We start from the raw sequence: 72,089 nt of genomic DNA on the forward strand, positions 1-72,089 counted from the left end.
ATATTCATGTTGTGCTTTGCTTAGGGACAAGCAAAGATTTAGCTTGGGGAGCTCGATGTTATGATTTTATATAGAGTTTTTCTCCCGTACTTATATGCTAAAAGTGATGTTTATGGTGCGGAAAAATTGACGATAGAGGTCTAAACTTTGGGCGATAATTTTTAAAAGGTTTGAACTATTGATTAACCTGTGTAGGTCCCAACTTTAGGGGGTCTTAACTTTTAGCGGGCCTCGGTGACTTAAAACTGGCGATTTTTTTCAAAATCTCACCTAGTTCCTACTTCCCTCCCTCAATTAACCATTCTGGTGTGACCCAAGTTTTACAAGCTATGACCTATTAAGCCAGTTTTAAGTCACTAAGGCCCGCTAAAAGTTACTACCCCCTAAAGTTGGGACCTACACAGATTAATCAATAGTTCAGACCTTTCAAAAATTATCACCCAAAGTTGAGACCTCTATCGTCAATTTTTCCTTATGGTGCTCTTAGGAGCCATTTTGTACTAACTCCCTCCATCTAGTTGTGGTTTGCTATTTTGTGTTGTATTACAGGTTTTAGGGAACTATTACCTACTTTATATCCGTTATATGACCGCTACATAGGATTGGAGAGCTTGGACGCTGAGTCCCGAGATCCCGAGGATGCTTTCCGGAACCTTGAGCAAAAGAAGAGCCAAAGATATGGCTCTTGAGCCAAGAAAGTAGTGAATGATGATCGGCTCGATAGAATCGGGTGGTACAGCCCGATCGGGCGCAGAAGCAAGACAAGGATTTCTGTTGCGGACCCGATCAGGCGTTGAAGCCCAGTCGTAATTCGCTGTTGACGCCCGATTGGGCGATTAGGCCCGAGAACATCGGGAGCCCATGGAAAATCTGTTGCGCAGCCACCGAACTTTTATGCGGCCCGATGGCATCGGGCGCCTGTGATTTTGAGCTGCTTTCCCTATTTTGGACCCCGATTAGATCGGGCGAGTTTGGCCCGATCGGATAACGTTGCGCCACGCGATTTTTAATGAATCCGAGGCTGATTTTCGAGACTTTTTTCCTATTGGTTTTAGGACTTGTATAAATAGCAAAATTAGAATTTCTAGAAGACATCTTGGTTTTTATTATTAGTTTTCTCTAGAGAGTATTTCAAGAACCCTAATTTAGTGCTTTTTTATTTCAATTCAAGATCGAACCTTTTTCTTATTCACAAGTTTAATATTATCCGATAATCTTTCTTTATTACTTCTTCTATTATTAATTAGATTCTTTTCTTAGTTATTTGTAATGTTTCAAGCGTGAGTTTTTATATTAATTTTGTTATTGTTTTCATAATTATGAGTGAGTAGTTTTATTTCTAGGATTGTGGGGATCCATGTATGCAATGAGGGATTGGTAGATTAGTTTGATTGCCTTGTATTTCAATTGTTTCCTATGGTTGAATTTTCATGCTAGATTTATAAGTTAGACTTGATTTATATTTCTATTGTTGCAATATTGAATCTGCTTCGAGAGGAGAGATACCGTATAGGCTTTCAATCATTAGGCAAAGTGACCCTTGACCATGCGAGAGCGACTAGGTGATCTTTGAGGGAGGTAATGTTCGAGAGAAATTACATGTGCCCTAGATAGTTTGACTTATTAAGTGGTTGTTATTCGTCCCTAATTTTCTGAATTATATGCATAGTGATCCATAATTCTAGTGCTTTATTAATCGATTTATACCTTCTTATTTAGTTCTGTTGTTTGCTTAGTTTATTAACACAACTCTATTCATCTGATTTTGTTAGTGTAATATTAGAGTTCAGTTATAATAATATAACTTTCTCCATGTGGATTCGATCCTGACTTTCCTGACTACTAGTTAGTGGACCTTAGGTTATTTTTAATTAGGTGATACGACTTTAGCCTATCAGTTCCAGAGAACGCCTAGGGAAATGAGCTAGATCTTTCTTAGAACTGAAAACCAAACATTCATTCACATCCTAAGTGAGATAAGAAACTCAAAGACAGTCCCAAACCGGGGACTATTCAAGACTTACTCCTAATGAATAAGCCTCGGACGAATATCTAGGTAAATGATTCACATTGCAATTAAACAGCACAAACCAATCCATTCCTTAGATTTTCCTCCCCACCCCATTAAGATATGTCCATATATGTTTGGTTATAATTCAGCAAACACCTTTCCCAATCACAGAACCAAACAATTCACATATACTTTCCCAATCATATAACCAAACAATTCCATAGATTTCCCGACCCCCCATATAGGTTTGGTCATAATTTAACATTATATAGACAATTAAAATAAATCCACAAATCCAAAATTAATAAATTTTTTTAAAAAAAAAAAGAAAATTACATACATTGTTGGCAGGAGCGGCAACAAGTCGGTCTCCACCGGCGGCAAGTGAGAGAAAAAGAGTGACAATCGAGTGACCGAAGTGGGTGGCAGCCGGGAGTGAGTTCAATTGAAAATCGAGAGAGAATGAGAGTGAGGACCGAGAATGAAAGAGAGAGCGAGTGAGAGTGCGAATCTGAAAACACTAAAAATCGCCGGAGAGGGATTGAGTAGATTCGCCGGAGAAGCGACGGTCGCCGGCGAGGGTGCAAGAGTGTCGACGAGTATGTGGGCGAGGATGAGTGTGTCGCAAGAGAGAGAGTGAAACTGAGTTTCAGTTTAGAATTGTGTTCAGGGATCGACAATAATGTTGTTGGAACGAAAAAGTAAGTGGGGGTTTTATTATTTGCGTCGGATGGGCCACGGGGTCCGACGCAAATAACGTTTTGCATCGTACTAACAAAACGTTCGACTTGATAGGGGAGTATCCAAGGTCTGGATACATGCAGCGATGTGCGTCGCACTTCTAACCATGCTACGCAAATATCCGGATCCCACCATGTGCGTCACGATGGAGCTACGTGAGACGCAAATTACGGTCGTCATTTAAGTCACGTCCTCAATGTGATGTGATGCAAATAACCCTTCCACTCATCTACTGTGATTATTAGCATCGCGTTTCTGATGATGTCCGATGCAAATAGGTTCAACCTGAGCTTTTGCGTCAGTTCTTCTAGGATGCTACACAAATAAGCCGACGCAAATTGACAATTCTGTGCTAATGTTTGTGTATGTTTTTGTGTTACAAAAAACGGTTGACCACCATACAACTGATATATATATATATACATACATACATACATATATATATATATATGTATATACATATATATATATATATATATATATATATATATATATATATATATATATGTATAACATATATATATATATATATATATATATATATATATATATATATATATATATATATATATATATATATATATATGTATATATATATATATATGTATGTATGTATGTATATATATGTATGTATATGTATATACATATATATATGTATGTATGTATGTATATATATAGTATGTATGTATGTATGTATATATATATATATATTATACAATATATATGTATGTTGTATATATATATATGTATATATATGTATATACATATATATATGTATGTATGTATGTATGTATGTATGTATATATATATATGTATGTATGTATGTATGTATGTATATATATAATATATATATATATATATATATATATATATATATATATGTATATATATATATATATATTATGTATTATATTATATGTATGTATATATATATATATGTATGTATATATATATATATATATATATATATATATATATATATATATGTATACATATATATATATATGTATATATATACATATATATATATATGTATACATATATATATATATGTATATATATATATAATATATATATTATATATATATGTATATATATATATATAAATATATATGTATATATATATATATATATATATATATATATATATATGTATGTATATATATATGTATATATATATATATATATATATATATATATATATGTATATATATATATATATATATATATATATATGTATATGTATATGTATATGTATATATATATGTATATGTATATATCCTAAAGCTCTAACCAACAAGAAACAAAATAGATGGCCATAAGGACAAAAAAAAAAGGTGATCCTCCTAGGATCCTACACCTAGCAGAAATTAGGTGCAGCATCACCATACAATATTTCCTATGACCAATCACAACATAGAATAATTCTATATATATGTACACAAGCTTTCTTCAAACTTAAGAATAATATTTTCTAATATAGTAATAGTTAACACAAAAAAAAATATTATTCACACTTGCCTATACTCAACTTTGATCACTAATATTTCTGATAGTCTTGCTTTTGATTTCCTAAAGTGTTAGTTGTTTTGATACTTCGGTGACGATGATGAAGTAATTAATTGATATCACTAATATATTTCATTGTTATTAGCAACAAAACATGTTATTTCTAGTTATGTAAAAACAAATATATTTTTTTTGATCGATACAGAAAGAGAACTAGGACAAGAAACCCTAATTGGGAGGCCAGCCTAAAACATCCTTACTGATGATAAGAGGAAAATACAAGCAAAAAGGATAAAATTGATACACTAAATTGGGAACCCCTTGACCCTTGTGAGCCTTGAAATATGTTATCTGGTTCGCTTTCCTGAAACATTGAGCAATGGAAACCCTGCTGAACTTAGCGAGATCCAAACCTACATCAACAATCAAAGCGTTAATAGACCAAGGATGTTTACAAATCTTTTGAATCGAATTGATCAATAACATTAATGTTATCTCCTTCAATACAAACACTTTTCAAATCGAAAGATAAAGCTGCTTTGACAGCTTCTCTAATATCCCAAGCTTCAGCTTGAATAATAGAATACTCAGGATGCAAAGAGATACAACCACAACCTCACCATCATGATCTCTGATAACAATCCACACACTGCACTACCATCTTGATATTTAGAGCCATCAAAATTTATCTTGACAAAATATAAAGGCGGAGGGCGCCAACCTATATTTCGACCTGAAATTCTAGAATTGACAGAAGAACCCACATTATTGTAAGGGGTTAAAATATCATCAACATTACAATGATACCAATCATTAGCAAAATTTGTAATCAAATCACTAAGTTTTCTAACCGAGTAGAAATCCTGTGAGAAAATATTTTATTTCTAGTAAACCAAATAAACCACCACACCATAGCTAAGCTCTTAGCACCCAACTTATCATGAGAAACTCTCGAACTTTTTCGAAATGAATCTAGGTTAGTATCCATTGGAATCTAAGGCTAATTATAGTCCAAAGCTATCTGATTAAAAACATCCATCGTAAATTAACATTTAAAAAATAAATGACCAGCATTCTCCCGAAAGCACCCACAAAATTCACACTATTGTAGAGTAAAAATATAAACTAGTTCTAAACTCTCCTTAATGGGGAGACCATTATTACATGATTTCCACAAAAAATTCTAATATTAGGAGGGAAATTAAATTTCCAAATCCAAATGTAACACCATGGTTTTCCCTCCTAATAATTTTTTTTTTTGAGCGTATTTGTTCCTTAGTTGATATTTAGTCACTAAAAGTCTAGTATTTTATTCTAAAAATAATTATTGTCAACTTGTTTATAACTATATTTATTTAGTATATGTTATTATTATATGTATATATATATTTTTAAAGTATATTTATTTTTAAGGTAGTTAAAATATGCGTTAGGATACGTTTTATATTTTGGACCGGTAACGCGTTTTGGACTATTTGAAGCTCGGACGCTTGGACCAATTAATTTTATTTTATTTTTTGTTTTCTCAAGAGGGTCGAAACTGTTCAGATTATGAGGGGGATTTTATGATTTTTTTAAAGACTTTGTAACACCCTTTTTACTACCTCATTATTACCATAACCATACCCCCATCATTAACCTTTGTAACCCCCTTTTCGTTCCTTCTTTTTAGCCACCTTTGAGGTGCTTTTGGATAGAAATTCTTCTACTAAAACTACTTAGCTGCTGCCACTGCATTTTGGTACGAGGAGTGCTAAAATTTTCTCTCTATTCATCATACAAAATTCATCTACATTATTATGCTCTATACTCCACACAAAAATTTACAAAAGGCCTTATCCTACTAAAATTCTTGTGATACTAAGTGGTTATTAGTGGCTAGGAGGCGGTAACTTGGAAGACAAATCCACGCACGAGGATCGGACGTAGACGACTTTGTTGCACTCCTCCAGTTGGCCCAGGTAACTAACGGCGATCTTAGTACGAATAGAATCCGTCTGGGATTTATTTAGTTTTAATGGGTAACTAGTTGGGTTAGTATCATGCTAGAATTATGGGTAGGGAAAATTATATATATGTTAGTGTGGTTATTTTCTTGAAACTTCCTGATTTTATGATTGTTAGTTACTGTGGTTTTGTTGTGTTCGAGTGTTTATATTGAGCCATGTTTATAAGTGGTGTGTTGTTGTGTTGCAATGGAGAGATGAGTGAGTATTTATTGGTGTTGGCTTCTGTTGGATGTAATGTTGTTGTTTAGTTGTGGTTGTGGTTCATGCGTGAGAAGCGTTCTTGCGTCAAACTTGGGATAGTTTCATTCCCTGTAAATCTTGCTTTCTCTTGTGTGTTTCGGTGATTCCATGAAGCATGCAGAATGCTTTAGTTTGTTGTTCAACGTGTTATGTATCAGTGCTTTGCTTTTGTTTTTTTTTGTTTTGTGATATGTTTGTATGCTTAATCAACGTGTTATATATATGTTAGTTTTGTTTCTTTCATTCTTTCTTTTCTTTTTGTTTTATGTTATTATATAAGTTACTTAGTTTCTTTACTTTCGTTTATTATATGTTATTGTATGTTAGTTTACTAGCTTGGTGGGAAATGTGTTATATATATGCATAAGAAGAATTCTACTTAGGTGTTATGAAGTTATTGCATTCAATATATCAGTGCTTTGTCTAAAGTTTATATATATATTTTTGTGATATGTTTGTCTGTTTATAAATAGATAAGTTATGATTTCTATTTTTTTTATTTTTTTAATGTTATTTTTTTGTAAAGATAGTTATTATACTGGACATAGTCATAAGTTGTTTTGGCTATAACTTTGTTAAATATTTATGACTAAATTCATTATTTTATAATGTTCTTGTCTGTTTGTATCAAATTGAGGATATATAATGTTGTAGTTTTATAAATCAATATCTAAGTTGTCGACGTTTCAGTACTGGAGGGAGAATAATACTGTCTTTAGTACCGTTTCGCCAAGAGTTATGTACCGGGGGTATTGTAACTAATGTTGTAATTAACCTTGTACCCAAACTCAGACAACGAGAGTGTAGTAGTTGGAGTATTTGACTATACTGTGTTTTGGTGTATAATTATGTTTTAAAGAGTGTTTACTCTTTTTGGTTAGGCGAAATGTCTTTTTTATTATTATTATCTTTTTTTTTCTTATATATTTAGTATTGTTATTATCACTATTACTTTGAGAAGAATAAATATTGTTGGATTATTGAGACTATTGGATTGCAATCTTAGTCTCTGCTGATTTTAGGTGTAAGGCCTTAAGGGCAACCTTATTACTTATATTTGATGAATAATTGTTGAATAAATTATTGTATTTATTTGTAGAAATTTTTTTTTTTTTGAGATTAAGATATCCAGTGGGATAGATGTAGTCCCCGGTGAAGAATATGCCAACCACCTAGGTTGCGATTTAGGGGTATTACCTGGGTTAATTGTTGTCGTCCGAGAGGTTGGGAAGTACTGATCTGGGTACTATCCTGCATCGGGAGTTTGACCATTCTTAGACACAGGCAGTAGGGAACATATGCTCATAGGTTGTCTGGAGATTTCGATCTGACAAACCTTAGGAAGTGGGTTGCGATCCACTGGCGTTCAGCTCTTTCTCAAAAGCTATTTGTATTATTTTGTTCTATTATTTTTAAGGCTTATGTCATATATCTTATATGCTCATATTAAGTTAAATTCATTAATCATGATTTACTTTATTTAACCATGTTAAACTGTTAGTTGTTGTTTGGCTGTTATTTGGTTTAGTTTGCTATTTTATGTTGTTTATTATTTATTAATGCTTGATAACTTCTACATGGATCCTAATTGAGCTGGGAGAGCTGTTAGTTACTCCCACTGATTGTGGATGTTTGTTGATATATTTTTGCAGGTTATTATGTTGCAGTATGCTTTTGTCACGGGGTTTGAGTGATACCGACGAGCTTAATTAGGAGGATTACTTATTTCGTGTCTTTGCGTTATTTGTGGGATTTTGGGATCATGTTATTTCGTTATAGATACTTTTGGATTAATGTTCTTTGAGATTTATTTTGTTGTTGTTTTAGATTTTATTCGAACTTTAGAGTGACATTATCCGTCTTAACGATATTTCCGCTATTGTTTACTACTTAATAAATCTTTCTATTTTGTTTATTCATTACCTATGAATGGACGGAGTGTTACAGTTGGTATCAGAGCAAACGTTCCAAAAACTCTCTCTGAGTTGCTACATGTTTCATATGAAATATGTAGTCTTGTAATTACGATTACTAGTGTCTTAGGCTTCATGAAAAGATTCTTAGCAAGAGTTACTTAGGTAGGAAGAAAGCCCCGGGAATAATTTTTGTTAAATGATGTGTTATATGTTTCTTCCATGTGATTTATTAACTAATGGGTATTCCTTTTTGTAGTATGCCTCCCCGTCGTACACTTGATGCACGAAAGGAAGCGACTCGCCGGAGACGTCAGGCATTAGAAAATGCCATCATCTCTTTAGCCAACCGTGGTAATGTTCCTGCTGGTGGGCAGTCAGTCTTCGATAGGTTTGATCGTCATAGGCCACCGACCTATGAGGGTGCTACTGATCCTGTTATCTTAGAGAGTTGGCTCCGAGAAATGGAAAAAATGTTTGCAGCCACTGGATGTCCTGCTGCAGAAATGGTCCCTATAGGTACCTATTATCTGAAAATGGAGGCAGACAACTGGTGGAGCACGATTCGTGCAAGCTGCATGGCTACACCAGACTTTGGTTGGGCACAGTTCGTTGCTAAATTGAAGGAGAGGTTCTACCCAGATGAGCTCCGTTGGCAGAAACAGGAGGAGTTCCTCTTATTATCTCAGGGGACTTTGAGCATTCAGGAGTACACGGACAAGTTTACTGAGTTGTCCCATTTTGCTACTACTATTGTACCTACAGAGGCTGAGAGGGTGAAGAGGTACATAAAGAGAATGGATCCGAAGGTTAGGACTTATGTGATGAGTTCGGGAGCCTCTACATTTCAGGGGGCATATGAGATCGCCTTAAGTATTCATGCTTCCGTCAAGGAAGAAGCTGCTAGGGTTGTTGCTGTGAAGAAGCCTGTTGTGTCCTTCGTCCAGAGTCCGGCTAAAAGGCTGAGGTATGAGTCTAGTAGCCATGGGGGCTACCAGCAAGGTTCTGGTTATCGGCAGGGTTATGCTGCGACTAAGTGTCGTCGATGTGAGAAGGCGATACATCCAGGCAAGAACTGTGATGGCACTACGATCACTTGCTACTATTGTAGAGAGATTGGGCACAAGTCATTTCAGTGCCCTAAGAACCCGAGTGCTACATCATCTTCTGTAGGTCCTACTCAGTCAGCCGGTTCTTCTGTTCCTCCTAAGAACAGAGTATATGTGATGACTCAGGCAGAGGCAAATGTTCATCCAGATGCGATTACTGGTACTTTTCTTATTAATAATGTGCCTGCTTATGTTTTATTTGATACTGGTGCCTCTGTGTCTGTTGTATCTAGTGCTTTTGTGAAAAAAGCTAATTTGACCTCTCGTTCTCCCGTAAGGTGCCTCATATCTCTTGCATCCGGAGAGAGTTACCCTTGCTATGTTGAATACAAGGATGTCTCCATGGTTATTTTGGGAACCGATCTTCCAGCCGACCTTAAGGAGTTTGATTTTTCCGAGTTTGATGTAATGTTAGGTGTAGATTAGTTGTTCAAGTATCATGCTAGCATCCATTGTCGTGATCAGAAGATTTCACTCTGTGGTCCTAAAGGTAATCGGATTTCCTATTTGGGAATCGTAGTGAAGAAGGGAGTGAAAATTGTATCTGCTTTGAAAATGAGGAGAATGCGGCAGAAGGGAGATGAGGTATTTTTGTGTATGGTGAAGGATCTAACTCTTGAAGAGCAACTTGAGGGTATTCCGGTAGTCCGTGAGTATCCGGACGTCATTCCTGAAGAGCTACCAGGTATTCCTTCAGAAAGGGATGTTCAGTTTGGTATAGATCTTGATCCTGGTACCGCACCTATTTCTGAGGCTCCTTATAGAATGGCGCCTCCCGAATTACAAGAATTGAAAACTCAATTGCAAGAGTTGATTGATAAGGGCTTTATAAGGCCTAATGTCTCACCTTGGGGTGCTCCTGTTCTGTTTGTCAAGAAAAAGGATGGGAGTATGCTCTTGTGTATCGATTACCGTGAATTGAATAAGGTAACGATCAAGAACACATACCCGTTGCCTCGAATTGAAGATTTGTTCGATCAGTTGAAGGGTGCTGGGGTCTTCTCCAAACTTAATTTGAGGTCTGGTTATCATCAATTTCCTGTGAAGAAGGAAGATATCCCTAAGACTGCATTCCGAACTAGGTATGGGCACTATGAGTTCGAAGTGATGCCTTTTGGTCTCACGAATGCTCTAGCCGTGTTTATGGATCAAATGCACCGTTCATTCCATGAATATTTGGATTCTTGTGTTGTTGTCTTTATTGACGACATCTTGGTGTATTCTAAGGATGCGGGTGAGCATGAGAAACATATGAGGCTAATTTTGGACGTTCTGAGGAAGCAAAAATGGTTCGCCAAGCTGTCCAAATGTGATGGTTGAAAGAGGTCGCATTTCTTGGCCATGTGATTAGTAAAGAAGGGGTAAAAATTGATCCTTCCAAGATCAAGGTTGTTGTTGAATGGGAGAGTCCGAAGAATGTGTCTGAGGTTCGTAGTTTCCTAGGCCTTGTTGGTTACTATCGACGTTTTGTCAAAGATTTCTCCAAAGTTGCTCAACCTTTGACCAAGTTGATGCGGAAGGAGTACAAGTTCTTGTGGTCTGAGGATTGCGAAAAGGCTTTCCAAGGTTTGAAGAAAAGTCTCATATCTGCTCCAGTTCTTACTTTACCTTCTAAAGGGATAGAGTATGAGGTGTATAGTACGTGATGCATCGAAAAATGGTCTGGGTTGTGTTTTAATGCAACAAGGTAAGGTAGTTGCTTATGCTTCGAAGCAATTGAGGATTCATGAAAGGAACTACCCGACTCATGATCTCGAGTTAGCAGCAGTGGTATTTGCACTCAAGATCTGACGACACTCTTTGTATGGTGTTTCATGTAAGGTGTATACTGACTATAAGAGTTTGAAGTACATCTTCACTCAGCGTGATCTGAACCTGAGGCAGCACAGATGGTTGGAGCTTATTAAAGATTATGAGTTGACCCTGGAGTACCAAGAGGGTAAGGCTAATAAGGTGGCGGATGCTCTAAGTCGAAAGGTAAAACACTCTCTTAACACTGCCATGATTTTGCCTAAGGATTTATGTGATGAGTTTTGAAAGCTTGATATTGAGGTGGTGCCTAAAGGTTCCATTAAGGCATTATTGGGCTCTATGAGTGTCGAGCCAGAGTTGTTCCAGGAATTGAGAAGCAAACAAAAAGATGACCCGAAGCTCGAGAAGATTCGTGAAGCAAAAGGGCAAGGTCGAGCTGAGAATTTTGGGATTGGTGTTGATGGTAGTTTGAGATTCATGAGACGCTGGTGCGTGCCTAATGTTGGGGATCTTAAGAGGAAAATTCTTGAGGAGGCTCATAACACTCCCTATTATGTCCATCCTAGGGGTGATAAGCTTTATAAGGATCTTAAAGTTATTTTTTGGTGGCCCTGTATGAAAAAGGAGATTGCTGAATTTGTGGCTAAGTGCCTGGTTTGTCAGAAAGTAAAAATTGAGCATCAAAGGCCTGGTGGTTTGCTGCAACCATTGCCTATTCCTGCATGGAAGTTTGATTTTATCTCGATGGACTTTGTAATGGATCTTCCAAGAGCTGCTGATGGCAATGCGGTATGGGTGATCGTGGATCGTTTAACCAAGGTGGCTCATTTCATTGCTATGAAGAATACTTGGTCAATGGAGGAGTTAGCCGAGGCCTATGCTAGTGAGATTATCCGTCTGCATGGGATTCCTAAGGATATCGTTTCTGAACTATTTGAAGCTCGGACGCTTGGACCAATTAATTTTTTTTTTGTTTTTTTGTTTTCTTAAGAGGGTCGAAATTGTTCAGATTATGAGGGAGATTTTATGATTTTTTTAAGACTTTGTAACTCCCTTTTTAATACCTCATTATTACCATAACCATACCCCCATCATTAACCTTTGTAACCCCCTTTTCGTTCCTTCTTTTTAGCCACCTTTGAGGTGCTTTTGGATAGAAATTCTTCTACTAAAACTACTTAGCTGCTGCAACTGCATTTTGGTATGAGGAGTGCTGAAAATTTTCTCTCTATTCATCATAAAAAATTCATCTCTCCACACAAAAATTTACACACGGCCTTTTCCTACTAAAATTCTTGTGATACTAAGTGGTTATTGGTGGCTAGGAGGCAGTAACTTGGAAGACGAATCCACGCACGAGGATCGGACGTAGACGACTTTGCAGCACTCCTCCAGTTGGCCTAGGTAACTAACGGCGATCTTAGTATGATTAGAATCCGTCTCGGGTTTATTTAGTTTTAATGGGTAACTAGTTGGGTTAGTATCATGCTAGAATTATGGGTAGGGAAAATTATATATATGTTAGTGTGGTCATTTTCTTGAAACTTCCTGATTTTATGATTGTTAGTTACTGTGGTTTTGTTGTGTTGTTGGAGTGTTTATATTGAGCCATGTTTATAAGTGGTGTGTTGTTGTGTTGCAATCGAGAGTGCGTGAGTAGTTATTGGTGTTGGCTTCTGTTGGATGTAATGTTGTTGTTTAGTTGTGGTTGTGGTTCATGCGTGAGAAGCGTTCTTGCGTCAAACTTGGGATAGTTTCATTCCCTGTAAATCTTGCTTTCTCTTGTGTGTTTCGGTGATTCCATGAAGCATGCAGAATGCTTTAGTTTGTTGTTCAACGTGTTATGTATCAGTGCTTTGCTTTTGTTTTTTTTTGTTTTGTGATATGTTTGTATGCTTAATCAACGTGTTATATATATGTTAGTTTTGTTTCTTTCATTCTTTCTTTTCCTTTTGTTTTATGTTATCATATAAGTTACTTAGTTTCTTTACTTTCGTTTATTATATGTTATTGTATGTTAGTTTACTAGCTTGGTGGGAAATGTGTTATATATATGCATAAGAAGAATTCTACTTAGGTGTTATGAAGTTATTGCATTCAATATATCAGTGCTTTGTCTAAAGTTTATATATATATTTTTGTGATATGTTTGTCTGTTTATAAATAGATAAGTCATGATTTCTATTTTTTTTATTTTTTTAATGTTATTTTTTTGTAAAGATAGTTATTATACTGGACATAGTCAACTTTGTTAAATATTTATGACTAAATTCATTATTTTATAATGTTCTTGTCTGTTTGTATCAAATTGATGATATATAATGTTGTAGTTTTATAAATCAATATCTAAGTTGTCGACGTTTCAGTACTGGAGGAGAATAATACTGTCTTTAGTACCGTTTCGCCAAGAGTTATGTACCGGGGTATTGTAACTAATGTTGTAATTAACCTTGTACCCAAACTCAGACAACGAGAGTGTAGTAGTTGGAGTATTTGACTATACTGTGTTTTGGTGTATAATTATGTTTTAAAGAGTGTTTATTCTTTTTGGTTAGGCGAAATGTCTTTTTTATTATTATTATCTTTTTTTTTCTTATATATTTAGTATTGTTATTATCACTATTACTTTGAGAAGAATAAATATTGTTGGATTATTGAGACTATTGGATTTGAATCTTAGTCTCTACTGATTTTAGGTGTAAGGCCTTAAGGGCAACCTTATTACTTATATTTGATGAATAATTGTTGAATAAATTATTGTATTTATTTGTAGAATTTTTTTTTTTTGAGATTAAGATATCCGGTGGGATAGATGTAGTCCCTGGTGAAGAGCATGCCAACCACCTAGGTTGCGCTTTAGGGGTATTACCTGGGTTAATTGTTGTCGTCCGAGAGGTTGGGAAGTACTGAGCTGGGTACTATCCTGCATCGGGAGTTTGGCCATTCTTAGACACAGGCAGTAGGGAACATATGCTCATAGGTTGTCTGGAGATTTCGATCTGACAAACCTTAGGAAGTGGGTTGCAATCCACTGGCGTTCAGCTCTTTCTCAAAAGCTATTTGTATTATTTTGCTCTATTATTTTTAAGGCTTATGCCACATATCTTATATGCTCATATTAAGTTAAATTCATTAATCATGATTTACTTTATTTAACCATGTTAAACTGTTAGTTGTTGTTTGGCTGTTATTTGGTTCAGTTTGATATTTTATGTTGTTTGTTATTTATTAATGCTTGATAACTTCTACATGGATCCTAATTGAGCTGGGAGAGCTGTTAGTTACTCCCACTGATTGTGGATGTTTGTTGATATATTTTTGCAGGTTATTACGTTGCAGTATGCTTTTGTCATGGGGTTTGAGTGATACCGACGAGCTTAATTAGGAAGATTACTTATTTCGTGTCTTTGCGTTATTTGTGGGATTTTGGGATCATGTTATTTCGTTATAGATACTTTTGGATTAATGTTCTTTGAGATTTATTTTGTTGTTGTTTTAGATTTTATTCGAACTTTAGAGTGACATTATCCGTCTTGACGATATTTCCGCTATTGTTTACTGCTTAATAAATCTTTCTATTTTGTTTATTCATTACCTATGAATGAACGGAGTGTTACACCAAATGTACTCTGCATTTTCCTGCCTAGAGGCATGAAAATCAAGAAGAAATCTAACTCCTGATTCAACTGAATATACCCCATCCAGAACAGACCCCCAAAACACTTCATCCTCTACATCATTTGCCGGAATGAAAATTTTATTAACAACTGAACAATATATGGCTAGGAAGAATAGTATTGAGCATATCTAACTTCCATCTTTTATCACTTGATATAAATTCACTAACTCAGAGATTATTGTTCACAATCGAATTCTGTATTATCTTTATTAATGGGTAGGGAAAAACCCAGCTATGATGCCAAAAAGTAATCTTATCACCATTATCAATTTGCCATCTAAGCCCAGATTTAAAAACGGGCCTTAACGACATCAATTTCTTCCATTGTCAGGAGGAGTTTGGAGACACTTTATAGTGTAGAAAATCTTTGTTTTTGCAATACTTTTTCTTTGCTAGAATAGCTCACAGATTAGTATCATTCTTTAATAATCTCCAAAGTCATTTCATTTGGTGTGCAACATTATTAGTTTTAGCCTTTCTAAAACCTAGTCTCCTAAAGGCTTTGGGAATACAAATCCGGTCCTTCCCAATTAAGTTAGGAGATTTGGATTGGCTATCCTTGTTCTAAAAGAAATTTCGATAATTACTATCCAACTTATTAAGAATCATCTTAGGGAACAAAAAAATCTACATTTTATAATTAGCTTTAGTAGCTACATTAACCTGTATAAACGCTGATCTTCCAGCTTGAGAGAGGGAATTAGCTTTCCATTAGGAAGCTGATTTTGAACTTTAGAAACTATAGGCATAAAGGTTTCCTTAGATACTTTACTACCTATAATTGGACATCCTAAATAGCTATCTAAAGACGAAGAGTGTTTCATATTAAGAATCTGGTAAACAACCCTAGATTAGCATCATGAATATTGGACGTGCAAAATTTACAAGTTGGCCTGACATAGTACAATGTTTGCCTAAAATACACTTAATGGTCATATAACTCTGAGTATTGGCTTTGGCAAAAATCATGGTATCATCCATGAAGGTTAAAAAAGGAACTTTAACTCCTGATTTACCAACAGACACCCCTAACTATTTTCCATTATACTGACTATTGAAATGACATTGACGAGCTAGCAGTTCTGTACATAAAATGAAAAGACAGGGAGATAATACATCCCCCTAACGAATACCTCTAAAAGGGAAATAATTATGACTTATTATTGTTAACCTTATGTGACCATGAATATAATATTTTTAGTAATAATATAGTCAATTTATTAATATTAATATAAAATAATAGATAATAATACAATTATAATACTATATAATCATAGTGCTATTTTAATTAAAAATTTAATTTTTAATTTATCGATCATGAATCTAATTGAAATTTATAGTACCTGATTAAAATTTATTGTACATGATTAAAATTTATCAAAGCTCATAAAACTATATTAACTTAATTGAACTTTGTTAAAACTAATCTAAACTGAGAAATTTTTTTTAAGATGGAGAGACTGCAGTGGATGCACCATTTGTGAAAGGAAAACTTGTGTAGAATGCGCGACCTCGTAGCACAACACAAGTAGAGGTGACCACGTCCACCTCGTAGCGTCATGTCATGGGCCCTGCGTCCCACCTACCACCCTAGAATGCGCATGTAGCATATTATAATCCAATGTTCAATTATTCACAAACTCTTCTTCCGGAGTAAATTCCATTTGCAAAATTGAGCGCACGTTATACTACTTGAACCGGAGAAGACCGTAAACCGGTCTATCAACATTGAACCGGCTACTTGACTCAAACGACTGGTAAAGTGCAAAAATATAAATAAAAAATGTGAGATCAGTATAATTCCAAAATTACCCCTTGCTTACCCATCTATTTCTGGAATCCAAAACAGTTCAATCTCTCTCTTCGTCCTTTGTGGCTGCAATGGGGTCCAAGGAGTGGCAAGGCAAGGAAAATTCGAGCGACAGGAAAGGGCAAAAGAGGAAATTAGAGCAACAATCTGAGGAGAGAGAATCCGCCATTGTTACCGGCGAAGCTCTTCAACGAGAGGTAACTACTCAGGTTGATATTCTCAAGGCGAATTACTCGTGGACTGAAGCCGATAGAGCCGCCGCTAAACGAGCCACTCATCTTCTGGCTGAACTCGCTAAAAATGGTACAAATTTTGATCCCTAATTTGAAGTTTCTGCTTAATTAATTAGGGATTTCAATTGGTGTGATTGATTAGAGATGTTTGTTGAATTGTTTTTTTTTTTTTTTTTTGATAGAGGAAGTAGTGAGTGTAATTGTAGAAGGTGGCGCGGTGCCGATGTTAGTGAAGCATCTTTCAGCACCACCGTCGATGGTGGAAGATGATGGTGTGAAGCCTTATGAGCATGAGGTTGAAAAAGCTAGTGCTTTTGCACTTGGCCTTCTTGCTGTCAAGGTCAGTCAAGATATTTTAGTGAATGTTTATTGCAAAATGCCGAACTGAAGCGTTATCGAATGTTTTTTTATTTTATTTTATTTTTTTTAAAATTAGGTAATAGGTAGCGAATTTTGTTATGATGTTTTGGTAGATGGCCAAGAGTAATGTGGAATGTACCTCACGTATGTTTAAGTTTGGGTAATGGAAAGGACAGGAAACATCATTTTAGTACCAAGTGAATTTCTTTGTTTAAACAGTTAGACAATGCGAATTTGTTAGCTGGAAATGTTGGTTAAACTCTGCAGAGATGTTTGCAGGAGGAAGAATATATATACAGTTGCATAATTAGCTTATCACTTGTTGGAGGTGGTTATTTTCTGTTTTCATATGTCGTACTATTGTTTAGTGTACTTTGTTCAACTTGCATTTCCACTAAAAAGTTCATGTAGGAGTTTGGACAATATTGGCAACATTGATGAAGTATCAGTTTAAGATTAAGCTGTTGGTGATACAAATTGTGTTGTGCAGTTGGTGATACAAATTGTGTTCTGCAGTTGGCGATAAAAATTGTGTTTTGCAGTATTGCTTCTAACTGATGATTAAAATTTCATGAAAATTTTCTGCTTTGGTTTTGTGGGTGCTTGATTCAATAAGATGCTACATCCTTAGCATCTCTTCCTCTGGCATGTTTAGCTAGGATGAAGGATTTTCCATCGTGTGACTTATAACGGCACCTTATACCTCATATTCTTAGATTTGCTGTACATTTTATTCTTCTTTTTTTTCTGGTTGGTTGGTAATTCCTTTTCTGTTTATGTTTTCGGAGCGCCGCTTATGTTTATCACACTTTCGTTTTCCCTGTGCAGCCAGAGCATCAACAACTCATTGTTGATGCTGGGGCCTTGCCCCTTCTTGTAGATCTTTTGAAGAGGCACACAAGTGGCTTGAATTCACGGGCTGTTAATGGTGTCATTCGTAGAGCTGCTGATGCCATCACTAACCTTGCACATGAAAATAGCAGCATTAAAACCCGTGTGAGGTTCGTTTAGTTGTGCTGTAACTGAACTGAAAATGTCATTTGTTTTATTTGTCTGACTGTCGTTCCTGGACTCTGAATCCAGGACGGAAGGTGGTATTCCACCTCTTGTTGAACTACTTGGATTTAATGATGCAAAGGTACAGAGGGCAGTTGCTGGGGCACTGCGGACTCTAGCTTTTAAAAATGATGAAAATAAGAAGCAGGTGATGGATCTTTCTGAAGCCAGTTTGTGGATGCTATCCTTAACAATTCAATAAGTTTTTCTGAGTTTTCTTTTCTAACAAATTCAAGTTTATGACGACGCAGATTGTTGAATGTAATGCCCTTCCTGCTCTTATTCTGATGCTTAAATCTGAAGATGCTGCTATACATTATGAAGCGGTATATTTACCTTTACATCTTAATCCAGTGGTTTTCAGTGTGGCGGGATGTGGTTTACCATATTTCCTACATTTCTACTGACATAGATGAGGTTTTGTGTATGTTTGGGACTTTGCGTGTCATGCTAACTTGCTGTCTACTTTATAAATTTTCAGGTTGGTGTGCTTGGAAATTTGGTACATTCGTCGCCCAATATTAAAAAAGATGTCCTGCTTGCGGGTGCTTTACAACCTGTTATTGGGTTACTCAGGTAATCGCACACAACAGTCTTCCATTTGCATGCTGTAGTTAATTCTGTACGTTAGGTTTTTTTTATTATATATTTTATTTCTTCATCTCTATAAGTATGGTGTTTTGATGTGAATTATTTGGATGAGTTTGGGTTGCAAAATTAGGTAAAACCCTTAAAGTAGTGTATGGAACAAATCGTTTAAAGTGATTTTAGGATGGTTAAATACTTAAATGTCACTCACTGATCTGCTTCTCAAATAACTAAGCAAAAACCTAACCCACAAATTCATTCAATCATGTCCACCTTGAAGATGGCGTATGAGACTTGATTTTATAACAAAGCAAGGCTAGTTCCCTTTTTGACTTGAAGTAGGAACCTAAAGACATACCGATCAGACTATGAATAGAACTATAGAAGTGTGGGTTTACCATGCAAGGCTTGTGATCTAGATGTCAAGTAGGATAGAACAATCTAAGTCCAAGTTTACATTACCCCAAATAAACTAATTCAAGTAAACACCCCCATTACCTATGCAAAGGCCCATAAACACTAAATAAACTAAAACCCATATGTAAAACTCCTGCTCTAGGGAGAATGATAAGGGAGAATGGTAAGACTCTGTACCTAACGTTTCTTGCTTTTACACATGCAATTTATAAAAATTTGTTTTATTAATCCAATCATTTATGCAGTTTTTAGAAATCTATTTTACTAATCCAAAAAGGTAAAATAAAAACCGGGAATTATATTATTTGATTAGCTTTGAACAATATATCGAACCTACCGTGAAACTTGATTAGACTAGTCCATATCAGGAATGGATAATTAGTTGCAGTGTTCTCTTGGTACCCTGTAAATGTGACTTATGTGTTCAGCGTCTTGAGCAAACTTTGATGATTGATTCCTATCTCTTCATTGCTCTTTCTTCTCTTAGGGGTGTGTCCTCTTCACCTGTACTTATCTAGAACTAAACTTGTTTTTACTTTATGGGACTGGATCATTTCACCTTATCGGACTTGATTAAACCTGAAACTTATTGATTTAAGGTGAAGAAAACACACCCTAAATCCTTGAGTAATTTGTATGTTCAGCAAGGAAGGCTTTTACTGCTGTTTGAATAAATTAATCAACTGCTGTTGGATGGAAGTGTTAATAGTACTATACATTTTCTTCTTCATATAATTTTAACCAGTGTTTCATTGTTGTGAATGTCACAAATTCCATTTCAGATTGAGTGGCCAAAGTTATCTTTTGAAATTCCCCTGTCAAGTATCTGCCGATATAGATGTATTATTTAATTCATTTTTTTCCCCCCTGAATCCTGCTTATGCTGGGTTCATATTAAACAGTTCATGCTGCTCTGAGAGCCAGAGGGAGGCAGCTTTACTACTTGGACAGTTTGCAGCAACTGATTCAGATTGCAAGGTTTGTCACATAATTTTTCCTAATTTTTTAAATCTATAGTTTAGGATATTCCAAGGCATGTCATATCTACTTCACATTCTTGTTGATAGACAGATTTTTCTTTTCTCCTTTTTTTATGTATTTATGAAAGTTACCACAAATTTGATGCTTTTATATTATTAGTTTGTATTTTTATTGTTAAGAATATCTGTTCTTTTACTTTTGAATTGAGGGTACAGCAGAATTTTTTTGTTGATGACTTAAGACAGTTCATTAGAACAAAGAACGATAATGCTTGAATCACTGAAGGTGTTGCTTAGGAAACATCATAGTGAAATGGAATGATTTTTTGGCTATTCACACTTAGGTGTCCTGACATTCTGATAATAAACTTATCTAGTTCAGGTATGCTGATGCTTAAGATTCAGTGACACTCTAATCTTTGGTGCCTATAGATATACCATCATTGTTACCTTGATTAATATGTTAGATTTCTCAAAAATCAAGTCTCTCTCCGTTTAAGTTTAAGGGCTCCTTGGCCGAAGATAATTACAACACATTAAGAGGATCTATATAATTTTTTAGAGTACTTCTGTGCACTGCCTCAATGCTTGCAATTGTGATGCTGGGACTTGTCACTATACCTTGCTATACCTATGTTGACATGGGATGGTCTAGGTGTAGACATTGCGTATCTATTAAATCCTAGATGATGAAAATAGACTTGGGCCTCTCTGCAGTTGCTGGTTGTTCGACACGATTTTTAGCAGGGCGAGGATATGCCAGTGGAATCCCCCTCCCCGCTCCTCGATTAGTCTTCTTTCCACTTCTTCTGAGTTCTGCTTTCCCATTCACTTTCTCCTCTTTTGAGATTTCTTCTTTAACTGGAACAGAGAGCTGATGTTGGGACTTCAGACTTGCAGGCCTTTTGTCTTATTCTTTTATTTGCTTCTGTCAGTAACCCGGTTGACTGGTAAAATTAAAATGTACAACCTAGGTACCTTTCTTTTGCAAGAAAGAAAGGCCAGGCAACTGTTAACTTTTCTCTGTTTTTTTATTTTTTTGGCTTTGTAAAAAGTAATCCTTTGATTCGAGTCAGACTTATCCTCATTTTTTCCCTTAAAAAATACTCTCTCCATTCTTAAATAAGTGAAACACTTCTCTCCAAAATAAGTGAAACACTTCTCTCCTTTATGTGAGAACTTTTTAAGAGAAGTGTTTCACTTATTTCAAAATGGAGGAAGTATATATTCTAGCTTTTTATTGTAAATAAGAAATTTCTTTTACAATATTTTTTTTTGTAATTAACTTCTAAACTACTACTCGACTATTGAATAACTATCCCTCAGAAAAATAAATAGTAGTACTCGCCAAGACGCCAACTGATCCTTTTGTTCAGAAAGCAGTAACCTATAATATTGATGTCTTCAATTTTGGGGGATGCAAATAATGTTTATTCTCAATACTAAAAGAGTACTATTTGAAGTAATTGTGGTATTGTGAATTGTTTGTGTCCTGAGTCCATATCCAAAATGCGGATGCTTGTTAAATGTGTCCCAGTATCTTCAAATTTATATTTTCCCAAGCCAAAGCTTTCGATCCATAGTTCCATACCAGATATCGAAACTTCCAGATACAACTGTCCAAGTCCAAGCATCATAGTGCCATATTTACTCACATTTTTGGCCAAAATTGAAGTGTCCCAGTGTCCCTAATCTTTTTGAAGTGTCAAGTGTCAACTGACATGGATACTCGAGTTAAAATGAAGAGTCTGAGCATGATAGGGAGCTTGTGTGGTGTTACAGCTCAGGTTGGTTGAGTTTAGGATTGCTTTTTTTTTTTTTTTTTGAAGCAAGCATTGATAGTTTTTTTTTTTTTTTGAAGCAAGCATTGATAGTTTTTTTTTTTTTTTTTTTTGAAGCAAGCATTGATATTTTTTTTTTTTTTGTAAGCAAGCATTGATAGTGTTTTTTTTTAGCAAGTGCTTTTTTTGAAGCAAGCATTGATAGTGTGGTGCTTTATTACAGGTTGGTTGAGTTCAGGAGTATGTGGTATGGGTGGGACGAATGGGGGAGTTTTGGGAATACTCGCTATTGTGTGCTGGAGGGCACTTCTGGAGTTAGATGCTAGGATGTAAACCTTTTCACCTTCTCTTACTTTTTCCTTTTTGTGAGTGGGGTTGGAGGGTGGATGAGGCATGTAATTTACATTCTTCCATTATGTTATGTAAGGAAATTTGAACATGTCGTCCTGCTAACTGCTGTTACATGACGCTGTATCCAAATTCACGTTCTTCTTGCGGCGACTCCCCGTGTTGAATCGTTGTCATTGTGTTACATGCATTCCGTGTCAGTATTGGCAAAAAAGAAAGGGAAAAGATACATTGCCATAGTAAAAGAACATGCACACGCTGAGGAAGGGAGAAGAATGCGACAGGGCTTTCAAATTGGGTGATATATAGGAGTTGTATCTATTGACATTAATAATAGGACGAGTCATTCATGTTTTAAGTAATTATCCATTCACTAACTATGTAACTCTCATATGATAGGTTTGCTCATATAATGTTACAAGAATACTTCTGAATCTAGAAAATGCAAATTTGAGTTTAAAAATTCATCAATATGAAGTTTCTTCAAGATATTCATGCCGCGGTTCATTCAATCGTTCATTACAAGCCGCTTGTGAGACATTGCGACCACCACTAATGACCACATATGACCGCATACCCGATTGTTTTTCCTTGGGATGAGGAGTCTTTGGGGTTTAACTATTTTGAAACATTTTTTCTATTTTGTTCTCTACTTCTCTCGCGGGAAATCAGTAGTTTAGGTTCTTGTGCTGCAGCGGATCCTCATTGATCTTTTCTTGATTTAATTGTGCTTGGGTATTTATTGATGTTCCTGAGTTATTTGTCTTATCTTATTTATCTATTTATTTATATGTTAAGCCGTCCTATATAGTTAGTATCGGGATAGATGTTGTTCTGTTGGCTTGTTGATTCTCCTTAGGAATCGCAACCTTTATGCATTGCCTTCTGTCACTGGTAATCTTACTTTTGAGACACTTCCTTTGATGTTTTCTAGGTTCACATTGTTCAGAGAGGCGCTGTTCCACCTTTGATTGAAATGCTCCAATCACCTGATTTACAGCTGAGGGAAATGTCCGCCTTTGCTCTCGGGAGGCTAGCACAGGTCATCACCTATAACTTCGCTCCACCTCTTTGATTGATAGTTACATGGGGCATATATATCAGTTAAAAGGCGTTCATGCTTATGAGTTAGAATTGAAAATTTTCTGCTACAGTCTTATGATTACGTCTAGTATTGGCAGAAATGATTTATAGATGGTTGGACAAATTGTAGGAATTGGGAGTGGTTGTTAGTCAAGCGAATTTCATTATTGGAATACTTAGGACAAGAATGGATACTTTAATAGACAAACAATATGTGTTATGAGGGGGAATGGGGGTGGGGGCGGTTGCCGGGAATTGGTGTAGAGCAGTATGAGGGTTTTACTCAAATACCGGATTTCTCGAGACCCTCTAGTTAAACATGTGTGCTGAATCATTATTGTACATAATGGGGTTAAAGATCTATGAAACATATAGCTAGTACGCTGGATTGAGCTTGTTGGATGGTTCTTAGCTATGTTACATGGACTCAAGTAAATATGTTGGACACACATTCATGTCCTAAGTGTCCATACCCATTTAATTAGTTTGACCCAAAATGAAGTGTCGTAGTGGTCATACCCATGTCGGAGTGTTGAGGATCTGATAGGTGAAATGCAAAGTCCAAAGCACCAATGATTCCTAATATTTGATATATTCTTATGAGGCAGATGGAGCATGGAAATGCAGCTCAATGGTACCAAGCATATTCAATTTTTTTTTATCTACACCTTGGCCACAACAATTGGCCATATCAACCAAGCCCTCTTGTGCTCTTATATGTCACATTATTATAACATAAGTTGTTCCTTGGCTATATGAATGTGAATATCAACTCTTTCTTTTTCAATTAGGACAAATTATTCTAAATTCTTGATTACTATGAGTTCCCGAGGCATTTAGCTTTGTGGAAGAGGAAATTCTTTTAGCCGCGTATGACCCGAACTCAGGCATTGTCTTCTCCTCATGATTTTTCTGATCGAGGGATTTTTGGACCTAATGATGGTACCTGTTCTTTGGTGGTGGTTATTCTCTTTCATATATGTTAATACTTCCTCCATTTTTTTTAGATGTTACACATTTGAAAATTTGGGTTCCCTAGGCAAAAATTGAAGAAGTGATTAGGAGAGAATAAGGGTAGGGGATTAAGCATGTGGGGACCATTGTACATGGGGTTTAAGGGAAGGGAGGAGAGAGAAAAGAGGACCCTAACTTGGTTCCCCACCACCACCCCAGCATCCCAGCGAACTTCTACCACCACCCCACCACCCACCCGAAATTCGAACCACCCACCCGAAAGTCCCACACAGCCACCCAAAACCCCACCCACCCACCCGAAAATCCCACCAGCCACCCAAAACCCCACCCCACCCCACCCGTCGAAATCCCCACCCACCCACCAGAAAACCCCACCCAGCCACCGAAAAGCCCACCCCACCCGCCAAAATCCCTACCCACCCACCCGAAAACCCCACCCCACCGCCGAAATCCCCACCCACCCCAAAACCCCAACCACGCATCGAAAACCCACCCCAGCCTCGCGAAACCCCACCTCTACCGCCGAAAACTCCACCCCAGCCTCGAAAACCCCACCTCTACCGCCAAAAATGGAGGACATGTGGTTTTGCGCAAAGAAATTGCGTGGTTTTCGGTGGGTGGGGGTGGTGGGGAAGGTTTTCGTGGGTGGGGGTCGGGTTTTCGGGTTGGTGGGGTGGGGTTTTGGGAGGCTGGATGGGATTTTCGGGTGGGTAGGTGGGGATTTCGGGTGGGTGGTGGGAGTTCGCTGGGCTTCTGTGGTGGTGGGTAAGGAGGCTGCGAGATGGGGGAAGGGATGGGGCAGCCGAGGTGGTGGGGGAGGGGTGGTGGAAGAGAAGGGAGGAGGTTTAATTAATTTAGATTAGTATATAATAAGGTTAAATTAAGTTAGTTTAATTTTGATTGACCCTTATAAGTAAGGGTAAGTGAGTAATTTTACAGCATAAAACTTTCCAATTTAAGAAATAAAAAAAAGTGTAACATCTATTTTGAAACATGCAATTTAAGGAAAGTGTAACATCTAAGAAAAACGGAGGAAGTAATAAAATTTAGTGTCTTAGGTGGGCAGGAGGATCTTGGGTGCGAAAAACATATGGAAGAGCACGACAATGGAGTTTAATTTTTAATGCCTTTTCTTTCCATTTACATGTATGTAATTAGTTTGTTTGAATCCTTTGAGATGTCACCATATCAAAGGCTAATTAGCCATATCTCATAGCTCCTGTTATATAAAGCCATGCACTGCTTTGTGGGAAATTTAAAAGACATTGGGTAAATATATCTTACTCAGTTTATAGCCTTGTGTTCAATCCGTATCACTCTTAAATCTTAATCATCTTGCGTGCTATATTGTATCCTGCCGAATGCCAATAGAAGCTTCCTCTTAGGTATTACAACATACCAATGTCAACCACAGCATGTACACTATTATCACGATGTAAAGTTCCTAAAACTCAATGGGAGTTGCAAAAGTAAGTTAACTTGAAAGTCATTTTAGATAAAATTCAATGATTCTCAACTTTGACAATTCTGGACTCTTTCATATAATTTTCAAGATTTTCTCAGTGATCTCATGTACGTTAGGGATTTGGGTTACCTCAAGGAGTCATCTTGTAATGATTCAACTTTCAACCATTCACTAGACCACCCTTTTAAAATAATTTGCTTACATATTACTACTTTATTAATGATGTGTTGATGCTTGTTAAAGTATTGTGGAAGCTCCAATATTTTACTGTTAATTATACATCTTACCCTATTATTAGTCCCTCAACCTTGATATGGCAGAATGCTATGAATCGATTTAGGGGGTAAGGGTATTTTGGAGAGTCTCTTTATTAGTTAGCTCGGGGAATAAGCTAGGTAGCTGTGCTAAGGAAATTACTCTATATATAGGGATGATTAAAGAGTGAAGATTATGTTGAAAATTGTTGAAAATATTGGTGAGCTTTCAACAATTCAATTAGAAGAGAATCAAGCCTCTTGAAAGCTTGAATATCATTTATTTTTTCTGTAATTTTCAGTTTATCAAGCAAATACTCATCTTCTTTAATTTCTGCCTTTAATGGTGTCCAAGCTATGTTACTTTATAGCAAATGGTATCACAGCAGAACGATTCTGGGAGATTAGAGTGCTGATATTCGAATTAAAAAAAAAATATGCAATGGAGTTCGGCGGAAAAAACTGCAGGCGAAACAAATGCAAATGTGAATCAATGAGGAGTTCGCCTACATCACACGCAAGAGAAATCGAGGATTTTTAGATGTCGAAGAAGAGCGGAGGATCCAGAGAGAGCTTCCACTTCCAAAGTTTAACGGAAGGAATTTTTGAAGGGTGGATTCTGGAATTGCAGGACAACTTCCATTTTTTCCAGTTAGATGAGTCGGCGAAGTTAAAGGCTTCCATCATAACTCTTGATGAAGACGTGCAGCGGTGGTTTGAATGGGAACACCAGTGACTACCATTCAATGAGTGGAGAGAACTGAAGGCACTGGTCTGGCGATATTTTGGTTTGCCATCGGTGCTTTCATGGCAATCAGATCTAGAGAAAGGAAAGGTGGTGGTGAAAACGAATGTTGTTCAACCAACCACCTTTAGCTTCCTAGTATTCAGGAGACGAGGAAATTGGCTGCCTTAGTACGGTGGAATCTTTTCCTGAACCGAAGGAAAAGAAGCTGTTAATCGTTAGTGTTAGCCAAGGGTTTGAAATAGTCAAGGGCTTAAACAGTGGTCCTGCTGCTTATTTAGGAGGCTTGACTGCTCCGGTAGATGGAGAAATTAATGGAAAACAATTGTTGAGCAACTTTCAAACCAGACCAGTGAGTAGGAAAGAGGTGGTGAAAACTTCCACCTATGACTTTCCACAGCCACGGAAAAAGAAATTGAAGCAGAAGAAGAGCCTAAGAAAAATGGATTGGGGAAGGTGCTTTAGGTAGTGGTCAAGGTTGTCACGCCGGTGGTAGATGGTAGATTTCGTAGTGGAATAAGTGGAGTTACTAGTAGGCGAAAAGGAGGAAGAGAAACGAAGGAAGAAGTGCAGGTTGTGAGTCTGGTGGTGGTCCAGGTTTCTCTGGTGGTGATGGCGATTATGGTGGTTACATGAGAGGAGCTGAAGCTGCTGATGTAGGGTGGCTAGTTAGAGGAGATCTTTTGGGAAGGTTCAGATCTCTTTTCCGGCGAAGATTTTGAAGGTGAAGAAGAGCAGCGCTTACGTTGGGTCTTGTTGCAGAACTCTTCAGAAGATGAGCATAAGAGGAGCATGGTTGGCTTGAAGAAGAAGCCAATTAGGGAACAGACTAGTAACGGCTTTTTTGTAAAATTGCTAAAAACAAGTGACAGCGTAGCAAAAAGGCACACCCTACTTTAATGAATGATACAAGGCCTGAAATTGGACCCTTTCATATCAAACCCATTTATTGTTCGATTTCGGATGACTGGTTTTCGAATGGGCTCACTAATTCTAAACCCACTTCCCTACCACCAATGCTGAAACCCCTTTTTTTCCATTCCAGCCCACTACAGAGAACAGAGGAAGGGCTTATATCTATTTTCACTAAATCCCAGCCCAACCACTCCTCCCATTTTTAATTTCCCATTTTTCACCCCTTGAGCCCAAACTGCCACCAAACTACCAACCTACTTTTGAGATCCTTACATCTAGAACTAAACTCACTTCTCCAGCTCATGTTTCTACACTCAAACCAGCAAACCCAACTTTCCCTCACCAAATTAAAATTTCCGTTTCTATCTTTTCCGCCCAGCTCAACCATAAGATACTAACTCTTCCATGACAACTTCCATTTACCGGCAACATTCAACAAAGAGGAGCTAGAACTTCTAACGCAACAGTCTTCTGATACTTTTGCACATAGCATTGCCCCACGTTGCCAAGGCCGATAATCGAGTGCGGACTACTACCCACCTCGAGGACAAGGTGGAAGTTTCAGGGTCCGGCGATGCTATGAATCGTTTTAGTGGGTAAGGGTATTTTAGAGTCTTTATTAGTTAGCTTGGGGAATAAGCTAGGTAGTTGTGCTAAGGAAATTACTCTATATATAGGGATGATTAGAGAGAAGATTATGTTGAAAATTGTTGAGAATATTGGTGAGCTTTTAAGAGTTCAATTGGGAGAGAACCAAGCCTCTCGAAAGCTTGAATATCATTTACTTTTCTGTAATTTTCTTTTTATCAAGCAAATACTAATCTTCTTCCTTAATTTCTGTCATTAATGGTGTCCAAGCTATGTTAATTCATAGCACGGAAGCCAATGTATTGAATTGATGTGTTTGTATATGGAGGATGTAGTAGTGCAAGTTTTGACATCATTTACTAGGTTTAATATATTGTTTAATCATGGAACTGTTTCTAGTATATTTCTTTGATTTTTATTTACAAAGTATGTGATGTTTTAATAAGCAAGACACCGAGGAGAGTGTCGGTCATAAAAAAAAAGGACTATGGTTATAAACCTCATGCTTAAAGCTATCATTAAACAATTTATCTACAAAATCAGAAAAACCTCAAGCTAGCATCTATTTGGCAGAACTGTTCTATTGAGAAAGCTTGATTGCAATTTTTCCGCTCTGCAGCCGTATATGATTTCTTTTGTCATGATTTTGCTGTTTTTTTGTGCCACTTTTTCGGGCCATCTGATGAAAGATATATGGGTTCTGTTTAGGAGTCACATAATCAAGCTGGAATTTCTCATAGTGGTGGCTTGGTGCCATTGTTAAAGCTTCTTGATGCAAAAAACGGTTCTCTTCAACATAATGCTGCTTTTGCTCTGTATGGTCTTGCAGATAATGAGGTATCTTCAATATGAATTTGAGATGCTCAGAGTTGCATTAATTGGGATTTTGTTAATTTCTGCATCTTTACTTTCTTTTGCTTAATACAGAATGGTAATGTCATGCTTTTATTACTTACTTAAATACCAGGATAATGTTGCTGATTTCATCAAAGTGGGTGGTCTTCAGAAGTTGCAGGAAGGAGAGTTTATTGTTCAGGTTTGTTTCCCGTTTTGGTATATAGAACTGCTTACTGTTCTATTCTCTTTGCAATTTGGTATGAGTTACTATGATTGAGACAAGGACTTGAGGATTTGGCCAATTGGCTATTTTTTCTTGTGGGAGTCATCACGTATTCCAGTTCATTATTGAATATATTGATCTTCTATCCAATGATTTATGCCAAATATTTGCTTTCAGGCAACAAAAGATTGTGTAGCCAAGACACTCAAACGATTGGAGGAGAAAATACATGGTCGAGTTAGTATTATGGAGATCTTTTGATTTCATATGCCTTTAATCAAACAATCATTATAAACCACTGATATCCAGCTTTTATCGTTTTATGAAGGTCTTGACCTACTTGATGTACCTCATGCGTGTGGGAGAAAAAGCTGTTCAAAGACAAGTTGCTTTGGCTCTTGCTCATCTGTGTTCTCCAGATGACCAGAGATCGATTTTCATTGATAACAATGGCATGTCTTATATCTATGGCTTTATGGTCTTTGTATTATTTCTATTGCGTTGATATTTATTTTTTGACATTGTTGACATCATGGTCTAATTGTTTTGGCTAGGATTGGAATTACTTCTTGGGCTTCTCAAGTCCACTAGTGCTAAGCAACAACATGATGGTGCTGTGGGCCTCTGTAAGTTGGCTAGCAAAGCTATGACTCTTTCCCCTATCGATGCAGCTCCTCCTTCTCCCATATCACAGGTAAGCTTTGTCTGATTTGATGCTCCATGTACCTTGCTGATTGAATATTGTACAGCCGACAGCAGCACTTTGCTTTGCTTATATAATTGTTTTAAGCTTTATTAGTAAACTGCTGTTCAAGGGCAGCACCCCAAGATCTTACTGTTGGTGCTGCTTGTGGATGTTAGGTGGAGACAGTCTAATTTTAAAGGACTGTTCTAGACTTGTACTCAGGGAAAAAAAACGCGTTCGCGGTCGCGGGAACGGCTTGTACTGGGAAATAGAACGTTTCGCGGCCGACACGGCGTGATTTTTTTTTTTTTAAATTCACATTAATATATTCTAACCTTATTTGCATTTTTTTTTGTTTATGAAGCATTATTACAACATAATATACTCAAATCTAATAGAATATCATGTTTCCTCAACTATATAACTAAATCATAAAAAAAATTTGGCCAATGTTTGAAAAGAACGGATGTAACGGGGATAAAAGCGTTCTAACGCGGCGAGTTCGCGTTACGGAATGGACAATGCGGGGAGAAGTATGTGAATTTAATTATGGCGTCCCGTAACGAGATTTCGCGGAACGGCAAATCCAAAATCCGTTACAGAACGACCGTTCTGTAACGGAATGGGAGAGTTTTAATTCCCTGCTTGTACTTAGTTGATCTGATCAAAGAAAGTTCAGTAACATGTCTCAGGACCGCGGCAATGGGAACTGGACTTCTGTTTTCCATTTGAATCAAGAGATTTTTGAAGATAACTAGATAAGACAGAAGTATTGGTTTCTCTGCACAGTACTCCTGTCATGTCCTGATTTACTTCTTTTTGCTTTGTACTAACTCCGTTTTCCTAAGTTCTACTCACTTTTATTTTACACGGTCGCCAATGCACTCCTTTGACGATTAATGTCTTTCATGACATTGTTAAAAATTATGAAAAATTGATATTATATACACATCGAGACGAACTTTGAAAATCCTACATGATAATATTTTTCATATAAATAAATAAAAAAAGATGGTCAAAGTTTTGTAAGTTTGACCACTTGAAAAGTAAATAGGTAGAACGTAGGAAATAGAGGGAGTATAAAATTGTGAATTGACTTCAATTTTGTGATTAAGTTACCCTTACTTAAGTGAACTTTTTCCTTAGTGTGAATCTATATTCTCAAAAGCTACTCATTTAATTATTTTCCATCTAACAAGCTAGATTAATAAGCATGTATTTTCCTGTTGTCAACATCCTTAATATAGAACACTTCTTATATGAGAACGTGAGAACGGTGGAATAGTATTACACTTTAGTAAAAGTATAATCCTTTATTAAGATAATACATGGTATTTTCTTGAAAATGTAATCCTGAGGAAGATTGGCCCCGCAAGGGAAAATATGATTCCATTTTAGCCAAAATGGATTACTTGTTGGCTAAAAAGGATTACTACTTAGTGTTCTCACTTTCTCATTAAGTAGTGTTCTTACCAAATCCCAACCCTATATATATTGATCATCCGTATAAGGGCTATATTTATACGCAAATATGTATGCGAGTATGTACATCCATTATCCTGTGCACTATTTAAAGAGTTGCACGTTTAGCTGAAAATAGCTCACACAACCCCGTACTTTCTCTACAGGCGCAGACACACGCTAAGATTTATGTATAAATGTATATATGTATATATGTACATGTAATTCTGTTTGGCCCATTTTGTAATGATATATTGGTGGACTAGAAGCAACGTCTTTGATATGGTAGGTGGTAGTTTTTAGGAAGGCTTCGGGTAGAATAAATGTTAATGACTTTGTGTTCTATTACTATATGAAGTTCGTCTTGCAAGTTTATTACTTTGCGGTTTGGGAATCTCATCAATATTATTTAATCTTTGCAGGTTTACTTAGGCGAACAGTATGTGAATAGTCCGACGCTCTCCGATGTTACCTTTCTAGTTCAAGGTTCCACATGTGTCACCAATCATTGCTTGTTTTGATACTTCTATTATTTGCTTGTGCTGAACTACCAAGCTGATTATCTGAGCATATTGCTCAAGTTCTAAAAATCATGCGACTTCCGTTTTGAATTGTGTGCTTATGCCTCACATTTCAGGCAAACGGTTCTTCGCTCATCGAATCTGCCTTCTTGCATCATCTGATGCTTTCCGCGCAATGTTTGATGGTGGTTATCGGGTGAGTTTTTCTTGTCTAATTATATGAGTTAGACCTGAGGTCTTCCATCTTCTATTATTTATTATCTTTGGGTAACATAAGATTAAGGTTTCCGCCTCTATATTGTTATGAAGAGCTGGAAATATGCTCAAGGGAAATAATGTACATTTATTTTTCAATTTTATTATTAGGAAACCCTTGAAATGTGCTGTGAGCAGTACATGGCAGGTTGCCTTACCATATATGTTATTAAGATATGTACGACGTTGGGAGAGGGATGGGGGAAAGGGCAACATTGATAGAAAAGGGTGAATTGCTGGCATCAAGGTCACTGAAACTTTATGGCATAGGGATCAATTTGCTATGAAATGACATGCATCATACACCATTTGATGTTCTCGCAAGGAACTTTAGCTTCTATGTAGTCCTTATGATCATCAATAAATATGGAAAAACTATTCATTGAGCTTCAAGCTTTGGATTTATGACTGACGTTTCTTTTTTGTACGGTCTACTATGCTCTCTTTTTACTGTTTGGAACTTTTGCTCATAAGATTTTTGCTGATATCTTGATGATACAGGAAAAGGATGCCAGAGATATTGAAATTCCTAACATCAAATGGGATATTTTTGAATTAATGATGAGGTTATTTTAATATGTACTTTTGTGGCATTTCTTAAGATGATATGTGAATAAGAAATAGAATTGACGTGGCTGTCTTTGTCACTCTGTTGCAGATTTATATATACTGGATCAGTAGACATAAAACCAGATATTGCACAAGATCTCCTCAGGGCTGCAGATCAGTATCTTTTAGAGGGGCTAAAACGCCTATGCGAGTATACCATAGCCCAGGTGAGCTGAACTAAGAACTGCTCATTTCTTGGGTATATCTGTTTCTGTTGAATGGAGGATGGCATATATTTATGTTTTGGTTTCCTGATATATGAAGGATGTATCCCTGGAAAATGTGTCAAGCATGTATGAGCTTTCTGAGGCATTCCATGCTGTTTCATTGAGGCAGGCTTGCATACTTTTCATCTTGGAGCAGTATGATAAATTGACTGCTAGGCCCGGGTATGCAGTTTCTCCAATCTCTTTTTGGTAGTCTTATCAGTTTTCCTTCTATTCTGTGAGCAGACTATGGAAACTACAGTATTAATGCAGCTGAAAAAAATTGGTGAAGTTATTAGGTTTTTATGTTCTGCAATATCTGCCTGTTGCACTAAGTATTGGTAAATGGTCATTGTCAAATTAATCTTGTTCCTACTGTACATACATGTTGATACTTGCAAGACACTGCCTGTTATATTTTTTTGTTTTGTTTTTTCGTTTTGAATTAGCATTTATGATACTTTTCTTGGTTAGTTACTACTCTTTCTTTGACTCTGTCCCATAATAAAGTTCCCCTTTTTTTTTTATAATATTTAAAGTCCAATTGTAAAGTTCCTGCCAGTCACTCACACACAAGCAAGAATAATGATAGAGAAGATAGCAGTGTTGTGATAGACGCAATCAACGAAACAAATAACAAGTGAACAATCAACACAAGAATTAACGTGGTTCACCAACAATGTGTTAGCTGCGTCGAGAGGCAGAGAGAAACAATTTTATTAGGTTTAGGAGAGAGTACAAATTACAAAATGATGCCGGAATAACATATACCGGAAAGTTCGGGGGCGTCAATCCTAGCGCCAGATTAATAATTCAAGGCATAATTCAAAGTAGCCTGGAGCTTTCAAGAGGCTCAATGTCTCCCAATACAAACTACAACAGATCAAGCAATATCCTGCCTTCTTTCGATTCACCCTTCCCCTTTATGTACAAAATATCTCTCTCTAGCCAAATATTCCCTTTTTCTAACCAAACTTCTGATTACATGTACATGAGCCACTACCTGACCCCAGCAAGACCATAACTTATTGCTTTCCCCTTGGCTGATTTACCCCTTACTAGCCTTGTGTTTCTGGTGACCCGCCCTTTTTCTTGCGACGAGTATAAGTCAGCATATGTGGAGGGTTGTGATTCATTACACAAAGCTCATAATTTTTACCGTTAATTATCACCAATATATAAGAAGTAATATAGTTATGTGGGGTATTGTTAGATTTGTCTCAATATGGACATTCATATCATCTACTTTTTATATATTTTATTGGTGTGTAATTAAAGTTGTTCCTGGGTGGAAATGCATGGAACTCGCCGATAAGAATCCTTCGCCTGTAGCCAAGATAATCTGCAATGCAGTAAACGTGAACTGCCCGCAGGTTGATTGTTAGGAAACCCCTCGAATGCATAAATTAGAGATTTAAATGGGATGAGATGTAGAGAAAGATTCTAGTGAGAGAAATATAAGAATAGAACAAAAAGTACTAAATGTCGGAGTGTCCCTTTACCAAGTATGCCCCTGGTATTTTGAAGTTGATGGTTCCATTAGATGACTCCATGTGTATGTTACAGATGCAAGGCATCTCTTGCCAGCTATTAAGGCTTTTCATGTTTCACCGGCAAGGTTATGAGGATTGTTGACCGCCCAACTACATTTTGTTCCAGTATCGATATCTGTGATTGTTTTCTTCCTGGCTATATTTCTAGCTGTGTTGAATTATTCTTATCGTGTACAGAAGTTTTAAAAGTCAAAGAAGTGTCTCAGAGACTCTGCGTAAGCAAATGAGAACTTTAAATGGAACAGAGGGAGTACCTTTTTAAATCAAAATATTAGCCTAAGTGGATATTTGATTGATCGTCATTTTGTCAATCACGGATGAAATTGAAATGTTTGATGCTCTCATTAGGCAACTTGGAATTTAAACAATTGAGGGTCAAACATTTTAGCTTGAGGAGTGTTACAATAATATTGTCATAAAAGGTTGACTGTCCCTGAGGTATTAACTTGCAATAAGTGATATTTGAAAGAACTTGCAATAAGTGATATTTGAAAGATAGCTGCTAACTCTTGCCAAAGAAAAAGAATGTAGTTGGCAATTATCCGAGCAGAAAATAATTTTTTTGAAGTTTCTTACCTTTGTTTGCAGAAGTGAAGCTAGGATTTTTCGATTAAGGGACCAATACTTACATAAAAGTATATAGAACCAGAGAGGGTTTACATCATCGAGCTCCCATTATTCATATTTTTTTTTTGAAAAATTAAGTGTTTTTTTATCATCATTTAACCAGCCAATTCCCCAACATAAGAAAATTATAGTTATTATATGTGCAGTATAATGAGTACTTGATCCATGTGAGAATGGCTCGTTTCCTACAAGTCCTAGTTCTTTTAGGACTCCTTTACTTCGTCTCCTAGTTCTGTTGGGATTTTAGGAAGGCTATGTAAATTAGGTTTTTTTTTATAGTTAAATTAGAAGTCTCGTGCATGTAAGTCTTTACTATTCTACTTAGAATAGGTTTTTCTTACTTTAAGCACCTTGGGAGTCTAATTACACTAAGAGAATAAAGCATAATAGGCGTGTGACTAGTATTGCTTGCCCCCCAAGGTAAATTTAAGGTGTGTTCTCTTCACCTCAAAAAGTAATTTTCAGGTCCAATAAGTTCAGATGAGGTTTAATCAAGTTTGATTAGGTGTAATACAATACTAAAAAATAAGTTTCAATAAGGGTAAATCAGGTTTAATAAGTTCATAAGTTCAGGTTATTTCAGGTAAAGAGAACTCACCCTTAGTTAGAGCAGATACAAGTTTGTTATTTCATGTTATCTTTGTAATTAGTTTCCTAAGTCTAGCCTAATTAGTTTTGTATGCCTACATAAGGCCACGATTCTCATTAATAATATAGGTTGATCTGAGTTAAAGAAATTGCCTTTGTTAAGTGTGTGAATTGTAAATTTCAACTGCATAACACTTCACTTTCATGCTCTCTTGAAGCTTAGACTTACAAGAAACCCTCTTAAACCGCGATTTGAGAGATATATTTTATTAAGATGCAAAAGAATTGATATGTGGAAAGGTACTTTCAACAATCATTGATTATATATTCATATAACTACAATTGAGTAAAAAGAAATTAAGAACATACAACAGCAACTGACCTTTTTGATGTGTTTCGGTGTATAATGGGAAGTGCTCCCAGAATGAAGTAATTTCATTGCTGAAGAAAATTGAAAACTAGGGGAAGAAAGAAAAAAAGAAAAACAAAGGCTGAAGGCAATGAAAAAGGCAAATGATGAGGAAACCAGTTGTTCAATGAACCAATCAAACTCTGACCTTTGCTTGCAATAGACCAAAAGGCACGATCGTAATTGACACCAAAACCAAGTAAACCTTTCATGTTTATTTAGTAAACAATCAATTATGTGAACTTTCATGTTCATTCAGTGAACAAGCAATTATGTATTACTATTATCCAGCTTTATGACAGAATGGGCTTCAAAGCTGGGCTATGGGGGCTAGGCATCCCCAGCCCCCTCATGGTGCCAACCCTGTTTGTCCGATTGGAGGAGTTTCTGATTCTTTACTATCCTACCAAAATATCAAATCAGTTAGTTTTATAAGGCAATACAAATGCACTTTTTTCCAAAGGAGATTTAGTTTGAATAATAGATCTACTTTTGTTTCTCTGGCAAATGTTACTGTAAGGGGTTTGTTGTTATGCAAGTCTTCAATTCTAATGGAGCTACCATATGCTTGTGGTCTCTTCTGCTATTTAACATTTTCTTGTGGCTTATATAGGTGTAATAGTGCTTGTATGAAAAATAAAAAATACATGAAATGAACTTTAGTTAGATTTTATCTGCTCCTGACCTTTTCCACTGTGGAACTGTGCAGGCATTCATCTCTTTTGCAGCATATATTGCCAGAAATTAGAAATTACTTTCTCAGGTTACTTACCAAGCCTAATGCTCTAAATTAGCGACTTAAGCTGCCAATTTTATCTCGTTTCTAGAAATGGTATGGTTGAAGCTTTAAGTCACCGACAAGCCTGGCTTTCATCTCTCCATTACGTGATCTCAAGTTGTCTCTTACGGCTTGCATATCTAACTTTCACCAATATCTGTCATTTGGCTGCTTGATGACTCTAAGCCACCTTTAATTCCAATCTTTAACGTTTTGTTCTCATGAGAGCAATACTGGTGGTTTTTATAGCAAGTCCTGTGCGAATTTCTAACAAAGCACTGAAATACTAGACTGACAACTTCTGGAAGCAGTTATGAGTTGTGCATCAATCACATGTGAAGTCTGATCTGGTATGCGAGTAGCAGTTTTAGGTAGTATTTCGGGTTCTTGCAGCTGCATTAGGCTCATACCTATCTCACTGTTAAAGCATATATATATGTGACCTTCATAGCCTAAGGTCATTTTTCACGGTTGAGTTTGGAATGTGTACGAGGTCAAATGGCACAAATTATAGGATGCTAAATGGCTAGGTGTTGTGTTTGCTTCACAGAGAAGCTGGAAGAGTTGTACCATGCAAAGAATAGTATATCGCTTTTGTCTCTATTTTCTGTTACCTTACGCTACTACTAACTCTGCAAAAGTGTAATTATGTTGTCACGACTTTACAAGCAGGTGATATGAGGTGTATTTGTGTAATCAGTAATCAATATATTGACAGTTTCAACTAATGACATTGTCGTGGTCCTAAATGTTTTCCCCATATGTTTTTCTAGAAGTTTTGGAGATACATGTGGAAGCTGTTATGGAAACATATGCGTACGCCGTACAGTGATATTGACCTTGATTCGGTCAAATTTCCTACGAGATGAAATATATGTGAACAATTTACCATAAATTAAAAAAGATAATTATCATGACATGATGAAGATCATCAATGATCACGAGTTTAACCAAGATCCCTCAGCTAAAGGACAAACCATCATCAAAAGATAGTCATACGATGAATAGAATCCATCGGTCCATAACATGCTAGGATCAAAAGATAGATATAATAGACTGATTAGGTGATAGGCTAGAATAAAAAAAACAGAATTTTCACCACAAAAAATTTATTCACCAAATATTCCAGTTTTTTTTTTTAAAATTCACTAGATACCCTTAATTTTTTAAAAAAATCACCAGATATTCCAAATTTTTTTAAAAATTACAAATAAATTCCTTAATGACTAATGGCGGTTAACTTTGTTGGTCATTAACTCTAGTTAACCCTAAAAAACTCTAATTAACCTAAAAAAACTCTAACCCCCTCTCTCTCCCCTAACCCATCACCCCCCAACCACCCTATCCCCACCACCCCCCCCCCTCCACCTCCCACGCAGCTCCCCCTCCCCCTCCCACGCAGCTCCCCCTTCCACCTCCCACGCAGCTCCCCATCCCCCTCCACCTCCCACGCAGTTCCCCCTCCCCCTCCTCCTCCCTCGCAGTCGCGCCCTCCCCTTCCCCCAGCCCGCAGCCGCGCCCCCCCCCTCCCCCTGCCCCAATCCTCCCTCCACCCCGCCGGAGATCTTTGAGCGTCGATTCGAAGACCTCGATTCGCCGGAGATCCCACCACCACCACAAGCGAAGAGAGAGGGAGTTGCAGGAGAGGGAGTCGCGGGAGGAGGCTAAGGGAGAGGGAGTCGTGGGAGGGTGGGTGTGGGGTTGCGTGCAGGGGGTTGCGGGAGAGGGAGTCGCCGGAGGGTGGGTCTGGTGTTGGTGGCTGCGGGGGAGGGGGCTGGTAAGGTTAATTAGGTTCACTTAGGGTTAATTAGGTTGACTTAGGGAAAACTTGTAAATAAACACTAATGTCCGTCAACATTTGGGGTATCTGGTAATTTTTTTAAAAAGTTAGGGGTATCTGGTGAATTTTGAAAAAAGTTGGGGTATTTGGTGAATAAATTTTTTTGTCAAGGATATTTGGTGAAATAACCGTAAAAAAAATAAAAAAAACCATGTGAGAGTGAAATTTATCGGCTATTTGACAGGCTAGAACTAAAGAATGGTTATAATATAAATCGAGGTCAATATCTGCCATATGATGACGAAAGTAAAAATAATAATAATTGTGACATGACAAACCTTGGTTTGCATCGGCCATATACCAAGCAAGGATAAAAAATGGTTGTAAATTAAAGTAATATCCATATCATTCATACGACAAGTTACGATAAAAAAATAGTCATGCAACATAGTTGTCAAATGATCAGCGTAATAATAAAAAATATATAATAAAAACGCCTATCACGCAACACACTAAACCTAAAACAAGCTATTTAAAAGGCTAAGACGGAAAGTGGTCAAATGACATGATCATCATATCGATCATATGCTACAAAAATATAATAGTAAAGTTGAAAAGAATGGCCAAGGTTCAAAGCAACCAACTTATTCAAAAATAGGAAGGAGTAGTCAAAAATTCAAAGGTAAAGCAATATGTGATCAATTAAGGAAAATGTATGAAACATAACAATGTGCATTTGAAGAAAACGTGTCCAAGAAGTAGTGTAAAAAACAAAAGGTAAAATTTATTAACAAAAGTCAATTGCGCCGAATACAAAGTTAAACAAAAAGACTAAAGTTTCTTCAAACTACACAACATCTCCATGGAATCTACATGAAGAATTGGGAGATGACCGCCAAAACTCAAGATGTCTTTGCAACATTATCTTTAGCACTGGGTCCATCAGTGGCGGATCCAGAATTTTTGTATTAGGTGGGCCATAAGTCCTTAACTAAAAATATTATTTTCTCTAAATAATAATTTTCCAAATCTTACATGTACCAAGGAACAATGCAAAAAGAAATTGGAGCAGCGTCACAAATTTATTGTTGTGTGACAAAAAAAAAGGAAGAAGAACAAGAGAAAAATCCCGAGAAAGAAAGAGAGAAAAAAAATATAACGAGCATTATTTTTCACTATTATATTATCTTAAAAGGTCTATTAAAGATTGCGTTCTCTCCACCTTATTTTTTCTCGAACTTATTGGAATTAAATAAAATCTATCTAAACTTATCTGAGCTTATGAACTTACTGAAACTTATATTAGAAGATGTGAGAACTTACAAAAACTTATTGGAAACTTATTATTGAACTTGAAGTATTTTTTTGAAAGGGAAGAATGAAGACTTGAAGTATTTTTTTGAAAAGGAAGAATGAAGAGATCAGAATGCACCCTAAATTAAATAGTATTTGAATTTATAATATCAACCAATTATATAAATAAACTTTGTAGCAAATAAATATAAAATGAACAACAGTATTATTTGAATTGGGATGATGACAATTTAGTAAAGTTCATTGAGTAGTTGAAAGTGTTATTTAGTCTAGCATTGTAAAAGTAAAAGTAAAAGAAAAATAAAATGGGAAAGAATAGAAGTAAAATGCAAGAGTTTCCCCCTCAAAAAAAAAAAAAAAAATGCAAGAGTTTGCAACTGGCTAGCAGAACCCGCGGATTCGAACACCGCACCAACAATCCAACGCATGCTTTAAAATCAGATGTAGACCATCTGAGCTACAGATGCTTTTCATTATACTATTGCGAATTTAATACTTAATCGTGTTTTCATTGTTGGGGAGGGCCAAGGCCCGGGTAGGCCCCCCCTTGGATCCGCCCCTGGGGTCCATTGACGTGAATGGAGCCAACAAAAACAATAGTACGTGGATCCAAGTTTGCGATCACATTTTCACTCATAACTAGTTATTAGGCCCGGGCTATGCCCCGGGTAAGAAAAAATTTTATTTATTAATATAATACTTTATGATAATAACACTAAATACAACTTAGCCTAGTGGTTAAAACTTTAGTATATGTACTTGAGGTCTTGGGATCAAACCCTATACTATGCAATTTCTTGATTTTTTTATTGTACATGGATTGCATGAACTAAAACTCCTTAGAGAGCGCCACGTGGCACAGTTTCTTGTTTTCGCACGCCTTTTAATATATTTATTATATAGATTACCCTCTCACTATCAACTATGTTCAAATGCTTGCCATCATCAAAAGCAAACACAAAACGAGGGCAAGTATTAGAGATGCAACGCATGCAGGCTGGTCAACCGCCATCAAACCTCTCTATGATTGGAACTGACATAGGCATCAGAATTCTTGAGAGCATTAACAACTATGCTCTATCAGCTTTTCGCCTTCTGTATAGCAATATAGTCTTTCTATTAACAGCTGATATATCATTCTGAATGACATCCTCGCCCTCTAATCCACATGTTGGGTATATGATAGTATATGAAGCTCATGGAGGTGTATGGGTGTGGAGATGAGGTTGCGTAGAAGGAAAACGTCATTTGGGACATAAGGCTAACTTTGAATGGACATATCTTTCAATCTATAAATTATTTGAGGTGATTCAAAGTGGAGGTGATAGTTGTTACGAGAGCTTTCCAATGATAGGTCATATGTCCAATTCCGGTGAGAAACGAGAAAGTTATGACGGTTTTACGAAGAACTGACGAAACTGACGAGTTTCATCAGTGTTCTGTCCGCCCGCAGGCTAGGGCCCTGCGCCCGCGGGATGTCGAGCTGCGGGTTTTCGATTTTCCGGGTTTTCTTTTGTTTAATGAGGGTATAAATAGGTGCCCTAATTATAATTATTAAATTCTTCATCTCTAAACACATATTTGAGAGAGAAAAAGCTGTAGAGAGAGTTCTTGAGTGCTTTTGTAATCTTTTTTGAATATTCATCGATTCCTAGTGCAGATTCGTGGTTTTTATCCCAGTTCTTGGGTTTCGATCCACGTAAAATTTCTGGTGTGTTCTTTCCTGCTTTATTATTTGTTATTCTATTATTGTTTGCTATTATTCTTAGATTGATAGTCAATAGAACTTACAAGTGGTATCAAGAGCTAGGTTTGATTATTGTCTAGATCTAGAATAATTAACAATGGAGGATTCAAAGATTAGAATTGAGAAGTTTGATGGGACATATTTTGGATATTGGAAGATGCAAATAGAGGACTTCTTATATCAGAAAAATTTGTATCAACCTTTGTCTGAAAAGCTTGCTGAGATTAGAGGCTAAGTGGAAAGTACTGGATAGGCAGGCACTAGCGGTGGTGCGTTTGACATTGGCTCGGACTGTGGCGTTCAATGTCAAGGATATCAAAACAACGGATGGATTGATCAAAGCACTGTCAGATATGTATGAATAGCCTTCTGCAATGAATAAGGTTATCTGATGCGCCTTTTTTGATTTAGAGATGAATAATGGTAGTTCTGCTGCTGAACATATTAATGAATTTAATTCATTAATAAGTCAGTTATCTTCGGTTAATATTGTCTTTGAGGATGAAGTGAAAGCCCTAATTTTGTTGTCCTCTTTACCTACTGCTTGGGAAACTGTTGTAACTGCTGTTAGTAATTCCTCTGGTAAAGAGAAATTGGTTTATGATGTTGTCCGTGATCTGATTTTGAGTGAGAGCATTCGAAGGAAGGAGAGTGGAGAATCATCTGGAGCATACAGTGCAGAAGGTAGAGGGAGGGGAAAAGGGAGGAACTTTCAGGGAAAATCGGAGTCAAAGGGGGACCGGAGTAAGTCAAAAGGCAGGGCTAGTGTTACTTGCTGGAGTAATGAAGGACATTTAAAGAGAGATTGTCCTAGGAAAGAAAATGGGAAAGGGAAGAAGAAGGCTCAAGAAAGTGATGATGAAGAAGAAGCATCAACTAACTTGATTTCTGAGTACGATTCTGATGCTTTGATGGTAAGCATGGATGATCAGGAAGAGTTGGTTGGGTGCTCGGGATCATGGGTCTTGGATTCGGGTTCTTCTCATCATTCCTCACCATGCAGGGAGTTGTTTCGGAATTTCAAATCCGGAAAACTTGAAAAGGTCTACCTTGCGGATGGCAAGGCAGTGGAAGTCATGGGGAAAGGTGATGTGAGTGTGAAACTCACTCATGGTGGCTCGTTGGAGTTGAAGAATGTCAAGTTTATCCCAAGGTTGAAGAAAAGCTTGATATCGTAGCCCAACTTGCTACATCGGGTTACAAGGTTGTGTTTGATGGTGGTTCTTGGAAGATTGTCAAGGGAGCAATGATCATAGCTCGTGGGGCAAGGAGTGGAACACTTTACACCATGGGGAGCACAACAAAGGGGTCCGGGATTGGGATGAGAACTTCATGTAAGGTGTCGTTTGGTCTGAAAACTATCGATAGTGGGCCAAGGGATGAGAACCGTGGTGAAGAGGTATCCCGGTGGCAAATTGACCGGTAAGCGCACAAGGTGAAGGACGGCACACAAGCATGTTATGCCGGAAATCCTAAGTGGAACAAAGGGTGTATTGTTCGAGTGGGAGCAATGTGAGTTTGCTTTTAGAACAATGAGAAGCTTCTTTGGCTTAGGTGGTAATTGGTTTTATTGAAGTTTGATGAGACTTCAATGTGCTTCTTTGGTTGGAGAGGAAGTGGTTATTCCTTAGTTGTAGAGGAAGAGATCTTCATTTGGTTGTGCTTGTCTCTAAGGTGATCCGACCTCCGGGGTAGGAGGGTGTGTAGGTTCATGGAGTCATGGTGCAATGATTTGGAAGTTAGTTATTAAGAATCAAAGTTGGTGTAGACTTTGATATCCTTTGAATTGGTGTTGGTGCAAACTTCAATTTCAGTTTCCTTGGTGTAGAGGAGATGTGTTGTCATGGGATACTTGAGGTATGTCATGGTTTGGACACGACTCGAGATTGCTTTTGCAGTGCGAGTTGTGTGTAGGATGATGAATGAGAGGATGATGAAGTATGAAGTTTTCTTCACTTACACCTATCTCCAAGTGGGAGATTGTTGGGTATATGGTAGTATATGAAGCTCATGGAGGTGTATGGGTGTGGAGATGAGGTTGCGTAGAAGGAAAACGTCATTTGGGACATAAGGCTAACTTTGAATGGACATATCTTTCAATCTATAAATGATTTTGAGGTGATTCAAAGTGTAGGTGATATCTTGTTCCGAGAGCTTTCCAATGATAGGTCATATGTCCAATTCCGGTGAGAAACGAGAAAGTTATGACGGTTTTACGAAGAACTGACGAAACTGACGAGTTTCATCAGTGTTCTGTCCACCCGCGGGCAAGGACCCTGCGCCCGCGGGATGTCGAGCTCCGGGTTTTCGATTTTCCGGGTTTTCTATTGTTTAATGAGGGTATAAATAGGTGCCCTAATTATAATTATTAATTTCTTCATCTCTAAACACATATTTGAGAGAGAAAAAGCTGTAGAGAGAGTTCTTCAGTGCTTTTGTAATCTTTCTTGAATATTCATTGATTACTAGTGCAGATTCGTGGTTTTTCTTCCAGTTCTTGGGTTTCCACGTAAAATTTCTGGTGTGTTCTTTCCTGCTTTATTATTTGATATTCTATTATTGTTTGCTATTATTCTTAGATTGATAGTCAATAGAACTTACACTACAAGCTATTCAGAAACATGACGTGGAACAAATGAATCCATAGGCATGTCAAAAGGCAATTGCATCCCCTGCAAGATTTCATACCTTAGTGTACCACCATCTTCTACATCATAACAAATAAAGACTCACCTAACAAATATCCCAATCGGTTTCGGGTCCACAACTAGGTACCTATTCTTTTCTCACCCCTAGATACACTTTCTAGGGAACAACAACGATATAGGCGAACATGAATTAACAACATTAGGGACAGAGATGTTCTCCCTCTCTGAGATCCACTCACCTGAGCGAACATGGACTTAGGAGGAAGATCAGACGCAAGAATACCAATATTAAGTACCTCTTGAAGGCATCTATGTTAGGAACCACTTTGATTCAAAATATATTCAATGAGATTATAAGGAATGTCAATAGGAATTTGGCTTGGTTCGACTGACTAACGATGGTTGGAGTAGCCTTTGAATTCATGATTGGCATCGAAAAGGATGGCATGACACCAAAAATAGGAGTGGAAGTTTGCGCCTTCTTCGAGGCGGAATCTCCTTAGTAATATGAGTAGCTTTGTGGCCACGTCTCCTTTCATCGCCACTACCGGATGAAGGTATAGCTTGGTTGAAAGAAGACATATCAGGGTAAGTGGCGACATCACCCTCACTTTTACCTTATCAACCAACACTAGGGGGTGAAAGCTATTTGGATGAAAACCAAAATCCAATTCAATCCAAACTGAACTAATAATTTAGATCAGACTCAAACTGTTTTCGAACTGAGTTTCTCGTTTGGAAATTTGGATTTCCAGATTGGTTTAGACTGGGAGTGATCGGATATAAAATTCCACAATAACTAAATAGCAAATAATATCTATATTGTATATTTGGGATTGAGTTCATTTGGCCTAATTTGTTTTGTTTTTTGAAAAATCCCAAATGGCTAGATCCCCCTGAAAACCCTAAGTCTTAAACTCCCTAAGCATTAGCACTCGACAACCATTTCTTTCCTTCCTTTTGAGCTCCGACTCATCGAGTTCCCCAAACCCTAAGTTACTAAGATCTAAATACCTAACCCCTAAACTTTATTTGGAGGCTTGCGCCTAATTTATTTCATGGAAAGAATAAAGTAATAAAAATTAGATATTTATGATTGGATTCAATCTAGTGTCTGAAAATTTGTGTTATATTGGTTTGGATTCGAATTAAAAGAATGAACTTGAAATTTAGTTCAGATTTTTTGGGACTAGGCCTAAGGGTAAGTCATCATCGAACTTTCACCCCTAACCACCATCACTAATAGGGATCATGCTAGCAGCACAACGTCCACCAGTAGAGTTGTCAATAGTTGCATAATCTTCCAAAGGAGCATCCGGAGTATTCCTCTTTCGCTTTCCAAATTTTCTTGAAACCTAAAAGCTCCAAATCAAGGCAATCAAGACCTAACAAAAGTAAATGATGATGTGGTGATTAGCAACGACGAAAATAAAGAGAACACATAGTATATATAGCCACTTTCTTTATTTCCTTTGTTGCTAATCTCCATGGTTTGTGTTTTTGGTGTAGGACTTGATTGCCTTAGCTAGGAGCTTTTGGGCCTCAACTAAAATTGGGAAGCGATAATAAATGCTCCATATGCTCCATTGGAATACTATATGACTATTGCAAACTTTACTGACAAATGTTATGCTGCGAGCCAGGTCCTTAGCCGAGGTGGCGGTTGAGGTGGTAGAGGTGAAAGTAGTGTCGCCACTCCACGTGATATGTTTTATTTTGGTCAAGCTATAACTTCTTCATGTTGTGGCTGGTGGATGTGATGTAGGCGCAAGCTACTCCTATTGTTAACGAGATTCTGCCATAAAACAAGGAACTCTAATCTTTGTTAGTCAGCCGACAGTAAGACAAATTTCTATTGACATTCCTTCTTATATCATTAAAGATATTGGGAATCAAAGGGGTTCTCTATGTAAACGCTTTCTAGAGGCACTTTATACTGACGTTCTTTTGTCTGATTATGCCTCTTAGAGTCCATGCCCACTTAGGTGAGTGGATATAGAGGAAGTAGATCGTGGTGCCTGATGTTGTTAAGACTATCTTTAATCATCCCATTAATCCCGAGAAGGTGTATCGACCTGCTTGAGATGCTAGGGAAGATGAGTCTTTGTATGTTGCTTTTTCAAAGGATAGTGGTACACTAGTGTATCAAATCTTGCAGGGAACGCAGTTTCAATTTGACAGGCTTATTGATTAAGTTTTTGCACGCCTTATTTCCTAATAGCTTGTGGATGAGAGAACGAGGATGATCGCCATTCATTAGTGTTATCGTCTGCTAAGAGAAAGACTATTTTGCTATACAAAAGGCCAAAAGCTGATGGAGCATAGGGAATTGTTCATGCTTTCAAGAGTTATGATTAGGGGTGTGCAAAGGATAGGGTTGGACCATAATTGGGACCGGACCGAACGGTGATTTGTACTGAACCGAACCGAAATTTGGACCGAACTGGATCAAAAGTGGCCTATTGCTGCGGTTTTGTGCGCGCAACAATTAAGGGCGCAACAATAGGTAAATAATATATTGCTACGGTTTTAAACCGCAGCAATATTACAATATATTGCTGCGGTACCTAGCCAAAACCGCAGCAATACGTTTATTATTTATTAAAAAAGTACCACGTATTGCTGCGGTTTTGACTTGAAACCGCAGCAATATCTTGGCCTATTGCTGCGGTTATTGCCTAAAAACGCAGCAATAGGTCGAGGTACAGGTAAATTTTTTTTTTTTTTTTTTTTTTTTTTGCATTTTGCAATCAAATTCGAAATATTATCCATTATCCACCAAAGTGAACTCACTAATATGACATGAATTTCTTTAATATATAGTACAAAAAATACAGTAAAATGAAAAGCAAAAATTAAAAAACAACTCAATAAAATGACATGTATCTCCTCAATATATAATAGAAAAAATACAGTAAAATAGAACGCAAAAATAAAAACAATAACTAAATGACAAATTACAAAAAATATAATAAAAATAGAAAATATATTAAAAAAAACAAACTGAAAATTTTAAAAAAATCCTAAGAAACTGAAAATAAAAATTTGACATATGATGTACATCGAACAAAATCGCACACACAGATTCACACACATTCACACACATTCACACGGTTGCCGAAAAACTTCCAAAGTCGCCGGAAAAGTTCCATGTAAATGGCGACAAAGCCAAATCCCACGACCCAGATCTCAATCGTCGGCTAGTAGAGGAGCGACAACGACGAAGCGATTGGCGACCGACGACTGCAGCAACAACAGATCTTAAAAAAACAAAAAAAAAAATGAAAAAAAAGAAGAAAAACAGATTCAGTGGTTTCGCCATGGTCGAAGGAAACCATGGTCGAAGGACGAAGCCTGCCAAAAAACCACCGCTGATTCACATTTTGTCATGGTCGTCGAAGGACGAAGTGCCGAGGGCCGACGAGGACGAAATAGAGTGACTGAGAAGGTGTTGTTGTTGATGACGTTGTTGTTGTTGTTTTTTTTTTTAGGGGATTGTTGTTGTTGTTGTTGATGAAGGGTGAAGGAGGGAGAAAGCAGGAGGACGAAATAGAGTGACTGCGAAAATGAGAGGGAGGGGGGAGAAGGAGGGAGGCGCGAGTGTTAGATTTAGGGTTTTCAGTTTTGTAACATGGGAGGGGCACGCGACCTATATATATATATATATTAAGTGTTTATATTGCTGCGGTTTCCACCTAGGACCGCAGCAATATATTAAAAAATATTTTTTTAATATATTGCTGCGGTCATACGTGGAAACCGTAGTAATATTAGTTGGCCTGGGCCCCACATTTTGTTCAAAATTAATCCGTTGGACAATATTGCTGCGGTTTTTTGCGGGAACCGCAACAATATTGTCATTTTTTATTTTTTTTATTTTTTTTGCGTGTTATATTGCTGCGCATAGGTAAAACCGCAGCAATACCACCGCAGCAAATAACATTTATTCTACAAGTGATAAAAAGTTTTTTTGTTTAAAAAAATGCAGATTCTACTCCAGTCCCGGTCCAAAAAAAATTCAGATTCCTATCCGATTCGGTTCTAGACTAGTGCACACCCTCAAGATTATTTATGATGCATATGTCAGTTTCAATCAGAGAGAGGTTTGATGGTGGTTGGTCGGCCATCATGCGCTGCTTTTTCAATACTCGGGCTCGCTTTTATTAGGAAAAGACTGAGTTTCCTATTGATGATGGCAATCATTTGATCATGTGAGAGGGTCATTGTGAGTGAAGACATGATCGTAAACTTGGATTCCTGTACCATTGTTTTTGTTTAAGTTGTACACGTTAACATACCCAATGTTAATAATAATATTGTATCTTTTTACAACGAGAAATCGTACATTAATTATAAGAAGAAGTATAACATAATGCTAATACAACCAAATCTAAAACAAACAAATGACTTAAAATGAGCTTTAGGAGCTCTTACAATCCATAGTAAAAAAAAAGCGATTAAGAGTTGCATGTGACGGAGGGCTTCTCAAGTCAATGCATGTGACAGAGGGTATCTCTTCTCTCCTCGCTCCCCGTACTCATCTTTCCTCGTTGTAGTACAGAGTCATCTTCACTATTCTCTTCTCTTCTCTCCTCGCTCACCGTACTCATCACTTCTCGATGTCGCCTAAAGTCTTCTTCGTCGTTCTCTTCGCTCCTCGCTAGCTCGTCGTACTCATATCTCCTTGTTATTGCTCAATTGCTCGTTGCCTCTCTTCTCTCCTCACTCCTTGTCCTTCATCGCCAATCGCTCAATGCTCGCTCCTCGTCCATTGACAACTACCATTCGTTCGTTGCTCGACCCTCTTCTGTCGCCAATTTTGTTTTGGTTGAACAACCAATCGCCCCCTCACTAGTTTCGTTTTATCTTTTTTTTTTCTGTTTGTTATTTGTTTTCCTTTTCTTTCTCTTTAATTTTATTGTTTTTGATAATTTTTAGATATTTTTTTTTGTAAGGGATTTTAAAAAAATTGTTTCTCGCAAAAACTTATATTTACACTTTGTGCTTTTTTAGTAAAAGAAGGGAAAAGAAAGGAAAAGAAGGTACTTGTAATTTCCAATGTTTGGTATAATTAGTGGATTTAAGAGGAATCACATGTTAGGTTGTCATTTGTAAAGAAATGAAAGGAAGGAGATAAAAAAAAACATAGGTAAAAAGCTTGTTAGCTTTTTTTCTTGTCAAATTCTTCTGATTTTGGGGGGAAAGGAATGTAAGGATTTCAGAGTATTCTTTTCCTTCCACTTCCTATCCTTTCCAATCAAACCCCTCTAATTTTCTTTTACCAAACATGAAAAAGTTTTTTTTTTACTTTTCCTTTCTTTCCCATCCAATCCTTCCTACCAAACAAAGCCTTAATGAGTCAACGCTCGAAATAACTTGTTTAATGCCGAAAATGGGTCAAGGTTATTCCACGCAATGTAGTTTTTTTAAGGTATTCTCGTGTTATATTTTTTTAAAAAAAGTCCTTAATTTGCACAAACTTGTATATTTAAAAGGTTGTTGCTGACAAATTTTCCTTAGTCTTATAATGTTACTCACTTAATAAAATAAAACTACTTCCTCCGTTTTTTTTAGATGTTACACTTTTTATTTTAGGAAGTTTTAAATTAGATAGATGTTACACTTTTATTTTGAGTAATAACTTCTCTCTATCTCTCTCCTATCACATGTTCACATGAGACCCTTTTGTTTTTCATTCTCTCTATCTCTCTCCTCTCCAAAAATTACTTAGGAGTCTGTGATTTGAAAAGTGTAACATCTAAAAAAAACGGATGAAGTAATAAATTTTGTCAAATAAGACCAAATAAAATGGGTCTTTTATGGGAAAAGACCTAATAATGTTTTTTTTTTTTTGCTTGGAATGACCAAGTAAGTAATTTTCGGTGGCAATTTAAGGCCGTAGTACGTATTGGATAATATTATATGTAAAGGGATAATATTATATCGTAAAGGGTAGAATGGTACTTTACTAGTCATAGGTCTGTAATATCAACACTATATATATTGAATGCCAGGTTAACCTACAACAGGTTAACACAATTATTCCCATACTTGTACATGGTATCAAGAGCCTAAGTTTTTCTAAACAGAAAAACACAAAAAAAAAAAAAAAAACACAACAAAATTCCCAACCACCGAATTTTATTCACTGGAATTTTGATTTTGAAGCTTTTGTTTTCACGCTAAACGACAAACACAAACCAAAAGCACGTTTTTTTTTCTTTCACGTAAAAGAATTAAATTTTTTTTCCCTTCTTCTTTTACGTAACTTCTTTCCTGGCCATGAATTTCCCCACAGCCTCTTCCGCTGCCTCTGCTGCTCCGGCGCCGCCACCGCCGGCCATCTCCTCTGCCGCGCCACCGTTCTCGTCGCCGTCAGTCTTTGCCGCGACGACAGCAGCATCTTACGGCCTGCAGCCCAGTGCTGCCACTTCCTTCTCGAGGCCAGTTTTTACCGTCGGCCCCTCTGCCGCCACATACTCCGGCCTTGACGCCGCCTCACCGGGAACCTCCTCCCGCACACCTTTGAGATTTCCGCCTGGTTTTATGGTGCCCCAGCCACCACACGCCGTTGTTCTCGGCGTCCTCCAACCACCAACATTGGTTTTCATCAACTTTCGGCTTCGAATCTTAGTAATTTGGTAACGATAACTCTCCTTCACCTGAAGATTATTTATTATGGAAAACCCAAATTACTTGTTTATTACTTTCTCATAATCTGCTTGGTATGGTTGATGGTTCTTCTATTATTCCCCCTGCAACTGTTCTTGATGAACATGATGTTTCTATTCCTAATAATCAGTTCTATGAATATTTGCGTGTGGATCAGCAAATAAATCTTGGATTTTTGCCACACTTTCTAGGGATATTTTATGTAGATGTGTAGATTTATCTACTTCTGTGGAAATTTGGACTAGATTACAGACTAGATTTATGCATGCTAGTATGGCCCGATCAATGGAGTTAAAGGGACGTCTTACTCGTCTTAAGAAGACTACTTCCCAGACCATGTATGGATATTTACTTGAGATTAGGTGATTGCTAATTCCCTTGCTGCTATTCAGTGTCCTGTGTCGAACCAGGATTTAGTGCAGTATACACTTTTTGGTTTAGATCGTGATTCTGGTTACGATCATATAGTTACTACTCTCCTGCATTATCCATTCCCCATTAGTTTTGATGATTTGCGTCCCAAGTTATTACTGCATGAGCAAAGATTGATAAATTCTAAGGATGTATCCGAGTCATCGTCACATCATGCCTTACTTGCCGTTAAATCTACTGGTACTGGTTCAAGTTCCTCCTCCCAGACTAATTCTGGAGGGAGAAATCGGGGAAGGAATAACAGAAACAGAGGTGGTAATAATAATCGTGGGGGCAACAATGCTCGGAATAATAATGGTGGGAATGGTGGCAACAATAATAATCGTGGCCCTGGATGAAACAACAACAACAATGGTAATCTGGGACGCTCAAATGGTATAAGTAAATTTTCTAACTTGTCATCCTATAGTATGCCTTGCTTAGATTATATTACTAATAATTTGTCGTCTGCAGGGAGTAATTCATCAAATAGTAACAATGTTACCTCTACCCCTACTTCCGATACATGTGGTTTGTGTTGGTTTCCAGGTCACCAAGCTGCCTACTGTCCCCAGCGTTTTAATCATAGCTTTGTTCCCTCCTCCTCAGAAAGTGTCACTCGAGCCTTAGCTGCACTGTCTGTTGGTGGTGAAGCTAATGACTCAGTCTGGTACCCGGATTCGGGAGATGCTTCTCACATGACTCCTCAGGATGGTACGTTCTCCATTAAAACTCCTTATACTGGGTCTAGTTCTGTTGTAGTTGGTAATGGTACCTTACTCCCAATTAAAAGTAATGGACATTTAACTTTAAAAACCGCAAGTCGTCCCCTCCGTTTATCATCTGTCTGTCATGTCCCTAATTTAAAACATAATTTATTATCAGTTAACAAGTTGTGTCATGAAAATGATTGTGTTGTAAGTTTTGATAAAAATTTTGTTTAGGTTAAGGACCAGATAAAAATTCTGCTTCAGGGAACCAGTAAACAAGGTGTATACCCTCTACAGCCCATCATTGTCCCTCCTGAGTCTTCAGTTCTTGCTTTCCTAGCCATTAAGGAGTTTGGCGACGTGTGGCATGCTCGTCTGGGACATTCATCTTCTAGCATTTTAGGAACTTATGTTCAAATAAATCCATCACATGTACCTCTAAATTTCATGATGATTGTGTAGGATGTAAGCTAGGAAAAATACATCGTTTACCTTTTGATTCTGTTGAACATCAATCTACATATCCTTTATATAAAATTCATAGTGATCTTTGGCAATCTCCTGTTTTGTCAAATCAATTATTTCGATATTATGTTGTGTTTGTTGATGATTTTTCACGCTATTCCTGGATTTATCCATTACGTCGAAAATCGAAAGTTTATTCAAATTCCTTATGTTTCAAAAGATGGTTGAAAATCTTTTTAATTGCAAAATTAAAATATTTCAAAGTGATGGAGGAAGGGAATTTGACAATTCTCCTCTTCTTCAACATTTTTCTGACAATGGTATTACTTTTCAAAAATCTTGTCCCCACACTCCAGCTCAAAACGGTGTTGCAAAACGCAAACATCGTCATATCATTGAAATGGCTCGTACTATGATTATTCATTCTGACTTTCCTGCGGAATTTTGGGTTGATGCATCATATACTGCCACTTACACTATCAATAGATTAGCCAGCTCGATTTTAGAGGGTGTTTCTCCTTTTGAAACATTATTTCATCGTCCTCCTTCCTATCAATTTTTGAAAACATTTGGATGTGAATGCTTTCCTTTGTTTCTAAACTCTAAAAATCACAAACTATAACCTAAATCTAAAACTTGCGTTTTTATTGGATATGCATTGGAATACAAAGGGTATCGATGGTTTGATCCTACTACCAGGAAAGTCTACACTAGTCGTCATGTTCTTTTTCATGAACATAAATTTCCGTATCGTGCTTTGGTTGGTCCTGTGTCTCATGAGCCTTACACGTCTCCTAGTGTCTTGTCTGCTGACTGGCCTGTTACTAACATCGCCCGTCCCTTGGTGTCTGTGCCTCCACCAGTGTTGTCTGCCCCGGCCTCTCGCACGCAGCTCTGCTGCTCAGTCTTTTCTCTCGCCTGTCGTGGTCTCCCCCTCCCCCGCGTCGGCTCGTGTCGAGGACCCAGCCACAGCTGGCACTCCTCCCGTCACTCCCGGCCCTTCGGTCTCGGCTGCTGGGCGTTCAGCGCATCGCCAGGCCGTGTCTCTTGCCTCGACCCCTGCTGAGACACGCCTCGCTGGGCAGTCTCCCCCCCAATCTCCCGCGACTGTGCCGAGTCCGTCTGTTGTGCGTGCCTCGGTAGCCTCGCCTGCTTCTGCCTCTCCCATCTCGTCTTCCCCTGGTCTCCCCTCTCCCATTATTTCTAATAAACATCCTATGGTTACTCGCCTTAAAGATGGTGTGTCTAAGCCTTGTGTCTTAATGAACTTAAACACTGAAATTGTAGAGTCTGAACCTACTAATTTTAAACAAGCTTCTAAAGACTCACGTTGGCGTCAAGCTATGTTAGATGAATATAATGCTTTAATTAAAAATGACACATGGGAGTTGGTACCTCGCAACTATGATAAGAATTTACTTGGTTGTAAGTGGGTTTACAGGATTAAATATCATTCTGATGGTTCTGTGGAGCGGTTCAAAGCCAGACTTGTGGTTTTTGGCAATCACCAGCAGGTAGGTATTGATTACTTTGAAACCTTTAGTCCTGTTGTTAAACCTACTACTGTTCGTTTGGTGCTTACTATTGCTGTTTCTCTTAAATGGTCTATTCGTCAGTTAGATGTCAAAAATGCGTTTCTTCATGGTTTTCTCAATGAAGAGGTTTATATGCGTCAACCTCCTGGTTTTATTCATCCATCTAAACCTACTCATATTTGTCGTCTTCGTAAGTCCATTTATGGTTTGAAACAAGCTCCTAGAGCTTGGTTTTCTCGGTTTAGCAACTTCCTTTTATCTATTGGTTTCAAGTGCAGCAGTTGTGACACTTCTATGTTTACTCTGAAATATAGTGGTCATCTCATTATTCTTCTCTTATATGTTGATGACATTGTCCTTACTGGTAGTAGTCCTCGTCTTGTTGCCAAATTCATTTCTGATCTTTCTTCTCAGTTTGCTATGAAGGATTTAGGGGATCTTCATTATTTCTTAGGTGTGCAGGTTGTGCGTACTCCCTCTGGTTTATTTTTATCTCAATATAAGTATGTCTCTGATTTACTACGTAAATTCCATCTTCATACTGTTAAACCAGTTACCACTCCTGTTGTCTCTAGAGTAACATTGTCTCTGCTTGATGGAGAACTTCTTGCTGATCCCACAGATTATCGTAGTATGGTTGGTGCATGCAATACTTAACTATGACTCGTCCTGATATTGCTTATGCTGTTAATATGGTGTCTCAGTTTATGCATGCTCCTCGTACTACTCACCTTCATGCTGTGAAAAGAATTTTCAGATATCTGCAGGGCACTCTGGATTATGGATTATATTTATATAGCAGCAGTTCTCCTACTGTGGTTATTGCCTATTCTGATGCAGATTGGGCAGGATGTCCTGACACACGACGTTCTACTACTGGATATGCGGTTTTTCTTGGGAAGAATTTAATTTCCTGGCGTTCTAAAAAGCAACCTACTGTCTCCAAATCCTCCACTGAAGCTGAATACAGAGCAGTTGCCTACACAGCTGCAGAAACTATTTGGCTCAAGCAACTTCTTGCTGACATTGGCCATTTTCCTCGCATCCTGTGATTGTCTATTGCGACAATGTCTCTGCTACTTATCTCACTGCTAATCCAGTTCATCATGATCGTAGCAAACATATCGATGTTGACTATCACTTTGTTCGAGAAATGGTTGCCAAGGGAGGTCTTATTGTTCGACATGTTCCTACTCAGTCTCAGGTTGCAGACATTTTTACTAAAGGCCTATCTACTGACTTATTTACTAAACATCGTACCAATCTATCCGTTGTTTCACCCCGTAAAGATTGAGGGGGTGTATTGGATAATATTATATGTAAAGGGATAATATTATATGTAAAGGGATTTGATAGGCGTTTCGCGCACCTAACAAAAATAAATAACCTAACTAATCCTCCTAATTATGTAGTAGGGTAAGTCAAAGTCGATCCCACAGAGAGAAAGTTGTTCTATAATTAGTCCTTAAATAATGGTAAGACTAAAGGAGATTAATATCAAGAATAATGGTGGAATTAAACTATACTAATCAATATAAAAATAAAAGACTCTACAGTTAAGTATCCCCACTAGCACGAAATAATACAAAATAATTTCTACCCCAAACTAATAAATTAAATGTTCACAAGGAAAAGTACACCCTATAAAGTACCATAAACCTCTCCCGAGTATCTATGGCTTCTCTAATATGCATTCAAGCCTACTCCCGTGGAATCATGCAAATTAAAGACATTAAACACGACACTTTAACTTCCTAAAATCCATTCTACCTACTCCCGTGGAGAACTTCATGTCCTTAATTGAAATACTCAAATCCGTCAAAATCCAACTCCCGTTGTGATAAGACAATGGAATCATAACAATACTAGTTATCCCTAATCTAGTATTGGAATATGCACAATCAATTAAGCAAGAACAATTAACAATTAATATGAGAATTTAAAGAAACAATCATGAATTAAATCATACTAGGGTTTAACTTAACCATAGATAAAAGAAACTACTCTATCATGAAATAAATAATGAAATCTAAAACTATAAAAAAAACATAATTAAAGAAATCAATGAAAGAAACTAATGAAACTCATAAATTAATGAAAAATAATGAAAACTAGGGTTTACACTAAAAATTAGAGAGAAAGAGAGAGAGAAAACTAAAACCTAAAACCTAGAAAAATAACGTGAGAGGGGGAGGAGAGAGAAAGAATGAAAACCTATCTAAATAAATATTCAATAATGTAATATGACTTGGAAAATAATTTACAAGATAAGGAAAGTCTTAAATAAATCATTAATAGGCGGATTAGTGATCCCGCGTACACGTGGCAGATTCCAGCAGAAACAGTGCAATCTTCCGAAAGGCATAACTCCTTGACTAGAAGTCTCCTCAGGGCGTGCCACCTATCGTTGGAAAGATCTTCAAGTCTAGTTTCCAAATCTGGTGGAATTACTCGATTATAAGAATCACATCAAAAGTTATGATCAGAAGAGTAAACGTGACTCCTTTTCACATTTCTTCTAATGATTTTCCGCTTCGTTTTTGCTCAAACTCGTACTATGACATATCCATACGATCCTTATTCATTGTAGCTTCTTTCCACATGCTCCTAATCCTTAAGCTTAACTAATCATACTCCAAATAAGTCTTCAATGCCTGAAATTATCAAAAACAAGAAAACATACCGAATAGGAAGAGAAAAGTATAACTTAAGAATATAATGCATCAATGAACCTAAATATGAAACTAAATGCTCTAAAATGCAACTTAAATGCACCTAAAAACTATATATAAAAATGGCTTATCAAACTCCTCCAAGCTAAACCATTGCTTGTCCTCAAGCAATAAGACATAACATCGGAAAAGTTAGACAACCTACAATATAGGACTACAACAGGGCTAAACACTCAATTGAAAACACAAGAGATATAATCACTACATAACCAAGCATCGAAAAACTCTCGAACAAAGCCGCATAGCATATCATGTATCGCAATTGACTTTCCAATCATACCACAAACCATGAGCCCAAACTGGATTTAACCAAACATGACAGACCTCACTATAGTTATGTGCACTCAAATCTCTTATGTGTTTAAGGGTTAAATAATGACTCTAAACCTAAATCAGTCGACTCAGATGAAGCAAATACTCTTTAACTTTGACTTTTTGACTCAACTTAATACTCAACAATACAATACATAATGATCAAGAGGACTTTTAAGGGTTGTAATGGGGCTGAGTTAAAGGTATGGAAAATAATTTGGGAATTGTGGTGGAAAAACCTAGAAGGGGAGCATCATATAACTGAAAACATGACCATGAAAGGTCATAACAACTCCATGCAACAACCAACAATCTCCAAATATAACCAGCAACCTTTTCACTCAAGAAATTCAATCATAACCCTTTTTATTTAACTTAACTTCACAACTCTTTTTCATTTCTTTTTCATTTCATTTTTCACTTTTTTTTTCTTTTTTTTTTTTTTTTTTTTTACAACTTTCATTTAATTTCAAGCTCATAAATATTTTCATCTTCTAAACCAAAATAGAGCACTTCAATTCAATACAAACTAAACCAAAACTAATACTCGCTCCCCCAAGCTAGGCTTGGGACAAGAATCAAATGAGGTCAATGGCTTGTAATGTAGGTATTAATCAAACAAAGTCAGAAAAGGCTCAACGGGGCTAGAGGAAGGATAATATGAAAACAAGAATAACTCTGGAGCTAAGATCATCAAATGAAACGCCTCAATCATATCAAAATGTATGCACTATCAAATATCAAGAAGTACCAAGTCAAAGTCAAGATCAATGCAACAACGAGGAACTAATCACACATAAAAGAACAGAACTGACACAGATACGTCAGTTTATAGGCACAAAAGCTCACTTATGTTAAGGGTGTATGCATAGTAACATTACATCGAGTCAGAGAGAGATCAATCAATCTTACCACAAACAATCAGTTGCGAAACAATCATGCTATGAAGTATCATGAACAAGATGAGTGACACTTAACAAATGTAGTAAAATATCAACAAGGTTCTCAAAAAGTCTTAGTAGTAGTCCCATAGATGCAACTAAAATGAGATGAAATCTAATATGAGATGAAATATGCTAATGCAACTAAGAAAGCAGTACAATTTTTTTGGTTACACGTAAACTCACTCCTAATGAGTAGTACAAACCGTGCAACATCCTACGAAAGCAATAAAATCTACACTAAAAAGCAAATAAAGGATAGAATATTCCTCCCCTAAGCTAGAATTTGCAGTGTCCTCACTGCATAAACCAGTTTAGAAAAGGAACCAACACCAAACCCTAGATCACCAAATCACCAAGGTTACCCACCAAAAACCACAACACACCACCAAGACCACACACAAACTCCGACAATCCAATAAACTAATAATTCAATCAATGTGTTTAAAAGATTCGCAACAAGATGGCATCAAAACCAAAAATCCAAGCAAAAATTTGAGATGAACATTAACAACAATTATAAGTGAGAAAGATGCTTACTACCCAATTAATTGGGGAGAAGATTCAAATATGCTCAAAAAATCATGTCATAATGCATCACGAACGAAAACTTCGACCAATTGAAGTCTGTTTGAGAGAATCCTATAAGAACCAAAAAAAAATTAGAAGTCCATTGGGAAAAAAAAAAGTAATAAAAAAAAATTTTAAGTGAAAGGAAAATCAGGTTAATACAACCTAAAAAAAAAGAAGAAGAAAATAAAAGAAAAAGGAGAAAGAAGAACGAGGAACGAAAGAAAAGAAAGGGAAAGGTGCGGCTCAGCGGCTGTGGTGACTGGTGCGTCGGATTTGATGGATAATATTATATGTAAAGGGATAATATTATATCGTAAAGGGTAGAATGGTACTTTACTAGTCATAGGTCTGTAATATCAACACTATATATATTGAATGCCAGGTTAACCTACAATAGGTTAACACAATTATTCCCACACTTGTACAGTACGATTATCCGACAACGTAATCAACTTTTCAAGGTTGATTTATTCTTTCTTCCATTTACCCTTCATGTGTTGTCTCTTATATGACAAAAAAAATCTTATAATTAATTGATTTTTGTTTGAAAAAATTGAAGAGGTGGCAATCTCTCTCTTACCCTTTTCCTTGCTTAAGAGGTTTGGCAACCGAAGGAGTTCGCTGCCACCAGCGTTGTCTGGTGACTGACGAGCTCCCCTACTTCCTTTGTAACTAAGGTTGACGACCATCTCTTCCCTGTTGCAGTGGGTTGTAGTGGCGAGTCTGTTTGCTCCATATGTGAGTGAACAAACCTTGTTACTTGGGTTGTTTCTTTGTTTTTTCACTAGTTTCCTTGTTTGTAATAAGTCTCATATGTGTGATGACTTTTCATCTTTATATGAGTTTTGTTTTCTCCCCATCATGGTGGGTTTATTAGTTCAATCGGTTTCTTTGTGTTAGTTAGGTTTGGATTTAACCCCAAGTTCAAGGTTGATCTATTGATCAAAATTTGTGCAGGGTTGCAACAAATGTTCGTACTTCGTTTACAATCAGTTGAATTAAATATGATTCTATTTCAAAACAATAACAAATCGATAGATCCCCTTGTAGAAGACTGTATCAGACAGGATTGTGAAAGACCAGAGTTTTATACATTGTTAGATATATTTCACGATCGTGGTTCTGCCGTATTAGAATTACATTAGTTCAATTTGATTTGTAGTTGTTCATTATTGACCTTTATTATTGATGTAGTAAGACTTCACATCAAGGCTTGACTTTGGACTTTAAAAATAGAATTTTTTTTTCCACGAAATCAGATGAATCACCCACACAAGAAAACTAATACTAGTATATTACTACTTATGAAATCCGTGATAAGAGTTAACTGGGTCCACACCTATACAATAATATATGTAGTGGCGGATCTAGCGTGTATTTAGTGTGTTCAACTAAAACCACTCAGATCCACACAACTCACTGAACTCACGCTGTGACGCAGGTCCACACAACCTTGCCCATGTGGCTGGCTTTTAGCAGTATTTTTGAAAGTGGGCCAGCTCTTTCTCTCTCATCACGTGAAACAATTTTTTAATGTACAAATGCATATGGTTTGGTGTACAATAATATACGAGTGTACATTTGGGGATTTTCAGTGATCATAGCAATGACCATCAGTGTACATTTTGATTTATTGAATTTTGGTATGAGACTGTAGTTGTACATATTGAATTTCATTAGTGAACAAACATCAAACACATCATTGTACAAAGATTGGAAATTACTCACTTTACATATTTCGGTGTGAGACTGTAATTGTACATATTGAATTTCATTAGTGAACACACATCAACACACCCAGTGTACAATGATTGCAAATTACTCACTTGACATCAGCTTCAGGAATTGGGTTACTTTCAGCTGGGGGGTTGTCATTGTACATTCTGATTTTATTAATGAACAACCACGAAGCCAAGAATGTACAAGGAGGTTGAGTGTAGAAAAGAGAGAAGTGGTGAATTTTAGTATGAGATTGTTAATTGTACATATTGAATTTCATTAGTGAACAAACATCAACACACCCAGTGTACAAAGATTGCAAATTACTCACTTGACATCAGTTTCAGGAATTGGGTTACTTTCAGCTGGGGGTTGTCATTGTACATTTTGATTTTGTTAATGAACAACCACGAAGTCAAGAATGTACAAGGAGGTTGAGTGTGGAAAAGAGAGAAGTGGTAAACAGTATATGGGGGAAAATGATGGCGCTTGACATGAAATCAGTTATGAAATGGTGAACAGTAACTGTCAAATCAATTACTTTTTGAATTTTCGACATGTACACTGGATGTAATGGGAATGTACATTAGCTGTGAAATCAATTACTTTCTTGCGTTTTGGAGCTGGTGTAGGATGCTCATCCTACACCTTGGTCCAGGATCTACTAATTGCATAAAACAGGTAAAAACGCTAGAAAAACTAAAAATGTTATATAAAAAACATGGACTTATTTTGATGTTAACGTAGTTTGGTTCAGCGGTAGAGCCTGCTTGAAATATCTTATATATTCTATTGTTTTGTTTTCAATTTTTTTTAATTTTTTTAATTTTTATTTTTCTCCCCGCTCTCTTTCCTAGTTTCTACTCGTTGAATTGCTGAAGTACCTAGTCAGTAGTCGTCATGAATCTAACTCATTTCATTGTCTTCCTTTTTTTTTTTACACGTATCTTCTAATTTCCCATGCTCAAGCAATCAACAATTTGAACTCTAACTAAAATAAGTTGTTAAAAGTAAAACAAGTTGATTCACTATACATAGATATATAGTTTTTTTAAATTTTTTTTTGGGAAAGTTTTTTTAACCTTTACTTGTATCATATAATTTATTCACTTCTGAACATATAAATTAGACAATTAATGACTTTTACTAGTATTATACATACGTAAAACTATAAAAAAATATTTTTTTTTTTTTAAATTTTAAAGTAGTACAAATCTTACACTTAATTGCTAATAATGTTTCGGAGTATAGAAGAACTATTTTTTTGGTGTTTACAAATCTCACACTTAATTGCTTAATCTGCTCCTGTCAATTACTTAATTCATTTCCACATTGTATGAAAACTCGTTGTATACTTTTTGTAATTTTCTATAGCCAAATTTGACTCCATTTTTTGTTTATTTTGACATTTTAATACTTCCTCCGTTTTTTTTAGATGTTACACTTTTCAAATCACGGATTCCTAGGTAATTTTTGGAGAGGAGAGAGAGGGTCCCATGTGAACATGTGATAAGAGTGATAGAGAAAAATTATTATCCAAAATAAAAGTGTAACATCTAATTTAAACCTTTGCAAAATAGAAAGTGTAACATCTAAAATAAAACGGAGGAAGTATATGTATTGGATCATGTTATTTGTATTTTTTTATGAAATTTGGACTTATATATTGGTATGAATCTGAATATCCGATTTTGTACCTAAATATCGGATCTTTGAATAACTTTGAACCCACGTGGTACAAATCCTGGATTCGCCACTGAATATATGTAAGCAAAAAGTTTGTTTTTTAAGAAATTACTCCAGGCCATTGGAAACTAGTTGATTATGGTTGAATATATATTGACTTTTCTATAGAGATTAACATCTACTTCCACTTTGTAGTAGTTGGAATAGCCGACAACTATATACTTTCAAAAAATTTAATCGTTAATCCTTTGACATTTCTTCGACTATATGGTCTCAAAAACATGAATGGTCAATTACTTAATCGTTAATCCTTTGACATTTCTTCTAGCAACATATACCTGGTCTTAAATGGCCAATTTTGTTACGTTTCCACCTTCGAACATTTTATATACTCATGACAACTGCACCTCTTATATTAAACTAGTACTACTCATTATCTTTGAATACCAGACCTCATTAAAATCTGATGAATTCTACAGAAAAAGAAGTAAAAGTAGATCTCCCAGGGTTTATTAGAGTCTACAAAGATGGCTCAGTTGAGAGACTATTTGGCTCACCACAAGTTCCTCCAACCCTTGAAGACCCACAAACCGGCGTATCCTCGAAAGATGTTAACATCTCCATTGACACAAATCTCTCAGCTAGGCTCTACCTTCCAAAACTGATCACAAAAAAGCTTCCCACCTTAGTCTACTTCCATGGTGGCGGCTTCTGTGTCGAATCTGCCTTTTCTTTTCCTCATCAACGCTACATGAACATCTTAGCCTCTCAAGCCGGGGTGTTGATTGTTTCGGTAGAATATAGGCTTGCACCTGAACACCCTCTTCCCACTGCTTATGAAGACTGTTGGACCGCTCTCAACTGGGTTGCCTCGCTTTCGGACCCTTGGTTAGCTAGCCATGGAGATCTCGAAGCGCTCTTCATTGGGGGTGACAGTTCCGGAGCCAATATAGCCCACAACTTAGCCATGAGGGCAGGTACTCAGAACTTGGAGAATGGGGTTAACATCCTAGGAGCTTTTATTTCGAGCTCACATTTCTTGGATGAGCCAGGTGCGTCAGCCACTGGCATCCAGATGGGGTATAGAGTCTGGAACTTTGTTTATCCAGACGCGCCTGGTGGTCCGGACAGCCCTATGATTAATCCCATGTGTGCTCAAGCACCGAGTTTAGCGGGGCTTGGATGCTCGAGGTTGCTTGTTTTGGTGGCTGAAAAGGAAGATCATAGAAATACTCAAGTGAGGTACTATGAAGCAGTGAAAAACAGTGGATTTCAAGGGAAAGTGGAGTTGTTTGAGACCAAAGGAGAAGGTCATTGTTTTCATATTTTTAATCCAGATACTGAGAATGCTAAGCTTATGTTCCAACGCCTTGCTTCTTTTCTTCAGAAGTGATTGTGATGGTATTTTAGTCGTATATTTCTACCTAGTGAACTATGTTGGATTGATTTAGGAGTATTTTCTAATTTTATATAGGAAAATTTGCTAAACAAATATCTTTTAAAAGTTCAATTTTGTGAAAAAAAACTTTTAAAACATTCGTTGCAAAAACAAACCAAAAAATTAATTTTTTTTTTACAAGATAAAACATATTCTCATTTTCTGTTGTGGTTTTTGAGATGAATAAGGTGGCACTTTTATTTTCTTTTAATCCTCTATTTTTATTAACTGCAACACCACCCCTATGCATCTCAAAAACCACGTTGGAAAATGAAAATAGGTTTCATCTTTCAAAAAAAATTAAATTCGTGGTTTATTTTTGCGAATAATGCTTTAAAAGATTTTTTTCACAAAATTGAAATTTTAAAAGGTTATTTTTGACAAATTTTTCTTCTATTTATAAGAGTTTAAATAGATTGATTTTGAGATAAATACTTAGAGATAATATTTTCGGAAGTATTGTGTTAAGAAACATTTCGATATCTCCTTCTGCTACTCTAGTTGGTGTTTATTGGTTATACTATTAATACTTTCCCAATTCCCATGATCAATAATATTATTTGAGCATTTGCCTTCAACCTAAACTTAACAAACTCAAACTCGTAATTCTTTCTTATTTGGTCAGCAGTAATAAAGTTTTCAATAATTGGTAAGAGGCTCATATTTTGAGGTTCAAGGTTATTCTAGCGGCTGAAAAAGATCCTTCTTTCATCCATATGATATTGACAGGGGCTCAATTCTTAGCTATTGTAGGAAGGACTCCCAATATCTCTCCCTTTTTCCAAAGAAATTCTCCTTACCTAAAAAAAAAAAGGTTTGTAATACATATACTTTGTAAGTTGTAGTAATAGAGCTTTGCGTTCTAAAAATAAACTCCCTATTCTGCTTCCTCCATTTCTTAATAAATACATAATATGAACTTTTTACATTATTGAAAATTTTAAACTTTGATCATATGTAATTACTATTACGTAAAGATAATATTATCTCTCAATTGGACAATATCCAGGATTTGATTTAGTCGTTACTGGGTTAATCTTAATGTATATATTCAAAAAATATATGGAGTACTTTTTTTTTTGTAATTTTCAATAATATATATAACTAAAGATATTAATAGTCAAACTTGCATATTGAAAAGTGTGCCCAGTTAATATGATGCATTTGTTTTAAAAAATGAAGTATTTAATATACAAAATTTGACATTTAAGCTTGCCAACATGCAACTTTGATCATTTGATTATAGAATAAGTGAAAGTTATAGGAAATTTATATTTCTAATATATATGTTGTGATGAAGCTAATAAAATCCTATAATAACTAATTTTTTCAAATGTGAATAGCGCCAAAATACAGATTGTGTAGATAAAACAAATGGCGGAAGTATTCTACATTATAAAATACTCAACATATATGTGCTATAGTCCATATACTTCCTCCGTAACAAAATAGATTTTACACTTTCTGATTTAGGATGTAACAAAATCGAGGTTGCACTTTTAATTTTCCTTCTTTGGTAAGTTTTTGGGTCTGAATTTCCCAAACTACCTTTACTAAAAAATATTAAACTAGATTATAATTACTACACCTAACAAAGTGAACATTACATCCTAATATAAATTAATTTAATCTAATTACCCCCACCAAAATTGAAACTTCCCCAACTACCACCCCAAATCAATTCATTTAATTTATGCAAATGAAATCAAATCCCCAACTACCCACCCACTCATCTTCCTCTCTACTACGAGATGCTGTAGAACACCAACAATGGAGAGGATTTCATCTCCTTTTAGCTCTCTTTCTCCTAAAAAAGGAGCTCCTCTCCATTGTAGACCAAAGCAAGAGGATGGAAGGAAATCCTCTTTTTGTAGAGGAAATGGAGCCTCGTCCCGCGTGCCGAAGAGGATGATGAACGAGATACAAAACGTAGCTCCTTCCCCATTGTTTTGCTGCGTTTTGACATAAATTGTTGAATTTTTTTTTCTGCAATGGGCCTACTTGATAGTTGTATAAGTTTTGATTAGATATTGTATTTCTCAAACAGTCACTAATTTTAACAACGGCTATAAAAATAATTTAGGTTCAAAATTTTATATAATAAAGTATACTATGGGACATGTTTTATTTTTCTCTATAAATAGAGCCCAAATTTACCATAGTTTGACACACTTATTTTTTTTACCATATTTCTCTCTTTCTTTACTTACTCTATAATAATCAATTCATTCCCTCTTTAAAAGTTCGATAATTATGGATGACAATAATCCAACTTACAGAAATAATCCAAACGCCCAAAATGATCCAAACTTCCACCAGAATCCAAATAATATTCAGTTTGATCCAAGTATTTTAAACAATCCTCAATTCCAGATGGCATTTCAATTTTTTAGTAGTCAATCAAGGAAAAAATGATGTTCAAATAACACCATGAAATCCTCATTACTCTTCTTTAAACCAAAATGAACTTGATACTTTCCAAAATATTCCAATGTTTCCCATGTCTCAACATTTTGGTGGTGAACCAATTGAGCATTCTCCGGGAGGGGATGGTAGTTGTAGTAGGAAACCAAATGAAGAAATAAGTAGAGTGCAATATCTAGAAGACATTGATGAAGTTGTTGTTCAATTATTTTCCAGGAAGTACCAAAAAGGGGTCTCCGAAGGTGACTTTTAGTATAAAAGAAGATGAAGCTCTTGTCTCTTCTTACATCAACGCAGGTGGAGACGTGGGGAAAAGGACTAATTAATCAATGAAATTTTTATGGAAAACTATTTTGAAACTTTATGAGGCTGCACGCCATACTAATCCAACTGAGTTGAATGAAAGAACTATAAAATCATTGGGATCACATTAATCGCACTGTTTCAAGATGGATCGGTGTTTATGGCAAGTGTCTAAGAGACAAAAAAAAGTGGACAAACAGATGAATAAGTGGAGGACAACACTCCATATGAATAAGTGGAGGACAACACTCATGAGAGTTATTCAAAATTGTATTATGGTAATAGATTTAATTTAATGCGTGCATGGAAAATCATGAAGACCAGAACAAAATGGCAACCACTGGTGGCATTCAATGTTCGTCAGAGAGTGGGGGAAGCTCTAAAAGGTCAGAACCAGATATAGAGACTGAAGAAATTGCAAATGGTAGGCCGGATGGCCAGAAAAAAGCAAAGAGGAAAGCAAAAGAAGCTGCTACTGCCAGTACCATAAACCTTGACTCTTTTCAAGCATCTCTAAGAAACAATATAGGAGAACATATGCTAGAACTAATGAAGGAACGAAGTGAAGAGAATAAAAGAAAAGGCAAAAATAGCAAGAGGCAAAGATGCGTATGTTAAGTATGTTGATGGCAAAACCCGTTCTCGACGAAGATGACCATAAATTGTACTTGAAACTTAAGGAGGAGTTTAAGAATATGTATGATTAGTGTTAAGGTGTCTAGATGCTGTGTTGTAATATGTTATGTATCTTAATATTTGTTGTTGTTGTCAACCTTTTAATTAGTGTAAGTGTGTTAAGTATATTTCCTATTTTACTATCTTAAGTATCTTATTGTTTGTGGGTTATTGTAAACTTTTCAAGTTATTGAAAGTGTGTTGTTACATTAGTTATTTTGGTTTATCTTTAGAGTTCAAATTCTGTTTTTCGTTGTTAAGCTAAATCATATAATTTACTATTGGGGTACTTTATAATTTTTTCTTTTAAATTTTCAAATCATGTCTTATAGCTAAATGATGGTGTATGCCCCCTACAACTTTTTGCATTGTTTAGTCATATCAAATAATTTAATGATAGTGTAATATTAACTTTTACTTTCAAGTCAAGTATCTGAAAAGTATTTCTGAATAATTTCAAGAGTTGTCCAATATTAACTCTTACTTTTCAGCCAATTATCTGAAAAGTGTTCCTGAATCATTTCAGGAGTTGTCCAAAATCTTATCTTCTGTCTCATTCAAGTTTTTTTAAAAAATTGCGTGGGTAGAAAAAAAAGGCATGTAAATTATTAACATTCAATTGTCTATATATTCTGAGATCTACTCAGCACTATCCACACAACAATCTACTAAAAAGCTATTATCCTTTACGTACAAATTCACCTTCAAATATATCTAAATTGAAAATGGATTTTGACAATAATTCTTCTAGTTCAAGTGATGAAATATGTGATAACATGATGTTGGATTGGATTAAAGAGAGTAAGAGTTTGCGACTTACAGAGCAAGCAATAACTTATGTTGTTGCCTCAGCCAACAACAAAACGTCCCAAATAGGTCAAGAAACGAAGGAAAGTTGTTCCTAGAGATCGTGAGGGGGCTAACGAGAGATTAATTAGGGACTACTTTTGTAACCAGCCGTTGTATGATGAAGGCCAGTTTCGGCGAAGGTTTCGCATGCGAAAGGAGGTTTTCCTTCGTATTGCTAATGCTTTAGCTGCAAGTGACTCCTTCTTCAAACAGAGGCAAGATTCTACTGGGCGATTAGGTGCATCAACTCTACAAAAATGCACTGTGGCAATACGACAATTAGCATATGGAACTTCGGCTGACCAAGTTGATGAATATCTGAAGTTCGGTGCTAGTACGGCAAGAGAATGTCTTACCCACTTTGTTAGGGGTGACTGCTCGATTCTCAAGCGATTACCTAAGAAGGCCCACAGATTAAGATCTTCACCGTCTTCTAAGTGAAGGAGAACGCCATGGATTTCCTAAAATGATAGAAAGCATTGATTGCATGCATTGGCAGTAGAAAAATTGTCCAGTTGGATGGAAAGGAATGTACCAAGGTAGATCTCGAACAGCTACTATAATTTTAGAAGTTGTTGCTTCTAGAGATCTTTCGATTTGGCATGCATTTTTTGGGATACATGGGTCGTGCAACGATATCAACGTACTACAATGTTCTCATGTGTTTGATGATATTCTTAATGGTCGAGCACCAAATGTCACTTATACAGTTAATGGAAACACCTATCATATGGCATACTATCTCGCAGACGAGATATATCCAAAGTGGCCGGCATTTGTTGATGCCATAACCGCTCCTCAAACTCCTAAACAAACGATGTTCACCTATCGACAAGAGAGTGCTAGAAAAGATGTAGAGCGTGTCTTTGGGGTGTTACAAGCTCGATTTGCAATAATACATCAACCAGCACTAGCATGGAGTGTCGACCTACTATGGAAAAATCATTATGACATGTATTATCATGCATAATATGATAGTGGAATATGAACGAGATACCTATGCAAATTATCAAGACCCGTGTAAATTTGCCCAAGAACAACCTTCAAATCAAGGTGAATCATCCAACACCGTTGTTGAGCCATTTACCATCACGAGAGGACGATATGAGGACAGAAACCTTCGTAACTTTTTCACTCGGAGGGAAGATCTCCAAGATAGGAATATCCATATGTCTTTAAAGAACGATTTGGTCGATCACATATGGAACAAGTTCGGGGTTCGACATTGAATAGTAATATGTATCTTACATCGGCTTTGTGTATTTTTAATATTTAAATATTAATGTATCGTACATCGTGTGTTCTTTTATTGTTTGTCAAATGCAATTTATGTTTTTTTTATTAATTATGTTAATTTATTTTTGGGATTACAAACTTATATAAGTGTTAGTAGTTAAAGATGGCTTTAATTAATTTTCATTATACACAAATTAATAATATGAAACATACCATTAAAACTATAATTATCAAAATAAGTTAGAGAATACATTGTGGGATATTTGTAAAGTAAGAAAGAGGATGTGGAAGAGGATCCTCTTTGTTGTAGAAAAATATGTGGAGATGTTAAAAGGAAGAGGATGATTTAGTGAGAAATGAGGTGAAGGAAAGAGAAAATGAGGTGTCAAGAGGAGAAAAGGAGAGAGAAAATATAAGAGGAAGAGGACCTCCTCTTCATTGTTCATGCTCTTATATCGTAAACCTTCCACCCTTCTCACCACATTCTCTCACTTCATCTTATTCTTTCCCCTCAAAATAAACCCTAAAAAATTCGTTCCTTATCTTTGTTCGACTCTCTACATCGTCTTCTTCCTTCTCTCTATTCGTCTCTTTTTCACCATGGACACGCCAGATTTATGTCCCTTGTTCGATGCAACTTTCTATGATGATACAACTTCATATGGATGTTAATTCATCAAAGTGATATGCGAGTCGTTCGAAAATGAGCTCTCATGGCCATGGAGGCTTTATGAGAGTGGGGATGCTCCAAAATTTATGAATCTAGTGTTGGTTGTTGCTTTATGTAAGGTGTTTCCGCCTAGAAACTAGTCAAAAGAGTAATATGTTTAAGGCGAGTGTAATCCCCCACATTTTTAAAGGATTTTCATAAATATATTAAAATATTTATGTAGCTATATTTAAATCCAAATGAGTTTGGAAAATGATTTGACTTTTAAAAAGGGTTGACTATTTTTAAAAAGTCAACTAAAAATATTTTCATATCTTAATAAAATTGAAAATGTTTTAATTAAGCATGTCTTAATAAAAGCTTTAAGTATTAAAAGTATTTATTGAAAAAGAAGTTTAATGGAATCGAAACTCCTAAAAGGATATAAAGGAAAAGAGTCCTATTGATGATTAAAGTCCTAAGTTGATCATCTTATTAGTCATCAAATCTTTTTAAATCTTATCTCTTTTCCTAAACCTAAAAGGATTAGCCTTTATGTAAATATCCTAAAACCCAATTATTTTATCCCACCCAATTATTTTATATACATCACGCCATTCATATTTTCCTCCTCCTCTCACTCGACATTCTCTCTCTCCTCTCTCTTTGTGCGTGAGTTCATATTTTCCTCTCAAAGATCGTTTCTTCTTCGCTAAGTAACGTTTCTTGTTGAACAAGAAACGTCACAAATATTTTTTTGAGCCACGACATTGCTGCCACCGCCTCCTTGCTGCTGTCATTCAGTTCCGCGCTGCCTTTGCCTCCTTGTTGTGGTTGTTTTCTTTTCTTCTTCTCTAAGATTCCATTAAAGTATTAATTTTTACATTATTTTACTGTTATTAGCATGTTTATGATTTAAATTATGATTTTATATGAAGAATATATTTTCGGTTTTCATATGTATAAAAATATAATTTCAGATTTATTATTTTCAGTTTTTATTATGAAAGATATGGTTTTTAGGGTTTTAAATCACTAGAAACTATATGTTTAAAGTATGAATATGAGTTTTGATGAAAATTGATTTTTATATGCATTAAATATATTTTCAGAAGGTTTATAAATTTTTATAAATGCTTGGAATTTCAGAAAGTTTGTATTTTAAGAGGTTTTTAATGATTTTTAATCACAGAATATTGTACTATACTAGGGATTAAAAATAACGAAAGTTTAATATATAAAACGATTTTAAAGACGTTTAAAAGGGTTTGGGACGTTTTTAAAGTTGCTGTAAATTTTTAGTTCAAGTATTTACTTGGTTATTTTATTTTTCTAGGCGGAGAATTCATAGTAGGGGACTTTTAGATCGAAAAAGTGGCCTACCGTTTCGTTTACACAAGGTACGTACATAGTCTACGTGCTATGATGTTAGAAACATGCCTTAGGGATGTTTTTATTTATTAGTATCATGTATAGGACTTTGTTGTTCATATATATGATTTACTGAAATTGTTTTACATGTTACTTGCTGTGTGCTACATGTAAGCTAAGAATATTTATGAGTATGACTGTTTGTATGGAAGTTTGATTCAAGCAGATAAGTTCAGTTTTTGGTATTAATTCGTGAGTGAATTAATGTAAGTAAGTTGGAATAATGTGTTACATAGATTTCTTGGAGATTATTTATTTATCTTATAAGAACCGTGGATCTTATTTGGTAAGTATGAGTTATACCTATATAAAGGTACGGATTTCTGTTGGCTAGGTTCAAGAAAGGATAAAAAGAAATAAAAGGTGTCTTGATTGATAAGTTGTGAACACTTGTTAATCCAAAGATAAAAAGGATTCTTGTATGATTGTGTGATTGTTATTTATGTGTTATTTGCTTGGTTGTGTCAACACAAGTAATAAAATATATTTAACGTAAAGTGAAACGAGAATAAGTTATAGACTTTAG

General features: G+C 36.4%; 3 protein-coding genes across 3 annotated transcripts; all 3 read left to right on the forward strand.

Moving 5' to 3' along the window:
* Positions 1-8,662: 8,662 nt before the first annotated feature.
* LOC104883423 (uncharacterized) lies at positions 8,663-9,958 on the forward strand. Its single transcript, XM_010667948.2, has one exon. The coding sequence runs from the start codon at positions 8,663-8,665 to the stop codon at positions 9,956-9,958; it is 1,296 nt and encodes a 431-aa protein (XP_010666250.2).
* A 6,677-nt stretch (positions 9,959-16,635) lies between these two features.
* Positions 16,636-38,041, forward strand: LOC104883420 (ARM REPEAT PROTEIN INTERACTING WITH ABF2). Its single transcript, XM_010667942.4, has 19 exons — positions 16,636-17,076; positions 17,189-17,346; positions 18,195-18,367; positions 18,450-18,570; positions 18,674-18,748; positions 18,904-18,998; positions 20,330-20,405; positions 23,471-23,578; positions 29,270-29,398; positions 29,529-29,597; positions 29,799-29,858; positions 29,950-30,073; positions 30,176-30,315; positions 32,190-32,253; positions 32,405-32,484; positions 33,045-33,109; positions 33,202-33,319; positions 33,417-33,541; positions 37,245-38,041. The coding sequence occupies exons 1-19, from the start codon at positions 16,845-16,847 to the stop codon at positions 37,327-37,329; spliced, it is 2,097 nt and encodes a 698-aa protein (XP_010666244.2). The 5' UTR covers positions 16,636-16,844; the 3' UTR covers positions 37,330-38,041.
* A 24,877-nt stretch (positions 38,042-62,918) lies between these two features.
* LOC104883421 (2-hydroxyisoflavanone dehydratase) lies at positions 62,919-64,934 on the forward strand. Its single transcript, XM_010667944.4, has one exon. The coding sequence runs from the start codon at positions 63,025-63,027 to the stop codon at positions 63,949-63,951; it is 927 nt and encodes a 308-aa protein (XP_010666246.1). The 5' UTR covers positions 62,919-63,024; the 3' UTR covers positions 63,952-64,934.
* The last annotated feature ends 7,155 nt before the right edge of the window (positions 64,935-72,089 follow it).

This window comes from Beta vulgaris, chromosome 3 (assembly GCF_026745355.1).
Source record: "Beta vulgaris subsp. vulgaris cultivar EL10 chromosome 3, EL10.2, whole genome shotgun sequence".
NCBI lineage: Eukaryota > Viridiplantae > Streptophyta > Magnoliopsida > Caryophyllales > Amaranthaceae > Beta > Beta vulgaris.

Bases quoted from the DNA above. Each gene is read 5' to 3' on its own strand.
- LOC104883423 (XM_010667948.2), top strand. From the start codon at position 8,663: ATGGGTATTCCTTTTTGTAGTATGCCTCCCCGTCGTACACTTGATGCA.
- LOC104883420 (XM_010667942.4), top strand. From the start codon at position 16,845: ATGGGGTCCAAGGAGTGGCAAGGCAAGGAAAATTCGAGCGACAGGAAA. The intron at 18,749-18,903 runs GTATATTTACCT...ATAAATTTTCAG, and splicing joins CTGCTATACATTATGAAGCG to GTTGGTGTGCTTGGAAATTT. The intron at 33,110-33,201 runs GTTATTTTAATA...ACTCTGTTGCAG, and splicing joins ATTTTTGAATTAATGATGAG to ATTTATATATACTGGATCAG.
- LOC104883421 (XM_010667944.4), top strand. From the start codon at position 63,025: ATGAATTCTACAGAAAAAGAAGTAAAAGTAGATCTCCCAGGGTTTATT.